We start from the raw sequence: 72,089 nt of genomic DNA, 5'->3' as shown, positions 1-72,089 counted from the left end.
GGAGAATGCGAAGACTCCCCCACACTGCACCCCTCTTGCATTACCCAAATTGTAAGAAGGGCTGTATTCCTGGTAGCAAACCTGGGTACTCTCCCGATGTCAGTCAACAGATTGGGATGTACCAACCCTAAGGCACCAGGAACAATTGGGAGTCGGACAACTTGGTACTTTGGATGCAAGCATGACATTTCGAAAGCATTTCTGCATATTTGCCATGTTTTTCCCCAATCTTGTCAATCACATTCCTGTTAAAAGGGACAGAATTATTATTATTATTGTTGTTGTTGTTGTTATTATTATTATTATTATTATTATTATTATTATTGTTGTTGTTGTTGTTGTTGTTGTTATTATTATTATCATCAAATAAATAAAGGTGCATTCCGTATCAGCTATCCGCAGCAGTGCTCAGCAATGTACAGTGAAGACACAAGATAACATTTTCCTAAATACGCTACAGCCCTTGCGATCTATCCTTGCAACTCCCGCTTCGTCCTCTGAATTTATTAAATGGTTACCGCTTTATCTGATAACTATATACGTGCCTCTGTATAGTGCACGTATCTTGTATGTAAACTGGGTCAAGAAAAACCTTTTCTGACAACTTAAGCATGATGGCATTACAAAATAGAACCACGTAGTTATTTATGAATTATGATAGAACGCTCGAGGACTCTGTGTCTCACGAGAGGGCAATTAAATGGTTTCAATTGGTAGTGGCTTATTTGCCGTGATTCAACTTCATATTTATCATACCTGTATCGTTGTCATATTTTGTCAAGTCAATTGTAGAGAACATCAGCAAAATCAATAATGAAACAGATCTCGAAAGACTAATTAACTCACCCATGTGCTATGCCCAGAACAATTTCTGAATGCATCGACAGCTTCCGCAACTCATTACTCAGAACTAATTAAGAGTTTATAATATTTGTGATGTTTTTGTTTTTTGTTCTCTTCAAGAGCTTGCACGTGTTTCCTTCTCTTTATCTTTACTCCGTCAGCCATAAGGATATTCGTTACCATCAACATTGATAGAATATTCATAAAGGAAAAACTAACTTTTGTTTGAGTGTTTAACAAAAAATGTCCTATTTCGTCTCAGGACATCAATCATAATGCAATTAGAAATGTTTTAGATTCCGAATATTCCCAGTTGACTCTTTACACTAAGAGGCCAAGATATTACATGGGAGTTACAGAGAATCAATTAAGGAGTTCGGTGCTTTCCGCGAGACAATAAGCCGGCTGGGAACTGTTTGATGTTGTTCCTGGAGGGAAAGGGATATCTCACTCCACCATGCACAGGATGATAATTGAAATTCGGACATAAGAACCTTTACAAGATACACAAATTAATAACAAAAAAAACGGATCATCAGCGGAGTATGCTGGATACATGTGCATTTTATGGTGCTAATATAGAACTATATAACTGAAATGAGGTGCGGTTAAGCGAGGCGAGGCGATGTTAGGTGAGGTGAACTTTCCAAATTTCAAATTTTCCATTTCCTTATTTGACGCATCAGTGATTAAAATTATCTTCGATGCAATTTCGTATTTTGACTTTTACCATATGTTCCCGTGTTGTTTTCATGTGAGTAACTGACTTGGATCTGCATTTGTTTGTTTCATTGTTTGGACCTCGAAATGATTCAGTGTAAGAATATAGGTCCTCAGGCCAGTAACCTATGCTTGTGGTAAGAGGTGACCAAATGGACCGGAAGGTCAGGCTCGGTGACCATGTAGATTACATGTGTTGTTGTTTTCAGCAGAGTTATTGACAAGCATCCGTTCTACATTTGTTTGTTTCTTTATTTTTTAGACCCTGAGGGGATTCCGCGTAAGAATGTAGATCCCCAGTAACCTATTGTTGTGGTAAATGGCGACCAAATTGATCGAAAGGTCAGGCTACGTAACTGTGTAGATTACATTTCATCGTGTTCCAATTGCATGGATCAATGTTCATGATGTCAATCCCTGGATTGTCTGGTCCAGACTCGCTGAAATATTATGGCGTTAAATACAAACAAAAGAAACTCAATTCATTTTATTACATGACCATGATGCATTATGCATTATGCTACATATAAAATCACAATCAGTCATTATTGCTGCAGTAGTCATCAGCTGTGTGGAAATACACGTGATATTGAATAGGGGGATTATTGCAATTGGCGCAGTTGGACACGAGAACAGCATGAAACAAGAATCAAACACTTGTCTGGAATGTATTTAAAACTACATAGTTCCATTGATTTCTGCAGTAGGTCATCAGTTGTCTGGAATAAATATGAAATTAAGTGTCATTACTGCTATAGTTGGAAAACAATGATGCTATCGGTGTCGGATCCAAGGAAGGAACAAGTAAATGAAGACGGACAAATCTATATATAATTATTCAATACGTATTTAAATAGAAAACAAACTGGCCCAAAAGAGAATGAGATGATGTGGTGATCATCATGTAAAAAGAAGCGACAAAACACTTTAATTATTCCTAAAAAATATCTGTAAAAAGCACAGGCGATTGTACAGTTGTACGATTCTTAAACATGCGCTGGTGATATTCTTTTAAAAAATGCGGTGGTGATCGTCATGCCAAATATGCAGTGGTGATCTCCATATAAAACTTGCAATTGTTGCCAATAGCTGATCAGCATGTGACATTCAAAAACCATTTTGGTACGAGATATCGGATTAGCGCAGCAGCATGGCATGAGCACAGAACGCATAGAGGCACATGATCTCCACCCGAAAGCTTAATGGAACACGATCTTCACGCAAAGCACAACGGTACATGATCTTCACACAAAACACAACGGCACATGATCTTCACCCAAAGCATAATGGTACACGATCTTTACGAAAAGCACAACGGTACATGATCTTCACCCAAAGCAAAGGGGATGTTGGATATCATTACACTTCATCACGGTTTTAAAGAATGCAGAATAGCTTGATATAATTTATAAAGTGGCCATTTTTGAAAGACAGAAACTCTTCTGAACTCAATAAACTCATAATTTACAATTCACATCAGCTCAAATCAAGTGGTTATTGTAAAGTAAGCATCCACAACAGCAAACTCAGAGCGCCAAACAAGATGCTTGGATTAAACTGGACACTACTTGCCATCGTTCTGCAAGTGTCAGCTCACTGAGCATAATGTAGTTATACATTACATTACATATTTGTTGTCTTGCGGGAACGTCGTATCTTCAAACAAGATATATGTGATATGAAACTCCCCCAAGGTATCTGGTCCTAGGTTTTCACAGTCACTCCTACAGTCATGTACGGACCTGTCCAATAAATACACATACAAGATATCATATGTTCATCAACACACAAGAAACAACACATATGACTAAACTTTATAATAAAAAAAACTCAAATAATGTTTTGAAAATTTCAATCCACATACACACGTCATTGCATGCTACGCACCTACACATACCCATACACACATACAAATACGCTCGTACGATGCAACAGTACATGTCATAACCTTGGGGGCATGAAGTGTCGCTTCAAATATCCGATATATTAAACTCTAACCACTTGCTGAGTAAACAACTCCACTTGTTTCATCCCCGAGAGTGACTAAAGTAACAGATCCACTACTGAATATAAATTGTGTAGTACTTATGTATTCAAGACAAAAGGGGGGTCAGTTCAGTGCTTTAGATTTTGTAAGGTCAGTACTCATGCACTGATGGATGGGCTTTGCTGGCCCATGCTTCAGCAGTGGAAATGAGCTGGTTACAATTGAAGGTATGCGTCGCACAAATATGAACAGATATGTCTACAACTGCATTAAACATGACGTACTGAACATACAATATGACACTGCCACACAACAAATGTAATTATTTCTGCAACTGAGAATCACGTACCTGCAGCAAATCATATCTACATAGTGCCACCATTGACACGGTTGGACATGAGGTGTGTGCATGCCATTATATACTCGTTCGTATTTTGAACAACTGATAGATTTATAGTGAAGACAAATCTACAATCACCGGTGCCTATACACGGAAGTAACAACACACAAATTGAACACAACAATTCCAGTACCAAACTGGGTCGTCTACTCGCAAATAGAAGGAAGTATAAATGTACATTGTCTCTTCAAAATTGAAGTCGGTTATCAAAATACAATATCGAGAACTCATCCTCTTGGGACAGGCGATAGAAATCAGTTTGTATTGGATTTCGACGTTTTCAACATGAGAAGGACTCAAAGTCTGGGTTTCACACATTATATTTGCGTTTGTAAGTATGTTACTGTAACCTTTGACGTAATTATTGTGATAGTTTAAAAATCAGTTTTGTTTTGGTGATGCTGAAGTAAGGACGCAGAACTGATAACCAGACAAAGAACAGTTTGTTTGAGTGTTCACTTTAGATAATGTTAACTCTAGAAATGTTTGAGGTAGACATCGGACTCGGGGAAATAGGGAATGTAGTGGGCCTTTTGACGAAAAGAAAGTTGCATTTGTAGTAAATATATGTTTCAAACGGTTCCATCAGTGTCACCTGACCATGACAATACGATTATACGATACGATTATATCTGTTTATATCGGGTATGTGGCATATATACATGTAGGTACATGTACCAGTGGGTATATGTGTAGGTGTATGAATGTACATGTATCTATTAGGCATCCATTTCACAGTTTATGAATTTATCAGTCAAATTGATGTTTGTGCTGTATATATGTATCCGTGTATCTATTTGGTGTTGTGTATATAAGTGTACACGTACAAATGTATGTATCAGTGTATGTACGAGGTGTGTTTGTATCCAGTTTAGTGTCTGTCTGTATATATATCTTATGTATTTGTTTATTTATCTTGGTTTTTATGTATGTATTTATTTATCTTGTTCTAGGGTATGCATTATTTTATAAATATTCTCACCTTGTAGTGACCACCTCCATGGTCTAGAGGTAGAGCGTCCCGGTGTTCGATCCCTGGCCGCGTCAAATAAAAAGACGTCAAAAGATGGCACTTGTTACTTGTTACCCTGTCTGGCGCTCAGCATAAAGGGGCTAAAACAATGACTGGTCGGCTCTGAGTCAATATACTGAGTCTGATTGGGGCATTCATGTTAAACTTCGAATGATAACTCAGTGGCCTTGCACTATAAAATCGGCACCAATCCGGACTAATACACACACACGCACACATACACACACGCACAAGCACACGCACACGCACACGCACACGTGCTTGCACGTTGCTATATAAGTGCAATAATCTTGGACACACGTTAAACCCCATTTCACCTCACCTAAACTTGTGATTTCATAATGTTTTTATGACTCTTAGGTCATTTATGGTCGATGGTTTTAATGTGTTCACTGACATACCAAGATTGTACAACTTGTGATTGTCTCTCACTATAGCCTTCACACACGGAACAATACTATTCGATAGTTGTGTGTACGCTCCTGAAAAACGCTTATCTATCGAGTAATTTAAATTGTATACCTATGCAGTCAGCAAAACGAGACGAGAGCAAAATCACAAACTACACATCTCACCGTATGTAAATCATGAAATGCTACATACATGTTTGACTAACAAGGTTGTTATTAAATATTATCAATTGCATGATATGAAGTGACCACTGCTACTACAATGCGTGTTTTGTGTTTTGTTTTATCCAAGCTGGCGGACGGTGGGACAGAATACGCTCACTTTTTCGCCTTTACACCTGGAATTTTAACTATGAATTGTGATGGTGTTTCATATGCCTATGGTGATGTAAAGGACCGTCTATTCCTTAAGGTGTACTTAACGCCTTGTCACAAATATGAGGAAGTCGTCAATTCTATGCTGAACATACACGCGATTTGTGCGATTGTGTCATATCAGAGGATACATTGTCTAAGGTAAAACGTTATGATGATGATTAATGTCATACTTGATTTCACCAGCTGAAAGACAATTCGGGAAACCTTTCTGGGAATTAGTAATTGACACAATCAGTCACAGCTGATGGCCACATATCTACTTTAAGTTTCAAAGACACTATTGTTAAACGTATCCCTGTCAATGAATACATATAAACTGAACAACAAAAGTTCCTGTGACATTGAATAACATTTAATGCAAAGTTATGTTTTTCACCAAATCTGAAACAATTTCGATTTGCAACAGATAAAAGACTCCTGTAAATAAGTGTTCAAATGGTTTAATTTGCCACACTGACTTAAGAAAATGCGTGATTTCATTAAAAAAAAACATGAACGTGCCAAAATGTCAATTTACAAATCAATAGCGTGTGTGTCCACCTCTGTTTGCGATGTAAAGCAACACATCATCTTCCATGACACAATGATTGACGTAACGTTCACCTCGACGTCGGTACACTCGAATTCGTCCATCGCTGTGGTTGAGGTGAAAACGAGACTCGTCAGTGAATGGAACTTGTCCCGACTGCATGGCCACCACTGTTTGAAAGCTACCAACATATCTGGAGAGAGTAGATGTCCGATACTGTATGTTATGTGGTTATACTGCATGTTATACCTGTCACCTTTGACTAATTGTTGGCATATTTGTTGGCATAATTGAAGGGGATACATCACCAGGTATCATATACTGTGAAGTTGGTTCCTTAAAATACCCTGGAAAGAACCTTCAATAGTACGTGCAACACCAAAGTCACTCAGTGTAATGGTTCCACAAATAGCACAATAATGTATTGGTAATTGATCAGGGAATGTGCATAACCACATTATGATGTACACACATTAGACATGTTCATACACATAGACTGCGTTGAAAGTAACTATTTATGTTTGTTGCTATCCAAACCAAGGCTATTTGTTATCAGTATTGATGAAGAAATGGCACCATTCAATCCCCAGTCTTACTACATCTACGCCATTCTGTAAGCAAAACAGTACCCGCGATACCACGTATATATCTATCGTCTTCAGTAAACATGACGAAATTAAACCGACTCGTTCATTATAGAAACAACAGCAGTTATATGTGTTATAAAAGATCTATACTGGACTACTAGTCCCAACATGGGTTCATATCAGTGAGATTTGTGAACCTTTGAAGCAAACCGTTTGGTATGACATAATGGAAAATTTATCAATACACATGTTCCATAAACGTGGCACCCAGCTCACATAAAACATCTTATAAGACACATAAGATTATATAAGATAAGATAATATGATATAGAAGAGCACTTTATTTTCCTGAGGAACATGAACGTGATGATACGGAACATTAGAGAAACATAATGTTATTATAATATTGTCCCTTGTGTTGAACTTGTCAAACTATTGGTTGTTAAGACTGATATGGACTGGTATTAACGTCATGTTTTCTCGTCACAGGTATTTAGTGTCAAAAGACAATGTTCTTTTGTAGGCAGGGAATAAGACATGACCATTGTCTTTAAGCATTCATGTGGTAATTTGATCATCATTATTATAGTTGCAGAGATAACTCTGAGTGCCAGTAATTATGTTTGCAATGTTGACTTTGTTTGTTATCCTGTTTATAACACATTGGTTACCATACAGTCAGTGGGAGGTGAAGGTTATATTACTCAGTATGAAAGTACGATAAAATAAAAGCGACAATACACAGTCGATAATCATTAAATATCCTTGATAAAACGAAAGTCCATTGTACGATTCCGACCACACCATACGCATGTGGCACGAATCACTATCAAATAGTGGTGATAGCAGGTGTTTACGAGGTGAGTTTATCCTCCCAAAAAAAGGCAATTAAAACGTTCACCTGAAAAAAAGGAAGGGGAAGGGAAGGGAAGAATAAAGGAATTTTCTTCAATGATGCGTTAAATGTAAAGCAAGGAAAAGACAGTTGAATCAAGCTTAAAATTCCTTAAACGGCAATGATGTTGGTAAAAGTAGTCTGTGTTAGCATTCCTTGTAAGTTTATGATCAATGAAGGTACCAAGGTGCATATATTCGTTAACAATTCCAATTTCTTCATTGATTATAATTCTGATACTACTCTGACTTATTTTTTCGACATTCATAATCCTTGGTTTCCTTTAGATGAAAACAAAATTGATATTTACGATGTCAGTGAAATCTGAGTCCCTTAAAAAATCCGGATTCTGTTGTATTAAAATATCGCCAATGTATATGACTGTGGCGACTTCACATTTCCCCGTGGAGCACAAACACATCAGACACCAGTATGAATGATCGTGCTACGTATGTATTAAAGTACCCAATACGGAAATAGATATAATATGTTTGTGATGCCTAAGTAGGAAAATTAAACAACAACATTCAATATATAGATTACTGCATGTGGCCATAAAAGATGTGGTATGTCGATGGACAAAAAGAAGTCTGCTTTGTGAGAAGGTTTTGCGATATTTTACGGCACTTTTAGCACTATTCCAGAGACATTTTGTGGTTTGTTTGTTGCTTATCGCCGCAGTCAGCAATATTCCAGCTACTAGTATATGACGTCGGTCTGTAAATAATCAGGTCTTGACCAGACAATCCAGTGACTGACATCATGAGCATCAATCCACCCAATTAGGATCGATGACATGCACCAAACAAGTCAGCGAGCCTGACCATCCGATCACGTTACTCACCTCATACGACAAGCATCGTCGTCTCTTATGGTAAGCATGGGTCGCTGAAGAGCTGTTATACCCCTCTTTGTGGTGGACACACGGATAGTGGACACAATGTACTCATATTGGGATTCAAACGCGGGATTTCGAGTGATCGCTAATCCCACCGTCCAACATTCAAATGTGAAATAAGAAACACTAGTTATATGCGTGGGCTAGAACGATCGATCAGGTGTCATGCAGCGACATATCTTTCAATTCATACAGCTAGAAACCAATATGTGTATTGACAATCCAGGTAAAGGGAGGCTACTTGTGGAGCTTTACGTACACCGACTACTGCTTCAAAGCCCCGAAGGCGGGCGGATGTGACAAGAGTAAAATAACCTTTTTATATTCAACGCTTGATTTAATCATGCATTTTTTAAAACACTACCACAACATGCAAAATGATTACAAGTACACATTCATTTGTCGTGATCGTACATGTACACGTGTATGTTTATTCAGCTACAGTGATCAAATTACTTAAGTTTCATGTTGGGGTGGTGATGTGTGAAGGGGGCCCGGGTGGTCAAGTCAGGCGCCGGGGTTGGCTGTGCAGAATTGAATCCCTTTGGGACGCCAAAAACCTATGTATTTATGTTTCTAGGTTTTTCAGCACCATACCCGTGACAGTGGTTTTCACCAAAGTGGTAAACGTCTGAGGCCTGCATCACTTCGGAATTTCCTCTCACATTAAACTGACACGCCGTGATATAACTGGAATACTGATAAAAGCGGCGTCAAGCCCAACTCACTCACACTCAATTTTCTTATTTGATACATGTATCCCAGACTTAACCATGCAACCCCAAAGAATATATTTATGACCTGCGATATGAGATTCCTGCACCATATAGTAGGTACATGTACGGTTCGCATGTAATACCCTTGGTAACGACATCTTCTGTAATGAAAAGTAGTAACAATCAAAATAGAGCACTGGGAGTAAGGCGTATAAGTATAAAATAGGGGCAAAAACATTTCTATCTTTAAACTTAAGGTGGTAATATCGGCAGCCGGAACATTCACAGCCAACAGTGGGTCAACAATACTTCTTCGAAACAAAAGTAACATAAACAATGAGACAATCTGTTACAGAAGTGAACAAGTAAAGAAAGGAGACAACTACCTCTATCGATCTTTGAACAAACGTGCCAATATCGGCAACCTGAACAGTTAAACAAAACTGAAAATAATATCGGGCGTAATTAAAAGGAAGATTCCAAAATGGACGTCAACAGAAAGTATATTGATCTGAACACTGTATATCTCCACCAACAATAAATCGTCCTTATAGATGATGATGATGATGATGATGATGATGATGATGATGATGATGATGATATAAATTTTAGTGTGCCGCGGACAATATGAATTGTCTGGTAGGTACTGATGCGTGTCCGTCGGCTTGTAGTAAATATCGTTAACTATTGTTTCGGATGTGGACACAAGATACCGAAGATTAGAAAAATTAAAGACATATCTTCGACTAGGATATCCATGTGGAGTGGTTAAAGACGCTGTAAATATAATTTCACGGGAAACATTAATGAAAACAAAAGAAACAAATACAAACACGGACATTCCCCCATTTGTGTGTACCTACAATCCCAGAAACTGTACAATTATGCCCCTTATAAAAGCTAATCTTCCAATTTTACAGCAAAGTAAAACTATGAAAACATGTTTTCTAAGTGTAAACCTATACGCAGGACTAGACTGCCTACAACTCTCAAACAAATTCTTTGTCATTCCAAATACTCACAAAATACAAATACCGTCAGTGTAACAAAATGTAACATACCTCGAAGTGGAACTTGCCCAATAATATTTGAAGACGGCAAATTTCAATTTTGCGATGATTAACTATTAACTGTTAAAAACACCATGAACGGCCGCAGTAAAGATGTCATATATGTTTTAACATGTGCGGGATGTGGTGAGCATTATATTGGAGAAACTGGTATGCATCTAAAAGACCGAATCACTGTACACAACAAATTCGAGATCCAAATGTACGTTGTATAAATGTAATGCGAGCGTGGTCATTTTACTGTCTTTCCGTTTTTTAAATTGTTTAACAATGACAAACAATTACGAATGGAAAAAAAAACATAATTATGTTCATTAGGCTTTTGAAACCTGAACTTATATACACGAATATCTGGACTCTGCTTTATGTATATTTAATACTTATACACCTGATGAAATCACCTTTTTACACACACACACACACATAATGATATATATTATAAAAGAATGAAACGATTAACGCCCAAAGCTTCCAATATTGAAGTTCAAAACCGTTCTTTTCGAAAGAAAAGCATAATACACTATAAGCTTGGTTGACGACAAATATCGCCGACGGGATAAAGCGTACGGGAACAACGGAGGACGAAAGAAACTGTCTAGTATCGTCTTGATACGTTGTTTTTTTGTACGCATTATAATGAGCCTGATGATGACTCAGCGCTGTGCATCGGATATAGAATGTTATCGGTGCTGAGTTTAACAAAGAAGACAAGCGTCCAGAGGACCGAGCGCGATGCGTCTGTTTCGGAATGTCAGTATTTCCACCTGAATGGAGATAGATCCTGATAACGTACAACCTACAATTCTGGAACACTCTTATTTCACACGACCGCCTCTGTCAGGATTGATAGATCGAGTATTTGATCATTACATGAGACATCGGTACATTTAAAGGTGCGGGATCACTTTAGATTTCGAATATCCTTTGATGTTGAAAATGTATGAGACACATATTACACCCATAGTGGATAAATCGGCGACACGTCTGTCTCACTATTTGCTAAAATAGATTTATCGGAAAAGAAATCTGATTTTCGTACCAAGATCTATCTGGAGGCTCTAAATCAACATGCACTTCTATGTGAACTGTTGTTTATAACAAAAGAATTGTGTACGCTACTGAAAAGGCGTTTCAAGCGGCTATTTAAACGGGTTACACGAAACCCCTGTCCCTAAGATTAACCATAAACCCTAATACAACCAAGGAAGGACTTTATATTCAGAGAAAATATTTGAGACACATGGAACTAATGCCAGGTGGATTCTCAAAAACCCAAATGTTTTGCTTGAAATGTTACAACTTAAGGTGAAACTTCATTCCTTTTCCATGGGGCACTTGTCGCTCAACGAGGTAACTATTCATCGTTATAGTTATATCTCTAGTTTCAAAGGTTCAGGACATTTCGTCAAAATCGAAATCACCAGTGGGGCGGGATATGCACACCTGTTCGATATCAGTTATGATTATATGGAAATGGGTTTGTCGCGTTCATTCATACCGTCATCCAAATCTGAACACGATTAAGTGCGAATTCCGTTTGCCCTTTATGGTGTTAGAACATAAATGTCGTATTTACGTTTTGGAAAAGCATGTAATTATGTGACCCAAATAGACTCAAGGTACAGACGATGTCATTTCAGAAATTACAGACATAGATTTAGTGTGAATGATCCCTCAGTGAACGCAAGCATAATCACACGAAACCACATTAGACCTCCTGACTTCCGCGTCTCAGGGCCCAATAACAGACATTTATCTATCGTCCATAGCTTGGCCACTATCAAGGGACACCAGAGGAATCAGTGATTATACTAACAGTTGGACAAAGCATTTTCTCAGGATAGGAATGCCGGTAATAGCTCCGGAATACGTTAAGTGCACTTGAGTTCATGGTCGTGTGCCGCACCAACTTTGTCTTAACTATACGTTAGAGGTTTGCTGGAAAGTTTAAAGGGCAGGATCAGAGCAGCAATGTTTCTGTGTCCGTGTTGTTAGAATAGGAAAACAAGCCTCAAAGAAAATCTGACATTTAAATATTCCCACTATCTTAATTAATAGCTCCCCCATACCTGCTCACTACTGTCATTATATTTCCCGTATCCAAACGTACGTCTTTGTGTTCCCTCATACCAACTCTCCACAGCCCTATGGTACTGACGTAGCTTGTGTTCCGGGCCGTTTTGCCTTGTATGGGCGTGGTCCCGTTTGCTACGTCACAATGGCCAAGATAGTGGGGAGGAATCTGAACTGTTTTGCGAGGTCTAGCAAACCCTGCATTGGCATCCACCAAGCTTACGGATATTAATCCATCATGCAGGTGAACTGTGCGGTTTGATAGATCAATTTTGACATGGTTTGACTGGAGAAAGTCTAAACCAAGAATGATGGTATGATGTAATGATGTGAAGACATGAAACTCCTGGGAATAAGAAGCATGGCCTATGTTAAGTTGTAGAGTGACTAAACCTAACACAGGATGGCGTTCTCCTCCTACACCAAGAATCTCTGTTAGATGAGATTTCTGAAGGTGAGACTCAGTGAGTCCTATTTTCTTCAGAAATTTCATATGAACACAGCTGATTGTTGCTCCAGTGTCTATCAATGCTGTTGTTTTGACTTGTCTGACCTTAACTTGAATGGTGTTTTTAGATAATGGGGCTACAAGAGATACATGATGTTGTTTAGAGTTAGTAGAGGATTGGGAAGTAGGGGTAGTATGCCTAGTGGGTGGGTCAGATGGTTTAGATTGTTTCAATGGGTGCCTGATTCTAGGTGGATCCTTGGAATCAGGCACGCTTCCCTATTGATTATCTATCTTAGACAGAAGAACCTGGTAACATACAGATGTATGGTGACCTTTCTTTCTACAAACGTTGCAAATGGTATGCAGATGGGGACAGTAATTACGCTGAGAACAATACCCACCACATCCTGAGCATCTTTCTCTGTTGTTTCTGCTGGATGGTCGGAGTTGCTCTCGTCTGAAGTCACGTGGCCTGTGCTGCGACTGTGGACTGGCATAAGATGACTGATGACCTTGTCTTGAGCTGTAGTCATCAAGTCGAGGTGGTGACTGCTAAGTCTATCATTTGGTTAAGCATTTACGGCATTGAAATTATACAATATGTTAAATACACGAGTAACGCTAGAATGCCGTAAATGTAAATGTTAACAGTTCCTGTATGAAATGTTGTAGCTAGTATAACATGAAATACCCCCCAGTCGCTTATTATTCACAATTCGTTTTTGTACCTTATTTATTAGAACAGTCCTGTGAAGAAAGTTTAAACCAGTCGCTATCAATTCATGTATGGTTGTCAATTATATATTTAATGTAACAAGTCATTGAATGTATCTATCTTGTAATGTAATATTGTTTAAATATCTCTCTATATATTAAATTCCACTCTGCCACGAATAAAGACTTCAAGGGACTCAGCAGCCTTCTCTCTGTTTTAAAGGTGACAGCCGAGTAATCAGCTCTACCAAGTTAATTCCCCCACTATCTTGGCTATTGTGACGTAGCAAACGGGACCACGCCCATACAAGGCAAAACGGCCCGGAACACAAGCTACGTCAGTATCATCATATCAACTCACCACTGTTATAATAATATCATCACATCACAGTCTTCATACTCTTTCATACCAACTTACCAGTCAGAATATTCCCTCATACTAACTCACCACGGCCTTCTTGTTTCACATAAACTCCCCATATGCACATGTCTTCCTATCTCCTTTATACCAACTCACAAGTGTTAATTATAAGTTTCCCTCATACCAGCTCAAGGTTACCACATTCCACACATCTCACACATGCAAACTTACCGGGTTATCAGTTTCCCTCATACCAGCTCAAGGTTACCACACTCCACAGATCTCACACATGCAAGCTTACCGGGTTATCAGTTTCCCTCATTCCAGCTCAAGGTTCCCACAGTCCACACATCTCACCCATGCAGATTGTTCGGGTTATCAGTTTCCCTCATACCAGCTCATGGTTACCACAGTCCACACATCTCACCCATGCCAACCTACCTGGGTTATCAGTTTCCCTCATTCCAGCTCAAGGTTACCACACTCCACACATCTCACCCATGCCAACTTACCGGGGTTATCAGTTTCCCTCATTCCAGCTCAAGGTTACCACAGTCCACACATCTCACACATGCAGATTGTTCGGGTTATCAGTTTCCCTCATTCCAGCTCATGGTTACCACAGTCCAGACATCTCATCCATGCCAACCTACCTGGGTTATCAGTTTCCCTCATACCAGCTCAAGGTGACCACAGTCCACATATCTCACCCATGCCAACCTACCTGGGTTATCAGTTTCCCTCATACCAGCTCAAGGTTACCACAGTCCACATATCTCACCCATGCCAACTTACCTGGGTTATCAGTTTCCCTCATACCAGCTCAAGGTTACCACAGTCCACATATCTCACCCATGCCAACCTACCTTGGTTATCAGTTTCCCTCATACCAGCTCAAGGTTACCACAGTCCACATATCTCACCCATGCCAACTTACCTTGGTTATCAGTTTCCCTCATACCAGCTCAAGGTTACCACAGTCCACATATCTCACCCATGCCAACCTACCTTGGTTATCAGTTTCCCTCATACCAGCTCATGGTTACCACAGTCCACACATCTCACCCATGCTAACCTACCTTGGTTATCAATTTCCCTCATACCAGCTCATGGTTACCACAGTCCACATATCTCACCAATGCCAACCTACCTGGGTTATCAGTTTCCCTCATACCAGCTCAAGGTTACCACAGTCCACATATCTCACCCATGCCAACCTACCTTGGTTATCAGTTTCCCTCATACCAGCTCAAGGTTACCACAGTCCACATATCTCACCCATGCCAACCTACCTTGGTTATCAGTTTCCCTCATACCAGCTCAAGGTTACCACAGTCCACATATCTCACCCATGCCAACCTACCTTGGTTATCAGTTTCCCTCATACCAGCTCAAGGTTACCACAGTCCACATATCTCACCCATGCCAACCTACCTGGGTTATCAGTTTCCCTCATACCAGCTCAAGGTTACCACAGTCCACATATCTCACCCATGCCAACCTACCTGGGTTATCAGTTTCCCTCATACCAGCTCAAGGTTACCACAGTCCACACATCTCACACATGCAGATTGTTCGGGTTATCAGTTTCCCTCATTCAAGCTCATGGTTACCACAGTCCACACATCTCACCCATGCCAACTCACCACAGTTCCTCCGTCATGAAGTTGACAAACTTTGTTAACGTTATAACTGAAATAATGTTTTAGAAGCGTAAATACTCTGACTTCCGTCTTCATATTTACTGGACACAAGATCAACACTCAAACCAAATATCCAATCTGCAGCCACGCTGTTTCAAGGTACATTTGTTTCCATAAGATCTCAAATTGGAATCTTTATAACCAATTAAAGTATCGTTAGTGCCTTACAAACCAATCTGGACAGGCCATTCCGTCTGCAGCCGCCTCGAGGAGTTTATCTCTATCAAACTAACGGTACGAGTGCAACTTAAAACTTCATCAACAACAGAGTCAACAGCTCGAGAAGAAATGTTTATATTTTAACGCCATTGGTATTTTTTATCCTTGGATGTCATCAATCTGTGCAACCGTTTACATCCCGAACATAAAGGACTAAGGGGAGGAAAACTTGAAGCAATATCAACGTTTAACGCATGAATCAATAACTGACTAAGCATAAGAGACAGCGTTCTTCGGCTTCTTTGAGGCACTTCCGTTGTACGGTGATAAGGACGAGTTGTAAAGTATGATCTCTGGTTATATGGCATACTAGCCCAGAATAGATCGCTGTAAGCTCAATGCTATTGTATTTGACTTCTTTGATGATCAGCCGTGTGTTTACCTTCATCAAAACAATCTTACTGTCAGAGTGCGCCAAGGGCCATCTTGATATATTTGGTTGTTAATATTTTACAGACATTGCACGTTAAAGTATTTCTCAAAGATCAAATGACGTGAAACATTTAAGGCTCTACGCCAAAGAATACGACTCAATCAAACAGAAATACAAACGTCGCGCTGGAAAATATAGTTTACTGACGTATATAAAGTTGACAATGTAATGTCAGTGTACTTTAATATACACAATACTTGTACGTGTATCAAACAATGTCAATTTCAGGTACATATATAACCTTTATTTTTTACCATCAGCTGCAATTTCCTTTCTATGCCCAGTAGGCCTACAGGTACAACATATGAGTGTGAATTTTACACGATAAATGACATTTCCATTGGACAAGAAGCCGTTCAGAAGACCACGAAACTGACGTTCATAAGCGTTATATAAACGAGCCATTTCGACGAGTTTTTCACGTGACTGTATTCTTGAAATAACTGAAAATACTGATCGTCTACTTCTAAATTCCAGGAAAGCCCTTTGGAAGTCCCCTCCACGAATAATGACAGAAACGTTGCGTGCGATGATTTGGACACTTTAATTTCAACTCAGCGTTTTCCGCACACATTTGTGTTAACCAGTGATTAACCAGTAAGTCACACTGCAGTATCGACACGATCCGTGCCTAGACTGGTAGTGACTGTCATCGACATTGTACAGCAGTCTATGAATTTACCTCAGTATCTATTCGACACATATTTACGATCACCTCTGAGTGACCGGCGACCTGATCGCCACAGGTTTATTGACAACTTCCCGAGGTACATTACATTTCTCGTTACTGATGTGTTCCGGGTAGACTAACCTCTAGAAACTAGCTTATAACATTTCGGAAATACGTTTTTGATTATAAAACATGGTAACAGCTAATCAGTCAAATATTTTATCCATGGTGTACAGTAAACATGATATAATGGTATCGTCGATATAATATGCGGCTTCTGGTACCGGTTCGATTCCCCACATATGTGTGAAGCCAATTCCTGGAGGCCCAAGCCGAGGAATAATATGTAACGTCACTCAATGTCATGGCAGATGCATGTGCTATACGACATAATCACATTGTCTTCCCTGGTGAAGGTGTGCGCCATGTGGTAAAATACGTCGATCAACCCACGTATGTACACTAATATGTCAGCAGAATCCTTCAAGCGCTTTACGATCCGTCGCGCCTTTGTCTTTGATCTTATATTTTCGGACTAACCTATTTTATTAGGGAGGATACATCGGGTTGTGAGCAAGAGTAATAGACATCGGGGTTTAGTGTCGCTCTGAAATGCATTAACGGTTTTTAGTGTAACAAAGATGTAAACCTTTATGGAATTTTATCCCTGAGTGAGTATCACGACGTGTCAGCTTAATGTGATGCATGTCTCAGACGTTTACCACTTTGGTTCTGACAAAACTAGAAACATAATCTGGGTGAACAGGGATTCGAACCTACGATCATAGGGTTCTGACGTGCATAGCGAAATACGTCGCCTTAAATCAATTCTATGATTTGAACTCAACGCCCGATGTGAGCTGACAAAACCAAGAATAATAATTAGTGCGAATTTTACATTCGAATCACGATCATCGGATTCTGGCACATCTGTGGGGCGCAACTCTGCACGCACCTTAGACACCTTGGTTATACTGCCGCTAAAACATAGGATCCATAAGTATCTGTATATTACGGGAGACAGATGCATCAACCTTGAATAGACAAACCGGTGTCTGACTATATACTGGAAACAGATTCAACCCACACTCTGTAGCCGAGTATCTCACAGAAAAGAGTATGTATACTTTTAACAAATGACTGGTGGGAACTCAGGAGCTCAATTGTTTTGTCATTCCAGACAATGATAGCCTGTACATTTGATGATATGCTCAATGAGTCTGTATTTACACAAGTATTATGAACGTAGGTAGTGTTTCTGTCATCGTCTGAAGTGTTAAAATCTAGGGGATTGCAGACCGACATCGGCTCTCAAAAGGAGCAAGAGTTGTCGGGATCAACTGACCATTGTAAGTCATCTGATTTCACTTTAAACCGACTGCACACTGCTTATTAAGCAAAGCGCAACAACGTCGTTGGAAACAGCAGAACAGCAGTCGGCTATAGCCAGGGTATTCAAGGTGTCCCCAAAGCAACATCTTTCAAGTTTGATTTCGGTACCCTGGTACATTGTAACATGGTAAAACACCCCACTGTCACAAAGCCTACACAGCAACGCTTCATGACGGATGTTTTTATATGAGGCAATTGTGTACAACAATAAGATCAGGGACTGCAAAGGAAATCTGACCTTGTGGAACCGCCTTCGTGACGCATGTCCCGAAGCCACAGTCATTGCTTTGACGAAAAAAAAAGGTCAGCTGCCACTCAGAGTATTGCCTGACCAGCGCTAGAGTCCAGATTTACGCTGCACATCCTGTCGGGAGAGCTAAGGTTACCACAAGTGATGAACGTCCTGCCGCTTTCTACATACGGGTGTTAGCTGGGTTTGATGGCGGCAGCGTAATGATGTGGGTGAATTCTTCCACATTTGTAACAAAAACCTGGTGCAAATTCTACAGACCACGTTGTCCCCATTATGTACACTGTTAACTTTACCTTTCAAACAAAGAACGTGTAGATGTAACAACACGATTCTACGGAACCACAACGTGTAGGTCCTCTCATGAAGCTCCAACACGACGGATTTGAACCAGATAGAACGCCTGTAGGACGAGTTGAATCGCCGCGTATGACAAGTCATCTTGAACAGCAGTAATTCATCATCTTGCTCGTGCTATACAGGCCTCTTGGAATGACATTTCCTACCGTGTTGTCTGAACTAATATTTTGTCCATTTGACGCTAATGGGGGACACACGAGATATTGAGTCTCATGACCTTGACCGTAGTCAATGTGCATGTAATGTCTTCATACTAGACACGTGTTCAATTGCAATATTGATCTGTTTGCAATTTGTCATCACTTATCAGGTTTTTAGATATGCAGCAAATGTGTGTATCTTCCCAATGCTAGAAATATGGTTATCCGTTTCCTTTTCGAGGAGAACATGTATATTTGACGTTGCGAATTGGAGGTGACGTTGTTCTTATTCTCATAATCCTATTAACACATTTTGATATGTAAAGAATAGAAATACAGTGAGTCATAGAATGATCTAATTTCACATGATGTATTTGCACCAACTCATACGAAACACTGCAAACACGAAAACGTCGTTTTTTTTCCGTATATGGTCATTCGACGGAAAAACGACGTTATTTGGACGTTTTCAAACCATCGTTTTTCCGTCCAAATAACGTCGTTATTTGACATCGGAATTTACTGGGAGAGAACGATAGCGTTAAGCTCCTCCCTTTCTTGATTGACATTGTCAATCAAGTAACAGTGTCTACCGGTATTTCTACTTCTCAGATTTCATTGGTCAGTCCCCGCGTGTTAGATTACAGGCCCGCGTTTGACGCTGCACTCGAAGCGCTTAGCGGAAGTACTGAAATCAATCGTTCTGCGCATGCGGATTACTTAATGCCTTGACCAAATTTTCCGTTCTGTGCATGCGCGATTTCGCGTATTGCTTCCTAGATTTAACGTCACCACTATTTGACAATGGTTCATAAACACAGTCACGTGAAGGTTCGGAATCGTAACGAGTAACTCCATTTAAATTGAAGAGGATTCCCAGTGATATGGGAGATTCCAAGATGAAACTATTCTATGGCCATCTAGGCTGCCACCCAAACCGATCTAAACGGGACCCGATAGCTTATTGTATGCTATATAGTCATATGGAAGTGGACAAGAACTATACATTGTATTCCGGCCGATTGTTCTTGCATTTACTTATAAGTCAGGAAAATGGACTTAAAAGGGGAGTTGTTGAATGTAATTATTTTAACTATTAAATGTTGCCTATACACTAATCTGGACGAACTTCTCATTGTTCTGTTTATGTCATTCTATATACTATTAGTATGTTACCGTTCTAAAGTCAACCTCTCACATAACATTATATTGTTCATAGTATCAAGTTTAATCAACAATATCAAGAGCAGCGATTTAAACCACTGAAACACCCAAACACAAGCCTGTTATCAAGCGCTAGTGCAGACGTGATGCATCGTAAAAACTGTATCGTGATATCTTCAGAAATTCAATTATACTACGAGATAGTACGGCTAACGCTGACTCACCGGTGGAACAAAGACAATATCGCTAATACAGATATAACGTATTTGAATGTTAATACTAAAGACAAACAATCATTATTTTTGCAGTGACGATATAACACGTATACACGTTTATTGTTAACTTTCATCAGTTTTGCTCTTCATTTTAATAACTTTGTTTTCACATATATATGTAGCAATACCCGACAAGCATGTCATACATAATTATGGGGCAGTTTTCAATCTTGTACTGACTTACTCTGGTGTTAATGAGCGAAGTTTATTGGCTTGTTTGTAAAACCCCGTTTTTCTTGTAATCCTATTATTACTTAGTTTAATTCTATCTAATGACACCCTGTTCTCTGGATCATGGCTCCGTGACTATCCATAACAATTAAGATGAACATTCAGTTCAAGTAAATGAATGAGTTTGTTTTGACGCTACAGTCAGTCAAAAAGCCAATGCTGTGAGGTTTGATAACACACTTCTACCAGGTCGAACATCGTGGATCCTCATTTTCTGCCTAAAGAGTATCATAGTTCATATGCTAATCCATCTGCGAATACCCTCCCACTCAAGATGACCTTACTTGTTGCTAAATCTATCATCTATCCCCCTAATCTCACCCGCCCCCACCCCCCACACGCACGCACGCACGCAAACACGCACACACGCACACACGCACACACGCACACACACACACACACACGCACGCACGCACGCACGCACGCACACACACACACACACACACAAACCACTGACCTAAATAACCTTGACAGGAAATACTGCTGATAGCCTCTGGTCAACTCAGCCGCGCCACCGCAGAATGTTCGTCCAACTCTGCAGGGGGCATTCTCAGTGGCTTCAACCGCGCACAAATGTTTTCGCCTTGCATCCAAGATGGTGGACAAGTGAAATCGTATGAAATTTGGCTATTTTAGGTCCTATCTCTTTTTTGATTACCCAATAAAGTCAATTCATAGTTACACGGTTGTGAAGAAGCTTACAACTTTATAAGACTTATTCATCTCATTCCAAAAAAAGCTACTCGCGCTCACATAAAGTTGTAGTTATTATGTCACTGTTTTATTTCTTTAAAAATATATTACATGTTCAACAATAACAGTTAAGATGAACATTCAATTTCCGATATAAGTAAATGAATAAGTGTGTTTTACGCCACAATCAGTCAAAAACCAACGTTGTCCGGTCTGATGACACACAATCTACCAGGTAGCACATTGTGTACACCCTATCCCCATTGAAGTCTCCACTGTGGGTATTCCTGGGGACGAAAAGGCCCCATGTACCTAGGAATTTCATCAATACATTCATGCGCGGCATTCTCTGCCTAAAGAAGATCATATAGTTAACATGCTAATCCAACTCGAACTACCATCCCGCTCAAGATGAATGTTTTATGTAACATCCAACAGGCCCACATTTTCGCACGCACGCACGCACGCGCACACACATATTTGGATTTACCAATTACGAAGCTCCTCCAAGTCATCATCAATATCCGTATATGTCTGTGATATCATTACCCATCCAAAGCCGAATATGCATTTATTGTGTTTTCTTGACAACAAATGTTATAATTGGGATAACACTTTCTGAGTAAAGTACAGATTCTCGTACTTTCTTGGGTTGAGCCCCGTCCGGGATTTGAACCCACACTGTGAGTGAGGCACCCAATCGCCAGAACACAAAGTTGGCGATCTAACCCAGCCACCGAACCAAAAATGTTAGTCGAGATGACGTATACTTTGTGTACTCCTCTGACAAGAGAAAAATGGCACGGCTTCTATGACCGAAAGCTTTGAACCAACAATGCCTTTAAGAAAGTGGTCAACAGTAACACACATTATATTTGGATACCACTTTCTCAGTAAACTACATATTTTTAGGGTGGAGATAATAGACGTTGATGGTTGATTATCAATTGACAAATTAAAGCCAAAACTTAACTTATGAATGATTGGTAATGGGAAATGGACAATGGGCAAACGGGAGGCGGGGTAATCAGCGCCATGCCAGTTAACTGTTGGCTTCCCTTGTTGCGTTCCCTTCTTTGCTATCTTTTTACTTTTGTTGTTCTTACAGGTACAAATATATGTTCTCTGCCTCATAGCATTTAATAAGATGCACCTGATGAAGGAGAAAGTATATATTCCGAAACGCAGTGTTCCTCCGTTGACATCCATAAATATTTTTCCTTGTGTGTATCAGTTCTTAATGCCCTTCAAAGACTCAATCTAGCTTTGTTTTTAAATGTGGTGATATTTGCGTAGAATATAATATGGTCATGCCTATATACATTTGGGTCTTTGTCTACATAAGCATTTAGACATACAATTTAGAGCTAAGGACATTGCTAATTCTGCAGGCATGAAGTACACGTCATAGCAAGCTGTGATCTTTATTCATACTTTAGATATTCGTAATGGAGATCTGTAACTGAAGTTTACCGTAATCTTCCGCAACACTCACCTCCTGACCAGTTGAACGCCTTAGTGCATTCAGATGTCATTGTAAAATTCCAGGCTGCCCCTCTTTCTGTGATGTTTTGACGGATGAAATCTATTGCGTTATAATAATCTCTGTTTGCTGATATATAATATGTACATGTTGTAAAATATTTACGATATTTTAAACGTGTAATTCGATGCATATGCAATGCAATGTGAACAAAAGTGCGGATGCACGAAGGCGGTTATAGTCATAGTTATACTGCGATGGATGTAGGGGAATGGTAGGGAGGGTGTATGTATGTATGAAAGCACGAATACCGATACATGAGGGCGGATATAGTTATAGTTCGATGGATGTTTGGGAATGGTGGGAGGATGGATTATGTATGAAAGCATGCGCATGGATCCATGATGGCTGACGTAGACCATGGACCTATATAACCGCTTCACTTGAGGATAAGTAACATAAATAATGATGATAATTATGATAGTATTGCCATTATTATTCCTTCAGATTATTAAAAAAAAAGTTATTATGTTTTCATAGAGAGAAAGAGGTATGGAGATTGTGAGATTATTTTTAGCATCGGAATTGTTAACATAATTCTTAAAGATATTATGTTTTGTTTGTTTGTTGTTAAATGCTGCACTCAGCAACGTAAGGATATTAAAACATTACATTTAGGTTCAGTTGTATTTTTATATTTGAATCATATTTGTATCATTTTGCAAATGTTACAGAGACCTGATAAGGGATATATAATCATGTATAGTCGCTATTCTTAAAGTAAGAATATGTAAGAGGATAATCATATTTCATGACACTATTCAACGTCGAAGTCAACGATATTTGTGTATGTTATTGCTACATGACACGGATACGTCATGATAAAGCAATTAGAAATTGGCATTTGATGATATAAGATAGCTACGCGATAAATCACAAAGAACAAAGAAGGAAGCGATATTTATTTCACGATAAAACATTGTTCTATCATGACGTCATTTATTGAGATTCGAACATGCACTCGCAACTTGAAAAGTAAAATTTGTAAATTTGACCTTATTTTTGAGAGGTATGTGTCTAGTGAGTTGTTCCCAATAAATGTTGCTGGAGAATCCAAAAATGAGAGTGATATGACAATCGGTATTGGGAGAAAAGGTACAGATGATTGACGAGAAAATTGTGAGAATATGCGGGACCAAACTCAAATCCTAAAATGGATTTATCTAGCATGGCCGCTGTCGGATTCTATTCAAGGAATCATCATTATTTAAGTACGGGTAAATATTGTAAAGCGTGTATTTTTTCCTAATTTAACACCCTAAAAGAGGCTGTACGTAATGTTGATATCTCATATAGAAATAAACGAGTCTCGGTCGTTGTTTATCGTACAATAAACAACTCCCACTCGTCGTTTGTTTCTTAATAACATGACCATATACACGAACATTATATCTTTTCATGTTTATCGGTCAACAAAAGCGACATAAGCATTTCCATTATCATGAGAAACCCTTGCCAAAAGTAGCGCCAACTGCACCATTGCGACAACATCAGGAACATGTTTCATGATTCATCATAATAAATGATGACGTTGGATGCTCGCAAAAACGCGAGCTCATTCCGATCCACTAGTTGCACCCGCCACAAACACATCCAAAGGCAAGCCAATTGTTCACCCGAAAAGGCAGAGAATTGCATCTGACATCATTTTTGTCATTGATACGTCAAACCTGGAAATGCCGACTACACGTCCAACACAAAGCCCAAGCCAGGACCCAAATCCTTCAAACCCGGCCAAAGTTCTGTTAATTACATACATTTCCCTCTAACCTTGAATAATCTATACAAGTTCTGAAGTAAATCGTATTTACCCGTATGAATCGTCTTATGTTATTTATTGCCGATAAACAGAATATGCACACTTTCTGAAAGTACTGTGTGATAAGTCACGCACCAAACCTATACTCTCGATATACATGCTGCTCTTACTTAAAAAAGAATATTGGGTTAACAAGATACGTATATTAAAGTACCATGCTTTCCTGATGTGCTCTCATTCTAATTTGAAATAATGGCATAAATAGTTACCACTCATCTTTCAATATTTTTCAAGTTTGGGTTAATCACGAACATATTTGAATATGTACAACATCTATACTTACTTATCTTTATACTTAAAGGCATCAGGTTTGTCTGTCATAAGACTCCGAAACAAATATGTCCAACACAGCCCAATATTTGGCTCTTGGCTCCTTGTTCTTATATTTTATAAGTATTGTTTAAACAACTGTTTTTTTCTGTAAAATATGTTCATTTCAGAAATTAGATGTTATTCTAGCATTAGGTCTGCGGTACGTTTACTGCATCAGCATTACATTAAAACGATATTACATTATATAAATCCATACAGAGGAAATGCTTAACATTTATCTTTTAAGGAAGAGTGCAGGACGACTTGCTTTATACATATAAATGTGGACATATATGTATGGACATTTGGATGATACAGATATACCTCCTTAAAGATAGTGTTCGTAGATGACTGTAGAAAATGGAATAATTATGTGAGTAATCGGGTTAATAACACGTTCAGCAATATTTAGCCATATTGCGATATTGGTTTCCAACATACAAGACGGACCATGAAATTATGACTTGAATTTGGACCTGGCTTTCTGGAGTGATGTAACACCCCAGAATCTCCGGTAGAAAAAGGGCTCAAAGCACGAATTAAGATCACGAGATGATACTGATGTATGCATCTGGACATATATTTGCGTAGTATTACTACCTTAATTCATCAGTATATATGTATTTTGCAAAAAAGGATATTATAGGATCGACGCTGACATGCGCATATAACCTATTCACCAGTGCTGTAATATTTCATTTCTTCTGACACATATCGACACGAGAAATTATATTTAAATTTAAAAGGAGCCCAAGTGGGATAGAAATTTGAGTCTGAACCTGTTGAACAAGGCTTGTTTCATTTTGGGCTATAGCATTGCCGCAAGGCCTGGGCGGAAGGGAACACCTGTTTGCACCCATCAGATACCAATCACAACTTCTCTCTCCAAACGAAAACAAAATACGAAAAATGTCGGAAGTGTATCCTTCTAATTTTCTATTTAGATACATGTTTTAACTTTAAAGTAATTATATGTATCTCATGTATTATTGGTATCTGTGATGCTGGTACCGTTTTGGTGCCATTGTGTAGCTTTTGTGGAGTTATTATGAATATCAAATACATGCCTTGAAATATGGACTTGTGAAAGAACTCATCATTGAATCATTTGCATTTAAATTAATGCATATACCATTTACTTGGCGTGTATGGACATATTATCCATCTACTTATACACACTTATTATGGACATATACAGAATTTCATTGTACCTTATTATTTAAAAAAAAACCCGTGAAGATCCGGGTTAGAATAGGCATTCAACAACCAATGCTTCTACGAAGGCGACTTGGCTCGCTGACTTGGTTGATGCATGTCATCGTATCCCAAATGCGTAGATCGGTGCTCTTGATGATAATGACTAAATGTTTGGTCCAGGCTGGATTATTTACGAACCACCGTCATATAGCTGGTATATTGCTGAGTGCGGCGTTAAACAACAAACAATCAAACAAAATCTATATAATTATTAAACACCTTCCAACAATGAGAAATTAAACTTATATTTTCTAAATATTCTGTTATATTTATAACATAATTTGATTCATAATTTAATTATTGCGTTGCTTTCTTCCCTGTCATTCAATGTGCATGTTCAAACCCCTAAACTTTTAATATTTCATTTTTCATAAATGGCTACGTTAGTGCGTTGCCTAGACCTATTTCTGTTTATCTAATTCATAATACAAAATTGATAATTCATTTATAATAGTATAGATCATATTCGTGTATATCACTATCTGATGCTAAGGTTTTATTTCAGAAAATATAATAAATTCAAAATGTAGAAAGATACACAATTTGCCATTATTTGACTTTTAAACTGTACAAAGTATGATATAATGATCAGAATACCTGTAACGGGTAGTATTTAAGAAAGAAATATTTGTCGAGAAGTCCCATTTTTTTAGATATGCCCTTCAGTAGTATTATTGCATATCTCCAGAGAGAGGATTACATTGTAGTTCTCATTATTTGTGGATAATTCAAAAAGCAACATAGAAAATACATATGCTACCATGACGAAAGAATACAGAGTATACATAACTCGCAATTCTATATATTCAGCAAACAGCCCAAAACCGAAACTCCACAACATATCCGATTACACTGATTAAGGCTGTCCCAGTTCTCCATGCGATACTGACGCCCGTTCGTCTCCCAGACCATACAGAATAAATTTAAAAGGAATCCAGCTCAAGTCTAGAACGATTTGGCAAGCCTAGATTGCCTTAAGTCTATCCATGAAAGTAGGCATTTATAAAACAATATTGTTCTTGTCTGCTTCAGATTATATTTTGTAGATACTTATTTTAACTAGGAAAATTGTACTGACACCGGCGCTGTCCCTATTGAAGCTATCCATAAGAATTTCGAATTGCTGTCCATTGTTCGATGTCAATACATCGATGACAAGTGAGGATATCATAAAGTAATCGTTGATGCCGCGCTACACTTTGATAAAAATTATAATCAAGTTGACTGGTGTGTACATTACTACAGTGAACATGTACATGATCATGCCCTAATAACCAAATGCCGTAATGTCAAATACTAATTTATTATTGTGTGATGAATTTAACTGGATCAGTGGTAATATGTAATATTAATATTCCATCAATTTCTTTCCTGGTTGGTCCATCCATGTCTACAAAATGAAAATAATACAATTAAAATGGAGCATAGAACAATTCTTAATTTCAGGCTAGAGCTGTGGAAATCTAGACTTTCCCAATCATTATAGACTTGAGTTGGTCTCATGTTTTACATTATTCTCTTGGGTCAACGTCACAGCTCATACCATACACTAACAAGACCAGCTTGCCCCCCGCCGGAGCGCCTGGATTTTGGTTATATCATCTAACATGGCCAACTCTGCTCTTAAGTAAACAAGAACCTAATCAGCGAGGGGTCCTTTATCATCCCTATGTGGCTGCTTATAAAAATCTGATATCTTTTCCCAAAGACCTGGTTAATAATATATTTTCTGCTGAATATTCGAAACAAATAGAGTGAGTTGGTACTACATGTACATATGTATACGGTTCTATTTTAAATGACTGCAGCGCTCCATTGTGAAAACAATTTGTTTTAACGCCGCTCTCAGCAGTATTCCAGTGATATATGACGGCGGTCTGTTGTATATGAAATATGTGCAAATTGAATCTTGAATCTTGAAAGTTGTAACATGTCCGCAAATAAGTATCACATGCAGTATACAGTATATCAACTGCAATATACTGTATACATCAGTATACAGTGAGTGTGTCGCGAGCTCTGCGCTGGGCTGGAGCACACATTTCCTACACCTCTCCCTTCGGCAAACACATCACGAGGGTTGCAACGAGGTCACAGGTCAGGCGTGCACTCGTCAGTTGTCTAATACGGTCAAGAGTAAGATCTTCCGGAAGACCACTTCAATGGAGGTATGTGGATTATTGAGGAGGTACTACGTGTTTGGAACTGGGAGTTGAACACTAAGCACTTTTAGAGAAGAGCTCACAATAAAACGTTATGGACTCGCGGACGGACTTGTGTTTTCATTTCAAGACGTACATTTATCAGGTTGAACTTCCTAACTGTAACAGTAACTGAACTTTACGCCTTTTATGCACATTTGTGATGGGGCGACAATGCGACAACGAGACATATTTTGACCTTGAAAATGTCGCGTTACGGCATCGTCGCCCTTTTGTAAAATAAAGAAAAGGAATTATCAAAGAGCGACAATGCGAACACGCGACAATGCGACAAATGGCCAATTGTCGCGCTTTTGTTAATTTTGACACGTTTTGCTTGTTTTTATAAAGGCGTCAATGCGACAATGCGACAACGAGACAATGTCCCTTCCATAGTAATCCGTGCAAATAAAACTGAGTAATGAAATAGAAGTCTGACATACCAGTTAAAAGATAGAGTGTTGCAGCTTCTGATTTCATAGATCTTGAAGAAGGGTTATCAAAAATGGGATGGGTGATGAGTTCAACTGCATACGCTGTGATTAACAATAATGCTCCGAGTCAATACATTTTGTCAAATGTATGACATGTATTACGTGAATGAACATATTGTTTATACTCGTCCATGTTTTTGACGGACAAAATAATTTACATGCTCGGTAAAACTGAGGACGGGCCTCATTGTGTGTTTCCGTGCTTTGTTCAGGTGAACAATTGACTTGTCCTTGCATGTTTTGTGACGGGTGCCACTTGTGTGGCAGGATACGCTCACCTTTTCCCGAACACCCATTGGATGACCTGAACCACTTCGGATTTTTATCCCACATCAGTCTGATACACCATGATATAACTGAAATACTGAAATACTGTACAGTTGAAAATGATGTTTAATGCGATTACCGTAGTGTGTTACTGCAACTGTTCATTTTTTGTGCAGTGATGTTATGTAACATGTAAAAGAAAGCATATTCAATTATCCAATTGATTTGAATAGAATATACTTGCGTCAGTGTATTTTATTAACGCCCCAAATCGTAATTTAAACACATAAAATAACAGATCACGCATGGTGCCTTGACTTACTACTAGATTTAATGGGCCACCCCGGAATAAAATAGTTCCCCCCAAAGCGAGGAACATATGTTTTAGTATGTTTACAAGAAATATATTCCAAACAATATCCTCATTTGTGAGAAGATCTTTTACAGAATTACCTCAGTAAGTCAATTACAATGACAGAGCGTCGTAATACATTTACATCAAGTACAATACGTCAAAATGGCCGACACGATAAACGTGACGGGAGATATTTTCGAAGTTGTTAATTAACCTGTGGCTATTTCAAGCCTTTGGCATCACTGATCAATTGGCCGATCATTGAAAGGTGATCGTGAAGATGTGTCAAATAGATACTAAGGTAAATTCATAGATTTCTGTAAATTGTCACTGCGACAGTTTGGATTTTTTTTCGTGTTTTTTCTCTCTGGGATGGGTTGCAGCGAGGGTATCCTTAAATGGGCTTGCAACCACGCTTCTGTATGAATTCGTACCAGGGAATTCCAAGGGTTTTCCCCAGGAATGTGGAAGTAGTCAGTGTTTACGCCTTTTCAAGAATACAGTCACGTGAAGAACGTCATGTGACCGACCTCGCGTCCAAGTCGTATATCTTGTAAACTTCACATTAAAAATTAGTTATTGTTATAACCAAATGAAACACAACCCATTATCCGATAGGGGTAACTGTACATAGCCGTTACCACAAAAAACTTAGTAACATTGTTTGGTTTGACTTCTTGGCGCGTGTCTGAATTCCATTAACATGGAACATATTCTAAAACTAGCTTATCAGCAAATCTCGCTGCACTGCGCGCGACAGATATTAGAGCAAGGCATGCCAGAAATACGAAACCTAAAGCTTCCGAAAGGAAGCCTTGGACATCACGTGCGTCGGGGGACCAGCGCCATCTGATTGGCCGTTAACAGTTGTACAAGGCGGAGCAAAAAGCATCGTTTTTCCGTCCATTTTACGCTTGAAAAACTCTGGACACTTTCTAGACGCTGACCAATTAATCAATTTTAATGAATTTTTAGTCGTTTTTCCGTCCAATGACCATATACGGAAAAAAACGACGTTTTCGTGTTTGCAGTGAAAGCTGCATCAATGGAAACCAAAAACATGAATTTGGAAATTAATTGGTTAATCATGATCAGAGGTTATCAAGTCAAACCCTGTCTGATTATTAATAAAAAAGCAATGCTTTTTCTGCCATTGCCCGTGGTTATTGTAAATAATTACATGCGCAATTATAGTATATAGAGTGCACAGTTGCGGTAAGGACAATTTTCAATGGATTGCAATTCATGTTTCTAGAGACGACTGTGACGTCATCTTTTTGCGTCCCAGTGGGCGATTTGACGTCATGGCGTGAGGTATAGAACGAAACCTGGCAAGACTTAGTTTTCTCCAGGGGTGCCGACTTCATGCTAGTTGACGAGGTTTCTGTGCTGTAGCGACATATATTTAAAGCCCTTACAGCGCAATATTTTGTTTAAAGGCTATTGTCGGTGATTCCGTAATTCAGATCGACAGCCTACTCAAAACACCGGGCTCAATGAACTCGGTAGAGCCGATGCCGTTTCACTCAATATTTCCTCACACCATAGTTGTTTATTAGTCATGCTAGATTGGTAAAAAATTCAATTTGAAAATAGGGTAAATCAGCAAGTATTTCAGCTACACATTGAAAACGCAATATGTTTATCGCCTGATTACTCTATCAATCAGAATGGCTCACCAATGCACATGATTGACTACCCAACTCTTCAATTATTTCTACGCTGTTCGTCTGGATTGTTACAGTGAAAAGAGTTATGCTATATCTGGCGTTCATAATTGTTTTAAATATCAACACCGTTATATATAATTATAACATATCGAGAGACTGTTTGTCTCCGAAAGGTCAGGTCTACAAATATGTAGGTTACCATGAAAGACGTATCAAAGCAATTTATCAATAACGCCACGATAGCGTGCTTGCCTTGAGGTTTAATGCAATGTAACTTTCACGCTTTCCCTCAGGAAAAGACGGTCTGACACTTTACTCCCGCGGCCATACTTTAGAGCTGTAGGTGACACCTAGTATCCATCGCAAATACTAGCTGCAACTTTCCTCCACAACTTGTACATCGGTTTCCGTCCTATATAGATTAATACTGTTACCGTATTTAAGCCGTTAGAGTTACTTACAAACACAAGTAATAACCGCTTTGAGCAATGTTGCGGACATAATCACAGTTTTCCATTTCGAGTTAATGAGGAGTTTGAGGAGGCTTACACACATGCTATACAAGAATGTGTCAACTGCCCGTTACCTTCAAGTGAATAGCTGTTACAGGAGAGAAAATGCTTTCAACAGAAGCCGTCTCAAAAAGGGACGCGCTGGCCAAACGAGGGTACTTAAGCTATGACAGGTTGTGTCTAACATGACTCCTTAGAAGTAATCCGTAGTCTACAAGGTCTGAGTGGGAACTGAAATGAAACATAACGTCGTTCATGGTAGCGGATAAAGATCTTAGATGTTGTGTACGTGTCACGAGAATTGAGGACGACGCAAAATGATATTAACTGTGTTTAACGTAGAGTGAAAACACAGGCTATCCCAACTGTACAACACTGTACATGTGTTAAATTACGTAGCCTTTTTTATTACATTTCGTGACAAAGTTCTTATCATAAGCTTAAAACACATAGTGATTATTCAGCGGAACCTCTGCCAAAAAGGAGACGCTAAGGTGAAGATAGGCCATGCGTCGCAATATAATATAAGAGAATAAAGGATAATTGTTATGTCGTATCCTTACAGAGTGAGTGAGTAACGCCGCTTCATCAGTATTCCAGTCAAATCACGGCGTGTCAGTTTAATGTGGGAGGAAAACCCGAAGTCATGCAGGTCTCAGACGTTTACCACTTCGGTGAAACCCACGAGCACGGGTATGGTGTTTGAAACCTAGAAACATAAGCGGGGCGAACCGGGATTCGAACCTACAATCATAGGTTTCTGGCGTGCCAAAGGGACGCAACTCTGCACAGCGAGTCGCGGCGCCTAAGACGACTGGTTCACTCGTGCCCCCGTATCATTACAGAGGCCGAGACAATACACAAAAGTAGCTCACAAATGGTAAGCAGTAAGAATTGAGACAGTGACGTCGGAGATCCCAATCCAAGAGATTGATAATGGACACAAGTAATTTTAGTTTGATATGACGTAAAAAAAACGGCGTATGAAGATCACACTATTTTCGATAACGAATAGAGGTTTCTCTCCACACAGGGTGCTGGATTTGTAATTGGAGACGAGTTCGTGAATCGCCATTGGCAGTGTAGCTTAGCATGATCGATGCGGTGATGGGTCAGCGATGGTGTGGCATCATCTACAGCTATTGGACTGAAGCTCACACACAACTCGTGTGTCAGTGGATGTTGAGGAATCACAAGCTGAAAGGATGGCCTTAACGTTTGACCAGCTGGATGAACTTCGATTGTTGTTAGCGCCGTCGCCTTTTTGTGCTTCACAATCTGGAACACAATCTGGCAGGTCTGCAACAAATGTTATGTTTGGGATTACACTTTCTTAGTAAAGTACATTGCAGTGACTACAGAAAGACACCATTCTACAACAAATGAAGAAAGACTGTTCATATTGTTTCAGTAAGGGACATATTTTATTGAAGATGAACTGCATGTTTTGATGGTGTGTGAACAAATATAAAATCTCGCCCCAAAATAACTTAATGGGAAATTATATGAACACCCCATCTATGCACTCTTTCATTTCATCACAAGATTATGAACTATTGCTGAACATCAGTGTATTCCTCTTGAAGGTAAATCAAATAAGTAATATACTGTTCCTTAAATTATTCTTGATATAAATACAAGAATTTTGTACAAATATATATGATGTACAACAATATATTGTGCAGATGGTGCTATGCTAATGTATTTGGGCCAGTGGCCTCATCATAATGAATAACAATTTATCAGTCTGTCTTTTTTCTTTTTTTCCTCTGGTTGCTTTTGGTGTGTGGGGGAGGTGGATGGGGGGGGGGGGGGGGAGCCTACACTCTCAGAGTTCGGCAACTTAAAACACTTCAGATAGCATGTACTGAGGGTGGTCAATGAGAGAGTGAGTCAGGTGGTTTTCGGCGCTTTTAGCAGTATAGCAGTTATGTCACAACGGGGTATTCCAGAAATGATGGAGCTCAGATGTGTACAGATGTGTATAATGAATGTAATTGATTGGCTCTAGTATCTGTAAACAGACTTGGCAATCACACGTATTCAACTTCACAGCTGGCATTCGTTGTCTCTTTACTATAGTAATTACAACAGCTTGGTTCCAGTACCCTAGAGTTACTGTGCTCTGCTGTATCTGTATCTCCCTGGTGCGTTAGAGCATGTTGGTAACCATTTCAACTGATGGATGTGGAGTTCCGAATATGTATGGAAGGCAACAGAGGAAATAGATACATTCGCTTTACTTAAAGAAGCTCGGAAAACGCATCGTTTTATCTTCAACAAAAAGAACCGTTTAGACTAGTGTTGATTGTAGCCTAGTGTTGATTGACTCAAATTTCTGTTAACAGAAGAGAACTTTGATTTTGTCTAACGGGCGTAGACATGGGTTCTTTTTGGTGATGTGAGGTGAAATAGGGTTTAACGTCGCGTTCAAGATTAATGCACTTATATTGAGACGTGCATGCATATGTGTGTGTGTGGCAGCTTGTCGTAGTTCGGACTAATGCCGATTTTATATTTTATTGTGCTGGACCACTGAGATACCATGCAGCAGTTTAACATGAATACCAGACTCGTAAACTGACTCCGAGGCGACCAGTCCTTGATTGAGCCCCTTAATGCCGAGTTTCAGGCAGGGTAACAACAAGTATCGTCTTTTAACGCCTTTTGGTATGACGAGGCCGGGTTGCGAATCCCGAACCTTCCGCTAACCGGGGGGACGCTGTACCACTACACCACGGAGACAGTCTTCTGCTGAAGCTGGTAGTATATTTTTAAAAATTCGGAACTAGTGAAATTAACTTTTGTTACACACAATTAATGTGTTTCTTGTACATGTAGTTGATGTGTTTTGAAACGGGAAAGAATATGTACGCTGAGTGGGCCCTTTTTGTTTCAGCACTTCCATGCTTTAGTGACCGCCTTCTTGGTTTAATGGAAAATGGCACCTGTCTGAAGAGCAGAAGGTCGGTGGTTCAAAGCCGGCTGCGTCATACCATACGACTTGACGTTAAAAGATAGTCCTTGTTACGCGTCTTAGCGCTCGGTATTAATGGGATGAAACAAGGACTGGTCAGCTCGGAGCCAATATACTCTGTCGGAGAGGGGGTATCGTCATAAACTGCAGCATGGTATCTCAATGGGCTAGTGCCACAAAAGCGGCAGAAATCCGGACGAGTACAATGAGACGTACACAGCCGCACACACACACGCCAATTGCAAAGGTGTTTTTTAATATGTTGCCACTGGAACCTAACGAATCCTTAGAGGAGGTGCGTTTCAACAATCAAGAGAGACTTTCAATCTACCAATTTAACCACCGCCTTAACATTTGTTGTCATCCTCAATTACTTGAGAGAGATAATGGAACAAGTTTTTCATCTACCAATTTCAAGAAGACTTTATCCTTAACTGACAACTGATGGAAACGAAGGTGAAGGACACATTTTCTCATGTTATCCCTTTCGTGATATCATATTTCGTGAGTGTGCACTACCGCCCTACAATTTTGTAACAGTCGCTTTGTTTGTTTTGTTCTATTAAGGTGTTGTTGTTTGAAAATTGGGTTGAACAATCGTACTACGGAACAAAAACCACAATGACATGCCTTACAAACCATATGTGGATCTGTAAGAGGAATGAGTCACAGTAAAAGTTATAATGAAACGGGTTTTTATTAACTAAGTGATCCCCGGCAAAATCACAAAATGGCTGTATTTCACAAACTGTTCTGTAATAAAACGACATAATACTTATCAAGCTCAATTCCTTTTGACATATCTGCCACTTACGCGTATGTAACAAGATCATCCATCATATTTCAAGTGCCTTTATATCGCACGGAAGAACGTAGAAAATTACCTTTGACATCATCAGTCCATGGTTGGAATATGTTGGATGGCACTTGATGAACAACATATTTAATACAATTTATTATTATTACGAAAAACATATGAATAGTACTATACATCCATTATTTCAATGATGATAGAAAAATAGCTTAATCATTCACTGTAGAATGGAACTCAATTGTAGTTACCTCAATGGACATATGTTTGATCTCCTTGTTGTTATTGATCCTACGTGAAGTTGTGGTCATTTTTACGATTATTATTTCCATTATCTATTTCAATGTTAAACATATTTTCTATAAAAGGTTGTTTGGAAATAAAACCCTGTCATCTGAAACAAATATTAGACTAATACAATCGTTTTATGCATAATTTACCCTTACATAACGTTTTGAAAACCTTATGGTTAAACATGACGGCTTTTCACAACTAATAGTTTTCTGAGAGTTTTTTCCTGTAAAAAATATGAATACAAAAACATAAACATACATACATTGACATTTTAAATATTATCTTCCATTCAAAGTTAACCCCTCGATCAATCAGAAGTTGCTGCCTAGAAAATAAATTGATATAATAGAATTATTATATTATTTAAATACTTGATATCACCCATACGTTTTCTTGTTATTTTGGCATCCTATTTTAATAATATATTAAATATTACACTCCGACTGGTATACCTATAACTTCATAAGGCTTGACGCACTAAGTCTTTTATAATATGAACCTTTGTGCTGAGAAGATTCAGTCAATTATTTTGTTGCGACCATTAAACTTTCCGAGTCTTTGATCCGAGTGAGACTGCTTATCCAATGGACAATGGACATAAATGTTATATAGTATTATTTTATTTATTCACATCGAATATTTAAATAATTACGGGATAATAGTTGTCACGTCGTCTGAGGCGCTGCAATATGCATCCCTTGGGACATTTTTAAACCTTTTATGGAATCCTACATTCGCCCTGATACTGTTTCCAGGTGTGTCAACACTAACTCGTATTCGTAGACATGTGAAGGACAATTTCATGCTTAAGTGACCAAAATTATGTCCGCTATAATTTCCTATTCTTACTTGTACCTTATGTTCCCGTGTCTATTCATGTGGACGCTGCATGCGCCAGGAATTTCATCGAAATAGTATTATCGAATCGCAATCATTTTTTAAAAAAAGACATATCAATTAATCGTTTTTTTCTGCTGAAATACAAAATAATGGAAACGCTTACCTATAATATAATGTAAAGTATGGTGTATAACATGGGTAGGATTATGTATCACCCTAATTATTAAACCTTACTTTGGCAGCTGATCAGATTCGCGCTGATACATATGTCTGTAGAAGAAAAGGCTTAAGAATAGATTGCGAGACAGGTTGGAATCTGTTCGTGGGATTTTATGTGTCTATATTAAAGTACAACTGTCACAAGGAACAAGTGGTTCCAACAAATATGAACACAGAAAAGATTGTTCCCGTATTTAAATCCACACACAGGGTTGTCTTCACATGCTTGTTTTCTCGCCGCTAAGTGTCTTCATGCTTATTCTCACTGATGTTCGACATGGAATACTCACATCTAGAGTATGATTCTGCGTGGCTTTGTGGTGTCGACACAAACACAGCTCAATAAACTGCCCTCGAAATCGTTTAGCACTTAGGGAATACACATAGAAGTTAATGGCATGAGTTAAGTCACATAACAGAAACGCCAACGTATCCAAGAGGTACTTTACAGCACCCTCCATACTCTGATGATCAGGGTTCCAATATGGTGTCAGAATAAGCATGAGACATCTAGGGGTTGTTAGAACAACCAGGACAGCTGCTGCTGTTACTAACATAATTGTGATTGGACGATGGCGATCAACACCAGAATTGGTGTTCTTGTTACCATGCAAATATTTTTGTTCTTTATCTGATTTCACAATTCCAGCTATGATCAGCAGATTGAAGAGCAAAAGAAGTATGCAAGGTATAAATGCATATACCAAGATATTTATCCAGTACCAAATGTGCATCATGAAATATTCATATTCCTTATAGATATCGCAATGATAGGTTCCAGTTTCCTTTTCCACAAGAAACTTCATTGTCCAGAACAGATGAAGAAACAAGATACACAAAGGTAGGGATAAGAGCACTACTGCGAGAATGGATTTTTTAAATGTCCAACTTTGGCCGATTTTCAGAGGAAACCACACAGCAGCAAATCTCTCCATGGACATTGCAACAAGCAGCCAGTTAGCAAAGGTGGTAAGAAAATTTCCAAAGTACCCGAGAACCTTACACCCCAGTTGTCCAACGTGTATCTTGTGATCCAGCAGTACGATCAGAAGTAGTTTATTGACTATTGCAAGATTATCAACAACTGCTAATAGTGCTATGTAGACAGTAAGAGATCTTGCAGGGGACATTTTGATGACTGTGACGATGGTAGCACAGTTACCGGGGAATCCCAAAGCGAGAATAACCCAGAGATAATATGTCTGGATGTCAAAAGCAACGCTATCAACAGCTCTCCAAGAAGAATCATTTATAAGGTCACCGCTGTTATTGATAATCCGTGTCGTGTTTGACGCCATCTTCAGATAGTGTGCTAATATCTGAATATATTCACCTACAAGTCAGCTGAGGAGGACATGTTATGCACCACTTTAGAACACACTTCGCCCTTCTCTAGGGATTCCCGCATCGGCCAGCATTCGTTAACTGCTCGTGTTACACCCCTGAAAAAAAGAAGCATATACGTTGATTGAGGCATCGATTGGATTCTCAGTTCCACTAACAACACGCAGCGAACTGTCAATGACGATTTACACAAGTCATTATTATCATGCGTCTAAATAGAATTTCCATGTTTTTTGTTTCAATATTTGCGTTTGGAAGGTTTGAAAATGAATCACTCTAAATTTTGTAAAAACGAAGTGCACATTAAAATCGATTTTATTGACTTAGTCGGTTTTCCTTGTGTCATTTTCGTCAGGAAATGATCTTGATTAACCAATGATATATTAATCTTTTATGCAGCCAGAAAGAAGAACATCGTGAAGCAATTGTTTGGAGAATAATCAAAAGACAATTCTATTGAAAACACAATTCTACGATTATGGAAGGATTAACCCTTCTCGTGTTTATTTTCAACTGTCAAAGGACTTTGTGCAACCACTGTACAATAAAGTGTAACATGCGTAAAAAAGTTAGGTGGGTGTTCAGTTTAGTTTAACGACGCCTTCTTCATTTTTGGGAACAGATGGAAGAAGGTTAATGCCACAAGTAGTTCAAAGCCACACTAGTGGATTGGGACCATGACAATGACTGATCCGTGCACTGGCGAATTGTCCTGGGTGCCGTTGTGCAAAGCAATCTTAGAGCTAAGGTGATCGTAACTCCCATACCTGAACATGGACTTACGACAGTCGCAGTGCTAAAGTTGTTTTGTACAACGGCAACCTGATGGAAGAGCAAACGTTTTCGCAGCTTCACATGTCTCTTAGTTTTAAGTTAATCCCGTAACTGCCTTACAACTACAGCATGATATGCTTAGTTTATTGTATGCCTTTTTTGGAAGATAGTCCACTTAAATGACAAATTCGACATCCCAGGACACGAAAGCCATAACCTTTCTAATAATGGGACAAGCATTATCGTCTTAGGTGCTGGTGATATCAACGTTTCTACTGTTTTGCTTGTTGTTTGAACTCAGACTGGAAGTTGCGAACCCAGGCTTCATCAATAGTCACAAAACGTTGCATAAATCTTTCTGAATCAGCTGCAAACAGAGCTAGATTATCACGAGACATGTTGTGCTTAGTGCGTTCTGGCCAGATGTCAGACGCTTTGGACTTTCCTCATTGCCAAAGTTAACGTGATGGTGGATTGTTCTCTCTCCTAGGAAATACCAACTGAACTAGCAATTTGACGCTCCGTCATTCGTAGGTCCGTCATCACTAATTGCAGATTCTCTGGATCATTTCAGATGTTGCTGACGTTCCAGACCTTCCAGGACGGGGGTCGTCTTCAAAGCTCCACCCGCCACGCTTAAATTCTGCTGCCCACCACTGAAAGGGGCATCCTTCCCTAGTATTATATTCATATCTTGGCTTTTGGGAATACGCCCCGTTTTTAAAAAAAGCATGATCATTGAGTTTGTCCATTTCCCAAGACCCCTCCTTAATTTACAGACTTGTCACAGACTAAATAGTTTGCTCAATTGGGTATAGATGTGACATCATGGAATGTCCGCAACAAAGATTTTACTGTTACGCAATTTCTTCTATGCGAAGAATAAATCAACTAACCCTCCTCGTAATTACAGTTGTTTCATAGTTAGATCTATGCATAAAGATTCAGAGTGAGTGGAAAGAGGGATGACTTCACATTTACAACTTTCTCTTTATGTCAAGCAATATTATAACAGCTCCAGCCATGGGATTTCACAGCGTCTGGGGTACCATCGCGCATGCCCTTTCTGCGAATATTTCGAAAAGCGTCATACGACTCAAAAAGATGTTTAGGATTTCAGCTTTCAAGGCCTGAGAAAGCTTTCAAAAGGTTGCATGGTCGACATGTGGGCACTTGACTTGCCTGAGCATGTTTTTGTGAGGCGTGCCACAGATGGGACAGGATACGCACACCTTTTCGAGATCACCTGGTGTCATTACTATTGGACAGTGATTTATAAACACATGCTCATGATATGGTCGGAATCGTACAATGTATTTCTTATGATTATAAAAAAAAGCTTTACAAAAAACGGTATTCGGCTCTTAGATACGTATTCCGTAAAGAGTAGATTACTCATACCAGGGAAACTTAATGTCCAGACGGTAATCATTGACATCATCCAGACACAGATTCCCCAATGCAATAACAGTAATTACACACCAGACACAACTAAGCCACCGATTTATACCATTATAGTAATGGTATCAGTTTACCACAAGTATGGCTTGGATAGGTGTAATTCGGCAAAGACAACCAAGCTCTGTTAGATATCAAATGCCATGGCGTCAGTGACACTGACTATTGAGATTACAGTGTTAATACCACGCTGATTACCGGACTGTTCGTCAATCCCTAGCTTATTAAACCAAGGGCAAAGTATCATACTTTATTCAACTTAATATTAACATACACATTATGAACTTATATCATTCTTATAGGGATATCGCCTCATGTTTAAGTTAAGTGTGCCCCTGTAGACAGTCATATAAATTTTCTGTTGTCACAATCATCAAATGGGTGGGTATGAGGTAGGCCTGGCTGTTTGCGTGCTCGTTTTTTGCAGAGTTATGGCCCTTGCTCTACGCTTTTCAACTAAGTGCGTACTGCATGAAACGGGGAGAACCTTTCTCAGAAACTACTGAAGTTACACGAATGAGAGTTTGCATGCTTATATATGAGATACTTGTCAAGACGTTCGAATATTGATCCTGTAAATTATTTCTTTTACAGAGTTACAGAGTTACTTGATCCATGTTATTTTAATCGGTGCATAGTGTCTGCAATGTTTTCTCAGAAACTACGGAAGTTAGCTCACCTGAGGGATACTTATCAAGAGTGGGTTATTTTTCACAGTTTACAATTTTTATATTAACCTTGTGACAACTGTAGACATAGATCTTCAAAACATGTATTTGGCATAAATATGAAGAAAAAAGTTTTGTCGATTCGAATACACATGCTATGTTGAATTCACAAATGTTTTCTTTGAAGAGGGTGATCAATAAACGAAGTTTTAATTTGCGATACATATATCCGCCAGCAACATAAAGATATGACATTTGATAGGTATGCCTTGATGAACGTTTTGTTTTTTATTTGTTTAACTCAACATTTATTCCATATCAAGATGTAAATAATTGAGTCTGCAGTCCATTGACATCAGGAGCATCAATCTACGCAATTGGGATACAAAGACTTACAGGACCAAGTCCGCGTGCCTGACCACCCGATCCCGTTTATCACCTCTAACTTTAAGCATGGTTTGCTGAAGACCAGTTCTAACCCGGACCATCACAGGTGCCATGTATGTATAATTAGTATAATTAGTAACGTTTATTTGGTGGACGCTTACTCCAACAACTGTCGGTTCCATCTAAACTGGCAATAGACTGTTGGGTATAAGGTTCCAATCAACCGACGATTTTATCCGGCCTCAACATAAAAATATCTTGTGTTATCCTCTACAAAAATCAATACCTCTATAAACATCAGACCATGTGGTTGAATAGCAAACATTGTTAAACAAACTGTTAACAAGACGTCCTTACAGATTACTCATGAATGAAACAATAAAACAAATACTGCATACATTGTTACAGACTGCAAACTTTAAACGTGAAATATAGAATTAATACATAGTGCGTGTAGACGTCAGTGAAGTTCTTGTCGACAAAGCTGAAGAAGTACGGATAAATAACACTATTAACTACAATACTACATTGTAAGTATCATACTCACTGTTGGGAGTCGAAAGCAAGTTTAGAGAATAATACTCTCCACATCGCCAATGTATCCTGACTTTATGTCTGCTATCTCCCAAATGCCCGCTCGCTGTTGGTACACGCATTTTATAGTGTTCCGGCATTTGTATGGCGGTCAATAATAGGACCTGGTGATTCCCGCGAGGACATCGGATCTACGTCGTTAGAGGAGAGAGTGTGTCGGATAAACTCTTTGAGATTATTCCGACTCCAGTAATCTGTAATTTAATGAGTTTTGTGATTCAAAATTGCTCTTCCGTCCAACATACAAAAATGGGTGTGGCATTTGATTGGTTACCGTTTGAAGTTCGTTAATAGCGTTATGTGCATGACACGAAACCAGGACCTGAAGCAAGGTGTGATCAACATTGCTCTTCCGTCCAACATACACAAATGGGTGTGGCATTTGATTGGTTACCGTTTGAAGTTCGTTAATAGCGTCATGTGCGTGACACGAAACCAGGAACTAAAACAAGGTGTGATCAACATTGCTCTTCCGTCCAACATACAAAAATGGGTGTGGCATTTGATTGGTTACCGTTTGAAGTTCGTTAATAGCGTCATGTGCGTGACACGAAACCAGGAACTGAAACAAGGTGTGATCAACATTGCTCTAGGGCTGTGGAGCTGTGCCTCGTGACACTACATCTTATAATACACAGCTAACTTATTAAGGAATATCATCACTGTAACTTTGCAATGATGACAACACATATAGTTAATGATTTCAATTAGCATGTATCTACGTGAGTGAGTGAGTGAGTGAGTGAGTGAGTGTCTACTTACATGCATGTATGTAAAATAGTAATATCCCAACTCCACTGTATACATTCGTGATTTGTAAAAGGTAAAATTTATTAAAACGCTTGCTTTCCAAATTTGAAGGGCGTTGTAATGGCCATACATTCCATACATTGTGACTGTGTGCACTACACTCTGCATCGATAACGAGAGGGAGGAGGTGCATTCCAGAACTGAGACTTAAAACAACACTACGTTACAACGAAGCTGAAAAGCTAATGAAAGCATTTTGTTTCGATGGCGATTAATCACTCATGCAGTCGTGACGTTGTGAGTCAAACGTTTGGTAATTCCGTCGCAAATGCCAACGAGTAATAATAGAAATATCACTTAGTCGCAACCAAGCCCAATACCTTCTCATCAAATTGTTTGAACAATTAGGCTACATGCCAACATATATGTGATGAATACTGAAATACATGTCTCTGTTTTGAACATCGTGCTGTGACGTGTATGAATTTCAAAGAAAGCCTTTTTTAATCGTTTGAATTCGTAGACATTGTAAACATGTTTTATATTAAAAAACCCATACAAAACATATGTACCGAGGGTTCTTAAATAAATATTTCTGAATGATACGTATCACATAGTGAATTCTCAACATCGTTTGTCCAAAATGCAAATTAATAAAAGAAGAAAATATCAAATAAACAAAAAGGAATTATTGAAGCTTCCAGAACAAACTGACTAGCACTTGTGCACATAGGACATCTCCATTCTCTATATATTCCTCCAAAATAACGTTCTTAAGACATACCTGTGTATTGTTAACAGGTTTCAGGTGGTGTTTAAGTTTATTTGGCAAGTATGTGTAAGTAAAAGCAACAGTCTAGAAACTTTGATTTTACGATTAGAAAAAACAAACCAAAACATCATGTAGTATTATCACATTAGATAGTCGTTAAGCTGATCGTCTGGGTATCCAGGCTACTAATGACAAGGACCTTGACTGGTGTGTGTATGACGATGGTTGTCCACTAGGCTAAAGAGGGCCAGTCACATAGTCTAGAACACAATTACCAGCGGTTATGCGGGACAGTGATCTTAAAGTGGTAGATTCTTCGACCACGCCGTATTAGGCTCTGGTTTCTCCTCTTCAATCCACTCCCGTTATACACCTTCATTTGGTTAGATTCGTTGTTTGTTGTTAATATCAAATCCAATTGTATTCCAGTTATATAAAGGCGGGCTGTAAATGCTTGAGACAATCCAGTGATCAATATTGTGAGCAACGATCCACTTCCCCGGGATTGGATGACACACAACCAACCAAGTGATCGAGTTTGACCAGCTGTGCCATTTAGTCGCCTCTTATAATTAGGAGCAGCACAGTTTGCTGGGGACCAGAATCTCCAAGGGCATAGAGCACATAGGTTCCTCATATGCCCAGTAATCGTTTCACTCCTTTCAAAGGTTGTTTGCCTTGATCATAATAGATATGTTACCGTAAATATATACCTATTGTTTCACTACAGTGAGCGACAGTAACTCACTACAAGCAAGACCTGTAAGGGAATTGGTTTTATGGCCCAGGGTGCCGTCATACAAAACAACCTCAGCGCTACGACTGCTGTAGGTCTATGTTAAGGTAATAGAGTTACGATCCAAAGGTCATTTATCTGTTTTTATAAGATAGCTACGCGATAAATCACAAAGAACAATGAAGAACGAACCGCGGTTTATTAAACGTTGATCTATCATGACGTCTTTTCTGGAGATTCGAACATGCGCTCGTAACTTGATGACGTACGCGGCGTATATTGGACAACGTTATTTCTGACAAGGAATTGTCTGGTGAGTTGCTCCTCGAAGATTTAGCTGAGCAATGCAGATAAACACAGAGGCCGAACGATCTCATCCAAAGATAGGAGAGATATGACAATCGGTATTGGGACGACGTGAGGATTGTGAGAATATGCTGGAAATGCCAATGCCAAACCCACCTGTTCATAAAATTGACGACATTGCCGAGATCGGATTCTATTCAGGGAGTCATCATTATTAAAATAGGGTACATATCATTAAAGCTTGTACATTTTATCATTGTACATTATGTATATATTTCATATTTCAAATAAACGACTCGTGGTCGTTGTTCATCGTACAATAAAACACTACAGGGAGAATAAACCATAAGGGACAATAAGATATATAAACATAATGTACAGCCTCTTTAAGGTTGATGACAAAATATACAAGCTCTAAAACTATTTACCCATCTTGTAATAATGATGACTTCCTGACTAGAATCCAACCTCGGCAATGTCGGACAAGTCGATTGTCATGAACAGGTGGGTTTGGTACTGGTATTTCCAGTATTTTCTCACAATCCTCACGTCGAGTATCTGTACCATGCGCCCCTCATGGTTTATTCACTCTGTAGTGTTTCATTGTACGATAAACAACTCCCACTCGTTTATTTCTTAAGTAATTTTATACTATGGTTACCTCATGACAGATACACGACTGTTGTTTTCCTGATGGCATTGATCGAAACATATAGTTTCCATGCAAGTTAGTCAGTGTCGATGTTATTCTTATCAGTGATACGACTTCAAAGCAGGGCCAAACACTGCAGACAAGATTGGAGTCGGGAAAATCGACCGAGTGTTCTTTTTCATTAGGCATCTGACAACGTCTTATAATACAAGTTAATTACATGTCAAAATATGAAGCAAACTACGTGTGCAGACTATGGTTTTCATAAATAATGACACACGTTCTACGTGAATGTAGTATTGTATTCCTATAGATGTTTTAATACCTTCAGGTTATATATATAGCTATTACATGGTTATTGAAGATGACCTTAATTGATATTTCAGCCAATTTAAGACACCGTGGGAATCGGGGGGTAAATGTATTGCCAGCAACTATTGCTAGTCGAATATATATATATATAGTGGTGCGATTCACTGGTGTACAGGGGGCACGGGTGGCCCAGTCGTCTAAGGCGCCGCGATTCCCTGTGCAGAGTTGCGTCCCTTGAGCACGCCAGAAACCTATGATTGTAGGTTCGAATCCCGGTTCGACCCGATTATGTTTCTAGGTTTGTCAGCACCATACCCGTGCTCGTGAGTTTCACCGAGGTGTTAAACGTCTGAGACCTGCATCACTTCGGGATTTCCTCCCACATTCAGCTGACACGCCGCGATATGACTGGAATATTGTAAAATGCGGCGTAAAAACTCACTTACTCACTCATTGGTGTAAAGTAGCGCACATGTTAAGAAATTCACTATATAATTACACGACACGGATCGTTCTTCTACATGTCTCAGCTTTATCTTCAGGGAGAAGTAATTTCATCCCACTTCCAGTTCAAAACCCAGTGGCATTGTATATTACCAGCTTAGTCGCCTCCTACGACTACCAATGGATGCTGGGAATACATTTAACCCAAGATTGCCATGGTGTCTTGAATTGGAAGAATGATGAAGTAAGGTCATCTTCAATAACCATGTGATAGTTGTACATATAGCCGTGGCCCTGGGACTTGAACTGGAAGAAAGATCAATGACTTGTCCCTGAAGATAAATCTGAAACATGTAGAACAATCTTTGTTGTGTAATTATTTTGTGAATTTCATTACATATATTTAACTGGCTCCCACAGGATATATCGCAGGTTGAGATCAAGCGATATCTACATTGTAGATATAGCTGCAATGAAATTGTATAACAATCCTTTGCAGAACATTGTGACGTCATTGTTACAATTGTCATAATCAAATGACATCACTAATGGCGCTGTTAGCAGTACTTTTTACACTGAAGACACTGCTTAATGCTGTCTGCAAACTGAAAAAGTTGGAACACTCATTTTGAATGATCAATAGAATCTCACCTTTGTGTCTTTTGATATCAAATATATCAACACTCGTCGATGAAAGTTTAAAATTTTTATCGACCCCTAATAGATATATTTGATATCTAAAGACACTTGGGTGAGATTCTCCATATATATCGCCGATGTTATTCAAGACTCCGAGGGAATTTGGGGTTGAATCTGTTCACATATTCCAATTGATTGTCGTGAGGAGTTCTTAACTGAAACCCATTTGAATCTGCGATGGAAATAATCGTTAAATGCGAATTAGTTGATCGGGTGGTCGGGCTCGGTGACTTAGTTGATGACGTGCCAATGGCTTGTATCCTTGATCATCACATCATTCACTGGCCTGACTCGATTGTGTACAGGTCGACGTCATATAGCTGGAATATTGCTGAGTGTAGCGTTAAACAACAAACGCACGTCCACGCCCACCACAATTTGAGATATGACATAAAGTAGACGGAATGAAAAGATGCCAGAATTGCCCATGAATTCAGACGGTGCTATAATCATGTTGGCAATACATGACACATAGCTGGAGAATTGTGAAAATACAAGTGAAGTACGGTAGAAGTTCAGGGAACGGGTTACCTAGACGTTAACGGTGCCACAATTCACATTGCAGAGTTGCGTCCCTTTGGCATACCAGTATCCTATGACAGTAGTCTAGAATCCTAGTTTCAGAATATTTGTGATCCTTCGTTTGCATGGGTGATGGCTGATGGGTGTCAACAAAACAGTAAATGGCTACATCCTTCATCACGTCGGGTATTCCTGCAATATTAAGGCGCAGCGTCCACGCCGTGATATACTATATAAAGTCACATTGAACCAAGCTTAATCACATTCAGAAAACCATGTCAGATCATGAACCAGTAACTATAGAATACTAATGAGCTCCCTTGTAATACGATTCTTTTTATGAAACCAGTGAATAGTTCTGATATGTGACGAGCGAAAGCGTGTCAGATACCAGAACTATTCACTCGTTTCATAATAGTCTCATTACACGGAAGAGAGTTCAGTATTATATATATTACTTGCCGTTTATAACTCTTCTTTTTAAATTTTATTATCGTGTGTAAATGGGCAGACCTCTATGCGATCCACATCATAATCCAGTTGAGATAAACAGAATAATTCTTTAAACACGAATTAATTTAGTACCATAAAAATTCATGGGTCGTTTTAAATATGTGTTAGTGAAACTTGTTCCCACAGTACATAAGCACGCGCTTGGGTATTAAACACTGGGTTATACCAGCTTATTGTTATTAACCAGTGGTATCTTCAATTGGCGAGTAATAAGAAACGCACTTTTATCAGGAATAACATATCGCAATGGTATCAGCTTCACAATAGTATGTAAATATCTATTGAGATAAGGTACCAGACACTGTCAATAATAATTAAATACAAATAAAGAATTTAAATTGAATCACACCTTAGGGATTAACTCGTCATTTTGAGGTGAAATGAATGCATTAGCCTGTTTGGATGCCTCTGTGGCCTATTCATTTATTCAAATATCTTCCTAGCAAATACCTTCGGAATAAAGGGCTTGTTATATTAGTTAAAAGTGAGATACGACTTTAGTATTGATTAGGTTGGTGCCTATGTACTTATGGAGTAAATGTGCATGTAGATGGTACTCAGAGTTTATCCATGTGTAAATAAGTATACATTACCTAACACTATCTGCGTATGTAAAGCAAACACACTGCAAAAATAATACTGTAACCTGATAGAATTCTTAATACTGTCAATGTTTATAAAACTGTCACAAAGGTAGGCTGGTTATCATTCAAGATTCTAGCAATAAAGGTTGTTGGAACATATTCAATAGAAATATTACAGAAGACGCATTATAATTAAAATACAAATACAGTCTGTGTATGCACGTGCTGTCCACCACTGACTGACTCGGCGAGTGTTAGTCGTAGCTGAGCATTTATTATTTATTATACCATATGACCAAACATCTTAATAACGTAGGATGCAAGTTATGTGTATGCCGACTTATTGGGTCCATGTTAAGATAACAAGTTACAAACCAGTAAATCTAATTTGAACTGTATGGGTTAGAAAGCGTTACCTCCTTCAATGCAAAACAAACTACAAATACAGACATCTCTTGAGTGTTCATACTGATAGTTTATACTATCGTTATACCAGAAGCAAATAATTCGACACAGGCCTTTTTCAGGAACATTAGTGTGCACCTGAAAACATTGTCAGGTCAATATGATTAAATTCAAAATCATTGCAAAGTAAAATGACGAAGCAGTTAGGGCCCTTTTGGGCCAACTGGAAAGGTCATATTCTAAAATTATTATAATCACCTCGCATTATTCCCTTCTTACACCTCAAAAAGCCTGACGTCTGTGCAAAAGAAACTTGTTTTTAATGACGAAAATAGGCCAAATAGTAAACTTCAGAGAAAATTTAACCATCTACAAGTCAGTGTACCAAGATGAATGTTTTAGCTTATGCTTGTCTTTGTTCTGAGAAATTCCGCCTGGGTCAAATACATGTTCATGTTCAGATATCACGAAAACGCTTCCTGAAAATTTTTACAATTGGCCTTTTTGACATATTACTGTCTTCCATATACATTTAGTGTTGTTGCATGTCATGTATATGCAAGTGTTGCCATGAACAAAGTCTTCACCCCATTCGCATTGACACGTCTGATAACTTTCCAAACGCCCAATGTCGGGTAGCCTAGTGGTTAAAGTGTTCGCTCGTCACGCCGAAGACCCGGGTTCGATTCCCAACATGGGTACAATGTGTGAAGCCCCTTTCTGGTGTCCCCCGCCGTGATATTGATGGAATATTGCTAAACGCGGCGTAAAACCCTACTCACTCACTCACCAAACGCCCAATACAAGTCTTGCTCATTTCTTACATTGTGCAGATTCTGTGGTGACAACAAGGCCATCATTTCATCTCCTTGGGGTGCTGATGAGAACAGTTCTTAACAAACGACCCGTTAAATCGGTGAGTACATGTGTTCACTTTAGTCAATCTTTGACACAGATAATTCGTTTTTTCAAGTACTATCTAAGCATTGAAACACGCCTGATCTCATTTGCGCACAACTTGGGCAAAACAGCTGCCGCTAGAACGTACGACGGAAACAAACATCACTTCCATCAGGATTAACAGGGATTGTCGTCTCATCGCACGGTCAAAGGAAAAACATTTCGATGTCGTCGGTATCTTTTGTTTAATTCAATATAATCTGCCGAACAATCGTCAGCTGTGCAGAAAGCGTTTACTAATAAGATTGTTGTTTTGTGGTTCACCTAAGTTCAAAAGTTTAGATTGGAAGATGGGTGGCTGCAACTAATGACACAACTACAAAAAAATGATAATGTAATGAGGACTGTTATTTTGGTATCTTTAATAGTTTAGTCATCCATGAATACAGTTGACATGTGTCTGATTAGATATTGAGTGTGGTCGATCCATCAGTAATTACCCCAGTGACAGGCGATAACTATATTTGTACATTTATTATATTTGAATGAATGAGGAAAGAGATTTCAACCGTTCAACTGTGAAACAATTATATACTTTAAATGGGCAATTTGCTAATGGAGTTTAAACACAAACTATATTATACATTTTTACACAATTTGCCAATTTTGAAAGCAATTGTCAAGAAGCCGACATTATTACGAGTGTGTGAGTGAGTGAGTGAGTGAGTGAGGGGGGGGGGGGAGGGAGGGAGGGAGGGAGGGAGGGACTGCAGTTATTTAGTTTAACGCCGATCCATGTATTTCACTCATGTCATGTCATGTCTTAGTCAGCTTAGTATTGGACAACTCATGTGCTGGAAGTCTGACATTCTGGGTAGACCACGCGTATGGTGTTGACAGACAAAGGATCCGAATCAGGACATCAGTGGCAATGTGAGTAGTAAGTTAAGTAATATTTTCCTCTTATTTGGTATACTCAGGGTCGAATCAATCCATAATCCCAAAGTGTACAATTTGTATCATCAATAATCTGCAATATGCATCCATTTACTTGGAATGGAATTGGAATAAACAGTTTTGCATTTCGAAAAGCCATATCATGACTTAAATAAAATGTTGACATGCCATCCATTATGGCGGATCGATAATCTGATTTGAAAACCATGCTTAGATCAAAGAGTGAATCTAAGCTCTAAAATACAAAGTTGGGTAAATTGAGGCCACAATGATGAGACGTCGTTGCGATTTCAGCCCGAAGATAAACATTAATCGATTAGTGAATAAAAGCGACAAAACCCTCTCTAAATCTCCGCAAAAAGCAGAGTCGAACAACTTAAATTAATATTGAAACACAGAAAGCAATATTATAACTATTATGCACAATGGCATTACTGAATCTAACAAACTGGTTATTGCTCGAGGCTGCTGTATTTGGACAATCCTATTTAACGCTATGTTAGTTGTGATATTTCGGTAACCTTTTCCACTTTATAAACATTTAGCATGGTTTCCGATCACAAATTGAATATCCTAATTGACCGTTGCCTTTATGTCTTTTCCTCTTAATTTCATCAGGCAGAACAATTTTATCGAATTGCTTCAATAGCACGTTTAATCCTTTCCTTGTAGTAGTTTTTGTCTTGCTTCCATTCAATAAAGACCATATGTTTCTCAAATCAATCAACTGTAACATTAAGGATAAAGGCTGAGCCGCACGTTCAATTTCTACGAAAGATGTGATCGTTCTATCTTAAATAGTTTATTATTGGATATACGGAAATAGAATATACTTTCCCTCCGACCTGCAACATAGTGGAGGTATCTGACGTACAACTGGTCTTGCAGTACACCGCCTTCTGAACACATGCTGAGGGATACAGATGAGGTGAGGTGAATGGGGTTTAACGTCGCGTTCAAAATTAATGCACTCATATGGCGACGTGCATGTACATGCTGATTGTACTAGTCCGGACTAATGCTGATTTTATAGTGCTAGCCCACTGAGATACCACAGTTCAACACGAATACCCCACTCAGACACAGTATACTGACTCCGAGCCGACCAGGCATGGTAACAACAAGTACCATCTTTAAACGTCTTTTGATATGACGCGACCGGGGTTCGAACCCCGGAGCTTCCGGTCTCTGGTCGGACGGTTTACCACTCGACCACGGAGGCGGTGTGAAGGAGTAGATGGGACATGGCAATACATGTAGCTGTGAATGATATGTTTATAGTACAGCAGCTATAGGGTGGATTAAACGCCGATAGTCCTTGTCTTGCAGATGGGATACTTTTTTATATCGGGGCTGCGAGTAGCGTCGCGCTGAAGGCCTGGTTTCAATTCAATTTGTGAAACCCATTTCTGGTATCCTCCACCGTGACATGGCTGGTATATTGCTACAAGCGGATAAAAAACCTCACTCACTCCCTCACTCACTCACTCACTCACTCGGAATAATGTCGGCTTCTAAATAATTGATTTCAAAATTGGCAATTTGTCTCTGTAAAAATGTATAATATATGAAGAGCTACGATCTTTAAGCGGATGCAAAACCACACTCACTCACTCACTCACTCACTCACTCACTCACTCGAAATAATGTGGCTTCTAAATAATTGATTTCAAAATTGGCAATTTGTCTCTGTAAAAATGTATAATATATGAAGAGCTACGAGCTATAAGCGGATGCAAAACCACACTCACTCACTCATTCACTCATACACTCTTCGTCCCAGAGAGTTACGAGCATTAACGACGGGGACGACCACCTCTTTCTCGGATTCAAGACAACAGCATATCTCCAGCATTCTGCGCTGATTACACCGCCAACCAACGGTTCGAGGCGACTTCCAGAAACGCCAGTGGAACCACAGATGGACCATTATCTATGCAAATCCTCCTAGCCGATCAGAATAGCCGATATCAAGCACCTGCTGTACACTGCTTGTCAGCGCATGCCGCCGAAGGAGAAGAAATATCAAGAAAAATTCAACAAAAACTCGATGCCTTGAAATCATACACTATGCTGACTCGGCTTCCTATCTGCGTAAAATCTGAAAGTTTATATGAACACCCCTGGACATTTTGATTGTGTATTTGGATATGGATATGGTATATGGATATGGATATGGATATGGATATAAGAATACGCTCTCGTCGATTATGTAGTTAAACGTTGAATGTCGTGAACCCTGAATTAAGTATTCTTTGCTTTGAATTCAACCCCCTCTTAAATCGGATCAAGGAAGACTCCTGCGTGGCTGATTTCGAGAAACATTTGCATGACGTCCCAGTTGGGGATTAGTGAAAAGTCATTGGCCACAGTACTGCGAATTGACCAGACAGACATCTATTACTGCAACATTAGAAGGATTATTCAGGTTAAGCGCGATCGAATGTCATGGGATGAAGCAGTTTGGTTCACATACATATAATTGAACCACACTTATGGTCTTATGAATTTTGAATACTTTTCTTGAAACATCAGTCTTGATTACTTTAAGTGTATACGCCAGTAGTTGGCTGACTATTCCTTTTCCACATACCATATTTATATGTCGTAGATTTGTAGTAAATTCGTCAAATATTGCAAAGCTGATTTTCATATGAAAGATTTGTATTCACTAATTTCTTTTCACGAACAGTTTAAAATTTCTTGTGACAATGACTCAGAGGAACTGTCTGCACAAAAATACTTTCACCGACTTCTGAATATTGAGGTCCAAATGTGAGTTTATAGAATTACATATGTGTCCTCACCGTTTGTTGTTCTGCTGTTTGGAAATTCACACCTGGAGGATAATGAACTAGCACACGTTGACATTTTAATCAACACAACATCATTCACTGCTGTCTTAACATGTTGATACTTTAACAACCTTGACAATGTTAATTTCCTTAATATAACATAATTATTTGTAATAATTCTATGTGATAAGATATGGCCATGAAATTTAGTGAAAAACATTATTCAGTCCTTCCATTTACCTGGATACTCCTACAACATGGTATGGCTAGCAGTTAATTTAGAAGCATTCTTTCGTCACGCCGAATGCCAGCGTTCGATTCCCAACATGGTTACAAGGTATGAATCCCACTAGTGTCCCCCACCAAGGTACTGCCGGAATATTACCAAACACACCGTATCGCAAATACCATACTCACTCATTCTGAAATATTATGTAAGCGTATTTCGTTTTCGTTGGTGTATGGTGCAGTGGTAAGCCGTTGATATATATTTCACGACAGTGATTTTTTGTTTCATAAATCCGCAAAGGAATTACGCCAAACTCGCTAACTTCCTGATTGATTGATAATAGAATGGATGGAGCTCGTGTTGGAGTATTCCGCTGTACGATAGCACTGATTTGGTGTTATCAACATTTTTTAACGTTGATGGTTATATGAGGTTACTATTGTTGACGTATTTATGACGTGTTTATGTTCAGGTATAAACGTAAAATAGGTGTGCAAACCCAATGACATCACACCGGTTTTACGATAACATAAACGCAAATATAGCGGACTTACGAACAGTTGTGTCTCAGCTTGCTGTAGAATCGGAATAATCGAAGATCATATACCCAATACATGTTCGTTTCTTAAAATATTTCAAAAATGTCACTGTGTCACATCCAGTTTAGAAAGGACACTGTGATCAAGGTGGGTGTACTCCTAATGACGCTATCATTATTAACATGGAATGTACGTGGAGTTCTCCACGGTACGGACTATATTCGTCAGACATTGTCTCGACATGTTGATGTTGTGGCCCTACAGGAGCATTGGCTGCCTGCAAATAGAATGTCTAAATTAAATATGTTTCAGGATCTAAATTTGATATCCTATAATGCTGTTTCTCCGGAAACATGCTGTTTTCGGGGATCAGATGGATTAGCAATCTTAGTTAATAGCAACAGCGAGTGGAAAGCTCACACTATCACTGTAAGCACAGACCACGCAATAGCTATCAAACTAACTCGGCGACACTTCTGTGATATTTATGTAATAGCATGTCGCCTACCTTCAACTAATGTACTACATTCTGTGTATTGTGACGCCCTTAACGAACTCATAGATATGTATGATGATCTCTGTGAACAGGGTGTTACTTTTATCCCTGGTGATCTTAATGCAGATATTTGTAAGCACAATCTCTCTGCCCGGGATAAGCTAGTTAGCACTGCTATATCTGATAGACACCTCCTACACACCATTAGTGAGTTCGCAACCCATTCCCCACGTTATACATGTAGATCCAAGGATAACACCTTAAAGAGTATGATTGACTATATCCTGGTACCCTCGTGGATAAAAGACCATGTTACCGATCTCCATGTTATAGATACATGCCCTTATACGGTGTCAGATCATCTCCCATGTTTATTATCTATGTCATTGAGAGCCTTTGGTCGAAATAATCTCAATATTAACCCCCCTGTTCCAAAATGGAACAAAGCAAGTCAAGATGATATACTCATGTACCAGTGTGAATTTGGTACATATCTTAACTCCTTTCACGACTGTAATCTGTCTTGTCAGCCTGAAAATGTTGACACATATAGCGACCATATAAGTAAATGCCTTTTACTTGCAAGTTCCAAATGTATCCCTAAATGTGAATATAAACCTTATCTTAAACCATTCTGGAAACCTGACGGACTAAATGATGCACATTACCGTATGAGGGTTGCTCGACGTGCATGGCTAAATAACGGTAAACCCAGGGACGAAAACTCAGATTCGCGCATCTCTTATAAAACTGAAAAGAGACACTTCAGGCGCCTCTATCGAAAATCGAAAAGGTCCAACAAAAAGAATACCCTAAGGGAAATTGAGAGGTCAGCTGAACTTGATATAAATTCTTTTTATAAAACTGTTAGAAAACAACGAGGGAGGGTGGCCGAGATACCTATACTTAACTATAAGGATGAATGTGGTTCTACACCCTCAGCTATTTGCAGATTATGGGGTAAATATTTTTCAGATTTAGCCAAACCCTACCATTCCGAAGGATTTGATGATGTATTTAAAGAAGATATAACTAGTAAGGTACAGATATTTAAACAAGTACGAGAGAGGCCTGATGAGGAATTGGAAAAAGAATTTACATGTCAAGAGATAAGAGAGGCCGTCAAATCCCTCAGCAGGAATAAATCCCCAGGTCCGGATAAGATTACAAATGAACATATTATCTATGCAGGAGAACATCTTATTTATTCCTTACGTATACTTTTTAATCTTATGATGCAACTACAATATGTACCTTATGATTATAGACTTGGTATGGTCATACCAATATATAAGGGGAAGAATGAAAAATCTGACCCTCGAAATTATAGAGGTATTACTCTCACATCATGTCTCTGTAAACTCTTTGAAAAAATACTGCTCAAACGTATAGAAGACAAACTATGTAGACTTAACCCAGACTTTCCTGATATGCTACAGTTTGGTTTTAGAAAAGAACATGGAGCTATTATGTCAGTATTTACTTTGATCGAAGGCATTCAGTATTACATACAAAGGGACTCTGCAGTCTATGCAGCTTTCTTAGATAATGAAAAAGCATTCGATAGGATATGGCACGATGGATTATTTTACAAACTACATAAACTGGGCATTAGAGGTAATACATGGAAATTACTACATCATTGTTATACAAATAGTTATGCTTATATTTCCTACCAAGGTGAACAATCAGACACATATATGGTTCAGCAAGGTGTTGGCCAAGGCAGAGTAATCTCTGCTTGGTTTTTTCTTGTTTTTATAAATGACATCATTACAGCCCTTAGACAAGCACAATGTGGCATCCGTGCATATGGTATGGATATTCCTGCAGTCTTGCTTGCCGACGATACTACACTTATTAGCGCATCACCGAGAGGCTTACAAACATCCCTTGATATTGTACATACATATGCCTCAAGGTGGCGCCTAACATATAATCCATCAAAAAGTGCAATAATTGTGTTCACCAAAGCAAAACGCAAGGGATATAACTGTCATTGTAAACTTGGTAATATACACATCACTACAACTGACTCTACGGTGTATGGTGGAATACTTCTAACATACAATCTGTCCTGTAAAACAAGAATTGAAAAGTACTGTCAGAAAGCAAGACAAAATATTAACTCCCTAAGATCTTTAGGATTAAATAGTTATGATCTTCATCCAATTTCAAGTGTGAAAATATGGCTCAGAATGATACTCACAACCAGCCTTTATGGATGTGAATTACTCTATGACATCAAGGGTCAACATGCCGCTCTGTTGGAAGGAACGCAAAGATATTTTGCACGCATTGTACAGGGTCTTGATAAAAGATCTCCCTCAGAATCTACTATTTCGAACCTTGGACTTTGGACAATTACTGCATATATTGATAAATGCAAACTTTTATTTCTTGGTCGTTTATGCAATCTGAACTGTAATAACTTTGCAAAAGATATTTTTTGCGCGTCCATTGCAAGCCCTGTCAATTCAAAGACAATCTGTGGAGATCTTAAATCAACACTTGATAAATACAATCTGAGTCCCTACCTTCGTGCATATACTCAGTACGGTACTTTCCCTCCAAAATTGAAATGGAGAAATCGTGTTAACGAAACTATATGCAAATACGAAGAACAATCATGGCTCACAAATGTATCAAATAACGCAAGCATGTCCCGTTATAAGAGAATTCATACGAAATTAACATACCATGTACTTTGGCAATTAGCTTTTCTGTACCCGGAATATCGACCTGCTTTACAACTCTGTGTGAAAGTCTCATCACGTAGTAAACTTTCGAAAGAGTGCATGCTCTGTAATAGGCATGCTTTTGACTATGACAGCCACGTTATTTTACATTGTGAAGCGCTGATATCAGAAAGAAATGCGTTTTTCTCTTCTCTCATTGACGTACTTGACGTTCAAAAATATGTTGATTTTGAAATGCAAGATGAAACAGATATGTTATCAGTCTTATTTGGGGCTGAAACAAAATTTACTCACAATCTGGATCAACACACCTGGGAAACTATTATACTTCAGTTCTCCTCGTATCTGTACAAACTAAGCATCTTCTGATATATATCTTCTAGTGAAAATCTGTCATCATTTAGGTATCTGAATTTGATAAACTGTGTGTAATTGTAAATATGTTGTGCCTTTTTTTATTGTGTTAACTGCGTGTAATTGAATATATATTCATTGTAATCTTCGGAATCGCATCTGGAGGAAATAAAGAATCTCTCTCTCTCTCTCTCTCTACTGCCTGCTAGATTACAGAAACATTAAACGTGAAACATATCTACCATCCCATTTCAGAAATATTTCTGTTCGGTGATTTAGGAATGACGACATTATGTGGGAAGTCACTGATCGATATTTGTGCAATTTTGATCGTTCAGTGAAGACTATATCATGTGGGAAATGGTACTGGCTCATCATAGAGTCAAGCCACCAATTGCTTATTTATGATCAAATACATACTGAATTGTTTGATGGGCATTTCTTAGTTGACCGATGACAAAGTAGACACAGCTTTATAGATATCAACTTATTTATTATACATGAGCAGGTTAACTGCCCCAATCACAAAAATCAATTGGAAAACATCAAAATCCTCCCCAAATACTTATACTGAATATGACTTCACTGAAAGAAAACTAATTGAAGCTGTCCAGATTCGCCACCAAAAGCCTTCTATCAACAGAGATCCTTACATCCGGCTGCAATAAACTCATCTAGCACTAATGTTCTCAATTACCCCACCTAAGTAATTCAATCTTGTTGAGTTGGCTTCCTGTTGAATTGGTTTCCAAAGTTGTTGTCCATAAACTGTAAATAGCTCAGGAAATGGTCCTCACTGTGAGAGTTCAGTATCATACGTGTGTAAGGGCTTTATTCTTTGTTTTTCGTAGTCGGATCAGGTCTATAACTATTTATATCATGCGTACATGGCTGTTGCCTTTTTGTCAGCGGTAGGGAATTAAATGCTTTCCTTGGCAATAACATATTACTGAATGTTACAATGGTATAAAACGTGCCTGTACATGGCTGTTGCCTTTTTTTAAGTCAGCGGTACGGAATTAAATGCTATCCTTGGCAATAACATATTACTGATTGTTACAATGGTATAGAACGTGCCTGGACCCGATGGTCGTCGGGTCGATCCCAGATCCATGTTTTGACAGTGGTACACTCGTACTTGAGGGCATTGTCGAAGCTGAAAAGCCATTAAGCGAAATATTATTTAAAAGTTTCATTACACAAACGCACTCACGCACTTGGTCCAAGGGCACTTCGAGTAGACTTTTATTAATGTTCATGTGCAGCATGTGCATCCATGCCTTATAGTCATGCCTCATACAGAACAAGGAATGTTGGAATGACCACGCGCGGTTCATGTAATTTTGTCAATTACATAACTGAAGCAAGCATGGTGTACTTGGCACTGAAACACTTCGCATTTATGAATTTAGGTCTTTTTTTCAGCACATTGGCTACACAAGTCAAAATAAGTTGATCTTTGTGTTTAGGCATGAGATAACAAACCCAACAATGACATCGTACGGGTTCGAATGTCTTTAGACGTGTTTCGAGATGGAAACACAAAACAACATCTTGTCTGATGCTTGAAATAATAATTGTGGCTACATTGTGTGTCGGCATCTATATATCAGTTACTCATAGGGAATGGTATGTTGAAACAGAATAGCCGGCCCCTTGTGCAGTACCGGCCGCTCCATTGAACAGACACTTGCTGACTCGGGTTTTTTATCACATCACTCAACCTATCCTAATTTCACGCGGGGCTTCGTTGATGACGTTTAGGCCAAGGTCGGAAATAGCACGATGTCAATGAGCTTAATCTGTCTGTTGAATCTGGAAGGAAACTCCCACATGCACACCCACAACTGAAGGTTGATGATTAGCGTCACACGTCCTTAAAAAAGTACTTGCTCTTCTGCGATAATACAGACGTCACAGGGAATGTTGGGCGATGATTGCCAGTTCAATCATTCACGTGACTACGTGATGATTTCTAGGACGGAGTAGATTACCTTTCCCATTCTTATTCTGAAAGTGGACGAAAGCAGGGATCTAAAGGTTGCAAGATGTTCATTGTGGAGTAAATGTCATCGTTCCATGGCGGGGTGGATGGCTGCTCTTGCTGATGGTCACGTGTTTGTCTGACTGAGGTGTAAACTACACGGCCACTGTAATACAGATTTAATACTTCAAACAAGGCAGTTACACAATTACTCCTTCCTTGGCATAATGACATATGCATCAGATAGTATGATCAAAACGCCAGTTTCAGTGCACAAATTCGCAATCCGATGCTTCAGCGTGCATCAATACATTCTATCTGGCACAATGGAAGGTTCAGACTTAACGAGGATGAATTAACGGACCCTTTTTAACTGAATCGTCAATCGGCAGCATCTGACGGCGTCCATGACAACGTTCCCCTTGAGTAAAACCAAATTCAGAAGCTATTCATTAAACGTGTTACAGTTCATTCCCCTGTCATTCTTTGACTCGAGATTCATGACAACCGTGATTTGTCTTTGTCAATTCGTCCCTCCTAATTAACTTGCCCTCTTTTCATGGTTTTATCTAATGGTGTCAATTAGTAGTAAGTGCAAAGATATAGGATCAAAAGGTTCATGCCATCTGAGGCGAATGGCTTGTTCGGATCCAATAATAAGCTTGGTGCGCATCTAGTTGTTCATGTTTATGACATTGCTTTCCCATTATTAAAATGATCTGCAAAGCTATCCGTTTGAAAGTCGACGTGTGGAGGACATTCCATAGTGGATGCTTCAGTGACAAAAATGATGTCCGATGTAAGAGAATATTCGGATCTGTACCATGTGTTCCCGTGAATTGTTTGATGGTCATTTCTGAGAAGCTGGCGGATGAGTGAGTGACTGAGTGAGTTGGGCATAACGCCGTTTTAACAGTATTCCAGTTATATCACGGCATGTCAGCTTCATGTGGGTGGAAAGCCCGAAGTGATGCAGGTCTTAGACGTTTACCACTTCGGTGAAACCAACGGGCAGGGGTATGGTGCTGACAAACCTAGAGACATAATCGGGGCGAACCTGGATTCGAACCCACAATCATGGGTTTCTGGCGTGTCCAAAGAACGCAACTCTGCACAGCGAATTGCGGCGCCTTAGACGACTGGGCCACCCGTGCCCCCCTGACGGATGACAAAGTAGGAAAGTGATTTATGAATAACAACTTTATTATACTGTAACAGCGACGTGTAGGTATCTATTCGGTATCTATACAGAAACGTCGCTATGATGTATCGTAGAAAAGTTGTTATCCATAAACTTTTGTCAACTTTGTTAACCTTCTAAGAGATGCACATCAAACAATGTTTACACTCCATACCGAGTGCAAGTTCTCTACTGGGTGAACATATTCACACTCAAACGGACAAATTTCTAATGAGAAATTTGACAAATGGAGAATTATCATGGGCATATTTTCCCTCCAGCATTATGCCATATTGTATACTGAAGTATAATGAGTAAAATGTTTGGTTCCAGTGTTTGGTTTTTACATGGACCATAGATACGAACATGTATCCTCGATTGAACTGACGTGATAAACGCCAGTACATCTTGGTCCTTTTACTGTACGGGTATGTACATTTTGCATTGTCACTCTGTTGAGTGCAGGTTTCCCTTTTGCCCTGACCCGACACACACATGACACACACATGACACACATTGCTCTACACTCATTGCACTATTCTGTACGGAACATCTGTGACCGAAAGATAAGTAAAATAGTACAGTCAAAGTCTACATACTTCAAGTGTAACGTCCCTATAAGCGTTCACTGGTTCGTTAGTGTTATCTGTGGTCTGGCATTTCTTTCTGTATAACAAGCTGTGGTCGCATTTAGGATCCAGGCGAAGCTTCATCAAGAAATCGACTCTATGCTCCACCGGATATAGATGAGGAGCTTCCGTATCTAATGGCAAATACATCAAGGAAAAGAGTTGACAAGAGAAATCGTCAGATCCCCGAATAGAGTATGAACAGCTATAACCTATAACAAAGAAATTTGAAATACCAATTGATGATTTTTTATTATTATGTCTTGAAAAGTATCTTTTATCAAAATGTATATGACTTAAAAATTATTACGTTACCGATATGAATGATCAATGACGAACATTTGATCACTTTGATTCCTTTTACATCTGGATCGTACATGTTCTACGTCATGCATTGAAACGAGAAAGGGTTTGTGTTCATGTATTGTAGCTGATGCAGGTTTTCTACCCATTATATAGTTCATCTTCCACGGCTGGTGGGTACTACTGTTTAAATAATAACAACAAACAGCCTTCCAACAGTGGGTGTTCATTAACTTGTTTTGAATATTATATATGCCAGTAACAATCGTTGAAAGTACGTTACACAAAATCATTTTTTAAATAAGTTAAAAATACGATGCTAGCTTCGAATTCTCGATTTTGTAAATAGGTTAGTCAGCATAAAACTCGTACTCCTTCGTTTCCCCGATGAAGTTAATGTCGGGCTTTCCTGTCAGGTCGCGACATGATAATTCTCAAGTAATCATCAAAGCGGCGTAAAACCCACCTCACTCACTTGCTAATTGTAATTGCCATTATGAAATCTAAACCCATAACCATAACTCGAATAACTATATCTCATGCTGTTCGAGTGAGTGAGTGAGTGAGTGAGTGAGTGAGTTTATGTTTTACGTCACATCGGCAATATTTCAGCCATATCGTGTCGAGAAATTATACATTATTTTTACATATATTTAAACTAAATACAAACTTGTCATCGGTGGACAGTAAAATACCTAGAATATCACAGAATAATATTTAAAACTAGCATACAACCATAAAAAGATATCACTATATGAAACAGTACAATGTAAAAAAGGGCTATAGATCGCCATCATCTGAAGGTAGATCACCTAGGGTCCATGAGGACTTACAGTACTTTTGCTACCTGCCCATGCTGTTCGAGCTCTTGTATATTTCGCCCCGTGAAGGTCCGGGTTAGAATTGGTCTTCAGCAACCCATGCTTGTCGCAAGTGGCGACTAACGGGATCGGGTGGTCAGGTTCGCTGACTTAGTTGATGCATGTCATCGTATCCTCGTGCGTACCTCGATCTTCATGATGTCTATCACCGGATCGTCTGGTGCAGACTAGATTATTTACGTCACATTGCTGGAATAAAGTGTGCGGCGATAAACAACAAACGAAACAAACAAAATAGTTTTCATGTCATAACTGTATTCATCTCAAAAGGGGAAAGACTTATGCACCTCCAAACATAAAAATATGCCAATATTCATTAACCATTTGATCTTAAAATGTATAATGATAATGTGTTGAGAATTAGCCTTACAACTGCATGTTGTTTAAAGGGTAAGTGAACTCAATATAGCAGTTTTGCAGATTTTAATATTTAGAGCATACAAAATTACATACATGTGTGCTTGGCAAAAATTCAATTTGAAAAAGGGAAAAAGCTTAAAACGGTCGATAAAAAGCGACAGGCGAAATCGTACCCCAAACGAAAATTCCGCCATTGAGGGTATTCTTCTACCTGAGGTTAAAACGGGTTCCCAGCGTTTGACGCGCTGCGCAATTTCTACGATCGGGCCGGCGCCCAATCTGCAAGCTCACCCGTTTGATAACCGTGGAATAGAACCGAGGGCAGCAAGTGGTTTATCGGGGTCTTCCTACTTGTCTACTTGTAAAGGAATTACAGACAAGAAACTATATTCCACTGTCCCAAAGGGGCAGGCTGATTTACATTTTATTATCAATTCCAAGAACGTGTCGGCACTTGATTTTTGCTAGATACAGCTTCCTGACCAAGACTAACCGTCACACTTCCATCCGCTGGAAAAGAGGATGCCCAACCACCAGAAACACTTAAGATGACTTTGTTACAAAGTACAATAATAAGTCACGGAGCAGTGGATCGACGCCAACAAATCATTTCGAGAGATGTACAAATTCATTGACATACCGCAGGTCGGGGAAATAATACTGCGATCGCAATACAGGTAGTTACATGCCACCCTAAAAGAAGAAGTTTCGAAACCAAGCCAAAATGCCTTAAAGAGAGAGAAGAGACAACTTCTTGCCAACCAGTGAGTGAGTGTGTGCATATTGCACACCCTCTACATAAAAAAGGCGATCCGAGAAACCCTGACAACTACAGGGGGATCTCATTAATGAGTGTTCTGGGGAAAATTTTTACCTCTGTTTTGAATAACAGGCTTACTAACTGGGCAAATATGAGAGATAAGATACCGGAAGTTCAAGCTGGTTTTAGAAAAAATTATTCAACCGTAGATCATATTTTTACATTATATGCTGCAATTCAAAAATGTCTAACACGTCGTAAACACAAGGTTTACGTTGCTTTTATTGATTTTAAAAAGGCATTTGATACAGTTGATCGTTATAAATTATGGTGTTGTTTAAGAAAAGCTGGACTACAAGGGAAGATGTTTAATATAATACAATCAATGTATTCAAATATCAAGTCATGTGTACGTAGTGATTATGGTGTTACTGATTTTATCGATTGCCCATCTGGTTTACGTCAGGGATGTATACTGAGTCCTCTGTTATTTTCGTTTTTCATAAGCGAATTATATTATGAAATCTCAAGTAACGGCAAGCATGGTATACAGATGTATCCTGACATCCTTGAACTTCTTATGCTCCTTTTTGCCGATGATGTTATTTTACTATCTGACACTGTTATTGGTCTACAGAATCAGTTGAATGTATTAGATAAATATACTAAGGAATGGAATTTATCTGTAAATTTAGATAAGACAGAAATTATAGTATTCAGAAAAGGGGGTCCTTTAAATTTTAGGGAAAGATGGTACTTAAATGGACAACAAATTAATGTAGTTAATGGTTATAAGTATCTCGGCATAATGTTTAATTCAACACTAAATATGAACAAATGTGTATCTGACTTATCACTGCGAGGGAAACGAGCTTTACTTAATATAATGTCTGTTTCACATAAACTTGGAGTTATTACTCCAAAAGTATTTTTCAAATTATTTGATACTCAAATACAGCCAATTTTATTGTATGGATCTGAAGTGTGGGGTTACCGAAGATATGAATGTTTAGAAAGAATTCACCTACTGGCATGTAAAAAGTTTCTTCGCGTTGGAATAGCAACACCAAATAATATGATATATGGAGAATGTGGAAGATACCCACTTTACATTAATTCACAAATAAAGTGTTTAAAATATTGGTTTAATATCATCCGTATGCCAGAACATCGGCTTCCGAAAAAAGCTTATAACATGCTCTTTCATTTAGATAGTATCGGTAAGGTTACATGGGTATCGCATATTAGGACACTATTATTCTCACATGGATATGGGTATATATGGCTTAACCAATCTGTTGGTGATCAACATTTATTTCTAAATGATTTTCGTAAAATAGCAATAAATATGTTCTATCAAGGGTGGCAATGCAACTTGGAAAATAGTTCACGTTATGATTTGTACAGAACATTTAAGACTCTATTAGAGCCAGAAAAATATCTATCAGTTTTAACAAATAGTCACCTAAGAAATGGATATATTAAATACAGACTTGGCTTGTCAAAACTTATGATTAACTATGGACGGAATATATCACTTGAAAGAATACAAAGAATTTGTCCATTCTGTAACTCTGCAATAGAAGACGAAATACATTTTACCTTTGAATGTCCTTATTATGCAGAATTACGTACTAAATATATACCAGAATGTTTCTTATCTAAGACAAGTAGAATAGCTTTTGTTTCTATTTTGTCATCGAATGATGCCGATGTAATGTTTAAACTGTCTTTATTTGTAAAACATGGGATGGAACTACGAAATAACATGTTGAGTGGAAATTCATAATTTTAATTACCTCACCCTAGAAAGTCCTCATGATTATCACCGATTGTTAAATGAATGTTATATTTATATAATTTTTGTTGTATCTCCCAATCTGTAAATTCTCACCCACTGTATTTATCTGAACTTGTATATGGGCCGATGGCCTTTGATACAATAAACATCTTTGACTTTGACTTGACAATATATCACCACATCTTGCCAACAAGAAACTAGTGAATGATTATCACAATGATAATTCACTTTTAGTTGAACTGTGAAATATGTAAATTTGAGGTGTGGAGGAAAACCATATCTGTTGTGTATTTTTGTGAAACGGTTATCTTTGTTTTACAAGCATCCTAGGATCCCCGACAGTGTTTGATATGACCCCAAGCTTAAACAAGTAAGTAAGTGGTCAAGTTAGAAATCATATGTATTGCATACAGCATATGTATTGCTGCTAAGAATCACAATTCACCCAATGAAATATTTGTCACGAACAGCTGCGCTGGTAACTTTAGGCCACGCCCCCAAATATGTTTCTTTTGGAAGTCGATTACAGATCGTGTGATTTCACTTCGACATTTCAATACATTCATCGAAGATTATGAAATTTTCCATATCGGAACTAAACAAATTAATATCATTTTTTCAAGTTAACTTGCCCTTTAAACTTAGCGTTTGAATGTTTACAACTGGGTCACACCGTCTCTGCGTCCGGCCTACGAATATATGTCATTCTCACATCAAATTCCTATCCTGATTTACCGATCCCTGCTTTGTTGCTTGAACTGATTGTGCCAAGTGGTACCACTTGCAGAGATAGCAGCCGAAGGTCTTATCAGGTATTGTTATCGGACATATTGATACGCTTCACAATGCCTGTATATGTGTTAATGAGATTGATTTAGCGTCATAGTGCTACACCAAGTTTTCCGTGTTGATGAGTTAATCGGACATTTTCGCACAAAAGTAGTACAGATTACATTCTGTCATACATATTTATTTTGCTCTGTCAGCTAATTATCAGAATATTATCGGATTACCATGAGATCATACTATCGCTAACTCCCTGTCGTCCAACATATATGTACATGAATATATTCAGGTCATATACTGTTGTATGATGACTACAACAAAAATGGCGGTTTTTGTTAACACGGTAAGGTGAAGAACAGTAAGGAAACGTACGACATTGTAGATAATAACTTCTGGTTTATTGCATATAGCGACGTTTCGATGTAGATTCTAGCATCTTTATCAAGCTTTATCAAGCTGTGTGAGTGATGAGAGGTATATATGCATTATTTGTTGTAGTAAGCAGCAGATTAACATTGACAATAACAGGTAATAAATAACAAGTAGCATACAGATGATTGGATAAACCCAAATGTACAGTAAGAATAGCAAATAGCACACAGGTAATAAAGCACACGGGTAATGAAGTCAGATGCACTCTTAGAATAAGGATAAAAAGGATTAAACAGTTGTGACAAGCTGATTGGATCATAATTAAAATAGTCAATTGCTTAATAAGATCTTCATAGGCAGGCAAAATGTATTACCCTTGATCTCTGTTGATCTGGCGGATTTCTATAGCTTCCGAAAGTTGTTTTTTGGGAAATCCCTACATCGAGACGTCGCTATATGCGATAAACCACAATGTGTTATCCATAAAGTTGTACGTTTTCTTACTTAGTATACTCGCAAACTGCTAGAATGCCAATCTAACAGTTATTGGAGAACAGTGTTTAGCATGCTGGCATTGTACACATAGAGCAGGTTTAATTTGGTCCGTAAAGCTGAAAATACCAGTGGCAAACTGGGCTACTGCTCTTATTGCTTTGTTGCAAAGAAATATGCACACTTAACTGTATCATTATTGCTAACGCCCCCAGTTTTGGAAATATAAGCGACACAATCCGTTTCACAATCATAAGAAAAGCTTAGTAACTATAGGCATCGCCCCAAGTTATACGGAGATATTTAAAAGCAAACCATACGGTTCATTTACGAGTTATGATTCATTTGTCAGTTGTCTTGATTTGCATAGTTGCCTTGCGATGTTCATACACCTAGAAATCTTTAAAACCTTAAAATAGAAATGTCGATCCTATTACTTTGATGGTTTCTTTACACATTAAGTTTACATTTCGTTTCATAGAGATGTACATGTGTTCAGAATCCTTTAGTGAATGAATATGGTTGTACGCCGCTTTTGTCAATATCACAGAAGTATCACAGCGGGGGTATCAGAACCTCTAGACTATCCCTCCACCTCATTTGTACCAAAAGCCTTGCATGTGTCCGACAACACATTTCCAAAAATCCTCTTATATATAGTATCAAATGCAAAATTGTAACAACAATACATATATTTTTAATCTTCTAATCAGTGTTTGATATGGCTAAGAAAATATAAATCATCATCTAAGTCAAGTGATCCAATCATATAATTCCACCACTGTTCTGCCTTGTTCGCCAACAGAAGTCTTTTTCGACAGATAATCGAGACTGATTTTCTGGTGTTGACGTTTTCTGTTAACAATGGAGAACGTGCATATGCATGGACGATACACGTTGGGCGTATTGGCACTGTCTCTTCCTGGTGCGATGGTGGCGATCGAAGTTTTGATTGAGCAGGCTATATAACGGACAGGGAACACATTCATTTATCAATTTGATCATTTTATTCACGTCTGTTATTGTAGGACAAAAATGCCCCTCTATAATACCACAATCTTGGAGTGTCGAAATAGGGATTGTTTATCTATGGAAAGGAACAAGCCTTATGTCTGCAATGGACCCATGCCTTCCAGGGACAAATGGGCATACTATAACTTAAAACGAATATTCGGAATGGGTTGACATTTTTATTCACAGTATATAGGATTCCTTATAGTACATGCTTGTTCCTTAAGAACAATTTACCCCAAGTGGTAAAGAGAAACGGATGGTCATTTTCTGGTCATTATTTCAATATAGGGCTGAAATGTGTGTCAACAGAATGTGATTCTCTTTGAGAGCTCTCCATTTCCAAAATGACCTTCAAACATTAAGGAAGCCCTAACCTAAAAGCAATGTCAATGGCATCAGTAATGCTCCCGAGGACTGAATATGTGAAATGTTTCTTTAATTAGAGCTAATGCTAATGGAATAGGTCGTCCTTTGTCAATATTTCAATTTCTATAAGATTTAAGAAGCATTTATTACCTCATCTGACGGAGCCCACATTGCATAGGTCTGACTGTATTGTCGTTATGAAGACGTATGTGAGTATAAGGACTAACTATCCTAAGAACTACGATGCACTGGCATCTTATTGTCCAGCTTGCACTATATTATATCACTTGAAGAAAATATCAACTTTGCAAAATGTACTTACTCGTACATTTAGACATAACTTCAAAATATATAGTTGATATAGACACCACGCTACGCTAATGCGTGTACTTTACCATCTCAGTTGCAGGATGTTCTGATTGACAATATCAAGGAAACTTTGGGACTAAACGTGTTTGTAGGTGTAGGGTACGAACTGTGCCCCCCTCTTACACCATCTGTATGCCTTTGCATACCAACAGGAATTGATGACTACGTCAGTTAAATTAAATCATTCAGCCTTTGTTCCAAATATATAGAGGACCTTATTTATTTCAACAATACCACGAAAAAGGGAATCGTTTATCAAATATGCATCAATCACAGCTGGGAAACCATATTCAGTGTCTTATCTCGATCTGTGCATAGAAATTCAGAATGAAGGCATTTTCCGCACCAAGCTGTCAGACAAGAGGGAGGATTTCGATTTTCCAATCGTGTATTTCTCCTTTTTGTTGTCAGCTTATGACGTTAATGTTTCTAAGCGGCGCAGGTACTTTAGATCACTTTACCACCACAGATACTGTCTGGTATTATATATACCGATAAGGCGAATTACCTACTTGTGTTTACAGAATATGTTATAACCGGGAACTCTCAGCTGAATCTAGTCAAGGGTGAGACAGCTGAATTATGAATTATTGATAGGGTGACGAAAATAAGTTCTAACTGCAATCTACTGATTAATCTTTCACATAAACATTTACTTACATTTTGTCACATAGTTACCGCTTTTAGTTTATTTGTTTTTTTAATAACAATTATATAGACTCAGATCTGAATTAATCAACCAGCACTGTAAAGTTCCCTGTGTTGAGTGAATATCGTGTTTCTCTCATCGGGCGGCGGGGTAAAGGGAGATATTTTCACGAATGGCTACCTAATTATCTTCAGCTAACACGCAGTGACGTTTCACCATCCGATGTAATTGCGATTTAAAATGTAGTTCCGTGTTTGCAAAGTCTTAAAAAATATGTACCAAAATATACAAACATATTTGTGGGGTAAACAAAAATCTTACACAATTGGATATGATGATATATCTTTTTGAAATCTACGAGACCGTTGTTGGAAACAAATGAATACATGCTGTCCAAGTATAAAAAATAGAGCTTTGTAAAACGCAGGTATCGATTGACAAGTTAAATGAGATATTTACAGTTTATAACGGAACATTTTCATGAATATAACGAATGGTAAGAACCGATATTAGCTCCACAAATGACCATCTGTCATTATGTTGCTTTGTCAATGTGGAACGTACGTAAATAGAAAGTCAAATATCTCGTAGAAGACACTTACGATAAGGGGAAGTGATTTACAGGGAGGTAACTCCTGTAAGAAAAAGGTCATGTCAAAGTGTTTTGTTCACTGCAGTGAAATATCATGTTATGTTCACTGCTATAAAAATACAATTTTTCTCAACTTTTCTCACACCAAAGTATACAATCATAAGTGTCCATTCTTCTTTTGTCCTGGATTTAAAAGCTCCAATACAAACATAGAGTGAAGGTTCTAGCAAATGTGCCACCATAATCCTTAATACAATCAAGGAAGGACTTTCTGTATAGTCACATAATGTAGTTGAGACAAGTGAAATTAATACCATGTGGATTCACAAAAACTCAAAGGATACTGGCAATCTCATAAAAGAAACAAGTTCAATTATGTCAAAACATTTGGTTTTTCCACTTTATACACCAATATCCCACACGACAAACTTAATACTCCCTTACTTGATCAGTGGGTGACTAAAGATGCAGAGAGATGCAGAGTGTCGTTAGAACTATCCACAAGACTGTATGACAATAAGAACGACTTTCCACTAACCATCTTTCCAGTTGTCGAGGAATATTTCAGCAGCTCCAGTCTTTGGTGTCCACATTTTACAACTTTGAGGTATCATCGTGCACGCTCTTTCTACGAAGATTTCTCAAAGCAATATAAGACCCTTGGCTTAAAGTTGTTTGATCAACATTACAGCGTCCAATGATTTCAAAATATTTCAAAAGGCTTTATGGTACAAATGTGACAAAAATGCAACAGGATCATAAATGGTGTCCGAGCAATTCCCTATTTTGACTTGTACCACCTGTTCCCCTGCTTTGTTCAATCGAATATTTCACTTGCATTTGCATGTGTTTGTGATGGGGGCCACCGCTGGGTCAGGATAAGCTCATGTTTCAACGAACAAATCGTGTCATCTCTATTGTACTGTGACTTATAAACATATGCTTATGATATAGTCAGAGCCATTCTGCTTTTAGCAGTAACATGTTTTATTTATGCTTTTTAGTTCTGGATATTAGTTACTTCATGTATGTCCCCGAATCCATTCTGTCGCCTTGTACGACTGGGGACGTGTTCTAACCCGGAATCCCCACGGTTGGATATCGCCTATTGCAGACTGTTGATCATGATTGGATTTCCGATCAGGCATCAACAACGTATTAAAATCTGTCCAAGGCCTCGTCCAAGATGTCTCTTCGTCTGACCACCTCTTAATAATGCAAGTTACAGCCCGGCTCGTATGCAGACGTGTAGGCGTCTGGTGTACTGGAATCAGTCAAGGCTCAGTGTACTGTCCTTTGAAGAACCATTTCCAATACAAACCAAAGAGTCCGATAAACTTGGACCAACAGACAGAAGCCGGGTGTCTTCGATCTTTAAGACTCTCGGCAGAGAACGTATTATAACATCGTCCTTCTCAATGATCCGTGTTGGGGTCGGTGAGTAAGTAGGTGAGCTGAATTTAACGCCGTTAAGAACAGTACTGCAATTGTATAAC

At 38.7% G+C, this 72,089-nt stretch overlaps 1 protein-coding gene across 1 annotated transcript; it reads right to left on the bottom strand.

The window, feature by feature from the left end:
* Positions 1–36,112: 36,112 nt before the first annotated feature.
* On the bottom strand, positions 36,113–42,417 carry LOC125377253 (probable G-protein coupled receptor 139). Its single transcript, XM_048390120.1, has 2 exons — positions 42,345–42,417; positions 36,113–38,608 (listed from the first exon to the last, which is right to left on the bottom strand). Exon 2 carries the CDS (start codon positions 38,462–38,464, stop codon positions 37,385–37,387), a length of 1,080 nt encoding a protein of 359 aa, XP_048246077.1. The 5' UTR covers positions 38,465–38,608; positions 42,345–42,417; the 3' UTR covers positions 36,113–37,384.
* Positions 42,418–72,089: the final 29,672 nt, after the last annotated feature.

Source organism: Haliotis rufescens, unplaced genomic scaffold (genome assembly GCF_023055435.1).
Source record: "Haliotis rufescens isolate VD_foot unplaced genomic scaffold, xgHalRufe1.0.p SCAF_83, whole genome shotgun sequence".
In the NCBI taxonomy this organism is placed as follows: Eukaryota; Metazoa; Mollusca; class Gastropoda; order Lepetellida; family Haliotidae; genus Haliotis; species Haliotis rufescens.
The sequence above is the reverse complement of the archived record's forward strand: the minus strand, read 5'-3'. Positions and strand labels throughout refer to the sequence as shown.

Excerpts from the sequence above, each read along its gene's own strand:
- LOC125377253 (XM_048390120.1), bottom strand. The coding sequence starts at position 38,464 with ATGGCGTCAAACACGACACGGATTATCAATAACAGCGGTGACCTTATA.